General features: G+C 30.9%; 3 protein-coding genes across 3 annotated transcripts; 2 read left to right on the top strand and 1 right to left on the bottom strand.

Moving 5' to 3' along the window:
• The first annotated feature begins 19,692 nt into the window (after nucleotides 1-19,692).
• On the top strand, nucleotides 19,693-21,553 carry LOC120080394 (mavicyanin-like). Its single transcript, XM_039035046.2, has 2 exons — nucleotides 19,693-19,998; nucleotides 20,886-21,553. The coding sequence occupies exons 1-2, from the start codon at nucleotides 19,818-19,820 to the stop codon at nucleotides 21,344-21,346; spliced, it is 642 nt and encodes a 213-aa protein (XP_038890974.1). The 5' UTR covers nucleotides 19,693-19,817; the 3' UTR covers nucleotides 21,347-21,553.
• Nucleotides 21,554-29,250: 7,697 nt separating this feature from the next.
• On the top strand, nucleotides 29,251-32,536 carry LOC120079516 (blue copper protein-like). Its single transcript, XM_039033724.2, has 3 exons — nucleotides 29,251-29,495; nucleotides 30,552-31,040; nucleotides 32,038-32,536. The coding sequence occupies exons 1-3, from the start codon at nucleotides 29,315-29,317 to the stop codon at nucleotides 32,403-32,405; spliced, it is 1,038 nt and encodes a 345-aa protein (XP_038889652.1). The 5' UTR covers nucleotides 29,251-29,314; the 3' UTR covers nucleotides 32,406-32,536.
• A 28,683-nt stretch (nucleotides 32,537-61,219) lies between these two features.
• Nucleotides 61,220-64,013, bottom strand: LOC120079763 (uncharacterized). The gene is made up of 4 exons (XM_039034137.2): nucleotides 63,212-64,013; nucleotides 63,006-63,120; nucleotides 62,777-62,891; nucleotides 61,220-62,602 (listed from the first exon to the last, which is right to left on the bottom strand). Exons 1-4 carry the CDS (start codon nucleotides 63,310-63,312, stop codon nucleotides 61,662-61,664), a joined length of 1,272 nt encoding a protein of 423 aa, XP_038890065.1. The 5' UTR covers nucleotides 63,313-64,013; the 3' UTR covers nucleotides 61,220-61,661.
• Between the last annotated feature and the right edge of the window lie 8,076 nt (nucleotides 64,014-72,089).

Genomic DNA, 72,089 nt, shown 5'->3' with positions numbered 1-72,089 from the left:
AGAAATGGCTAGCCGCCCACTTCCAAATAAAAGATTTTGGTGAAGCAGAATTTGTTCTAGGGATCCAGATCATCAAGGGTCATAAGAACAAAAATTGGCCTTGTCTTAAGCATCGTATATTGACAAGATACTTGTTTGATATTCTATGCACAATTTCAAGAAGGATTTATTACCTTTCAGGCATGGAATTTTTTTGTCTAAGGAACGATGTCCTAAAACTTCTTAAGAGGTTAAGGAAATGAGACGAGTTCCTTATGCTTCGGTTGTTGGCAGCCTTACGTATGAAATGTTATGTATCAAACCTAACATTTGCTATGCAATAGGGATTATTAGTAGATATCAATCCAATCCAGGATTAGATCACTGGACAGCCGTCAAAACAATCCTTAAATATCTACATAGAACGAGAGACTATATGCTTGTGTCTGGAGCTAAGGATTTGATCCTTACATGATACACTGACTCTGATTTTCAGATTGATAAAGATTCTAGTAAATCCACATCCGAATCAGTGTTTACTCTGAATGCAGGGGCTATAGTATGACATAACATTAAGTAAGGATGTATTATGGATTCCATTACAGAGGCGGAATATGTAGCTGCTTGTGAAGCTGTCTGGCTAAAGAAGTTCCTTATTGATTTGGAATTCGTTCCCAATATGCATTTGCCCATCACATTTTATTGTGATAATAGTGGTGTTGTGGCAAATTCTAAGGAACCTAGGAGTCATAGAAGAGACAAACAAATTGAGCGCAAATATCATCTTATCAAAGAGATTGTGCAACAAGGAGATGTGATCATCAAAAGATCGCCTCGAAGCACAATGTTGTCGATCCATTTACAAACGCTCTCAGGACTAAGGTTTTTTAGGGCCACATAGAAAGTCTGGGTCTACTGGATATGATTCATCTAATCTAGGGCAGGTGGGAGATTTTATTGGGTATATTGTATGCCCTAGTTTATTGTATTGTATTTGATACTGTACATTCCACTCGCTTTAGGACAAGTGGGAGATTGTTGGATTTTGTATCTTAAATCTCATATATTTTGTAGTTTGTAAAAACAAATTATATATTGTAGAATATGGAATATGGATTTGAAATTCCAAAACTATTTGATAGAATATGGAATTGTATCTCAAATCTCAACATCTGGTACACCTCAATAGAATGATGTATCAGAAAAGAGAAATCGAACCCTGTTGAACATGGTTCGGTTTATGATGAGTTACGATTTCTTACCTGACTTGTTTTGAGGTTATGCAGTATAGACTGCAACCTATTTTTGAACTGTGTTCCAACCAAAAGTGTTACTAGAACATATTTGGAGTTATGGAGGGTCGTAAAGGTACTTTGCACCATTTAAGTATCTGAGGTTGCCCAACATATGTGCTTGAGGCTAATTCTAAGAAGTGGGAACCTCGTTCAAAATTGTGCATATTTATAGGTTACTCCAAAGGAACGAGAGGTGATTACTTCTACTATTCTAAAGATAATAAAGTGTTTGTATCGAAAAACGCTAAATTTTTAGAAGAGAACCACATAAGGGAACATAAACCACGCAGTAAGATAATGTTAACTAAACTTTCCACCGAAATTACTGAAACTTCAATAAAAGTTATTGAAGAGCCAAGTACATTGACAAGAGTTATAGATGTTGGTTCATCAATTAGGTCACATCCACCTCAACCGTTGAGGGAGCCTCGACGTAGTGAGAAGGTTGCGAACCTGCCTATACGTTATATGGGTTTAATGGAAACCTTGGTTGGCATATCTGATGGTGACGTTGAGGATCCATTGCCTTACAAGAAGGCAGTGGAGGATATTAGCAAAGATGAATTGATCAAAGCTATAGATCGCGAATTGGAGTCTATGTACTTTAGTTCGTTTTGGGATCTTGTAGATCAACCTGACGGGGTAAATGAAGAAATCGAATTTTTGCATAAGCTTATGAACGGCTTGCATTTGGACATTCTTTTCTTATGGGAACAAAAACAGTAAAACAAAACATGCATTTGTAGGATAAACATTCAAACAAAAACATAAGCATGCTAGAAAAGAGGATGAAAAGAAGAAATCAAAATTCACCTTTGTTGATTCCTCTAGTTTTCCTCTTCCATCGCTAATGATCTTGAACTTCTCTAAGAAGAAGGACATCACCAAAAAAGCTACCTTGCTATTCTCTATGGCTCCAAAGAACTTGGAAAAGTGGTCTCCAAGAATTTTTTAGGAGGAAAAAGGTAGAGAATTTCTAGAGAGAAATTAGAGAGAAGATAGAGGCTTGAAGGCTAGGTTTTTGTGTAATAAAAAAAACCTCTTGCACTAAATGGACTATTAGGAAATATTTATATGGAGAAGGTTAACTCCTTCCCTAAGAATTTTCATTTATACCCTTAGTGCTAATTAATTAAATAAGCCTTATTTAATTAATTGACACATTAATTAAATAATCAGTATATTAAATCCTATTTAATATAAATTTAATTAATTATCATAAATATCATATATTTATACTAACCTCCAATCTTCATTATTTCTAAATTAATTAATTAACCATTAATTAAGCAATTAAATAACTATATTAAATCATATTTAATATGGAGTTACTGAACATATGAATATTACATATTTATATGTATACATCTCTTTATGAATCCAATTATACAAATCTAATATTTGAATCTTATTCATATATATCTCTCTTACATGATTTGGATTATAAATCATATCTATAATTAATCATTATATATTAATCTCATTAATATAAAATTCTCTTATTTGATTTGAACAATTTAAATCATTTCTCATTACTATGCTTTAGTGAGCTAACAAGGGGACTTTGTGGACCTACAAATTAGAAGCTCCAATAATATGAGATTAATTGATTAAACTCTTTTAATCCAAATAATCAATATTCATTAAGTATCAATCACTTCACTAAAGACCGATAGTTGCACTCTTTACACTGTAGATATATTTCATTGTCCATAGACATAACCAATCAACTGAACGATGACCCTTTATAAATGTTCATAACTACAGTTGAGTCAAAATATTATTTTATCCCTATAGTTACATCTAACTTCTTAAGTACCACTTATCCTATAATGAACAAGCAGTTTATAGTCTAACTATAAACTAGCACCTCTCAGGCCAGTGAGAAGTTGAGGCCTCATTGTTCAAGACCCAGAACCAGCTATTAAAGGAGCAATTTATCTACTTTCCCAAGGAATGAATTTCATCTTGTTATATTATACAAATATAGCAAAATGTCACTATTTATGAGTAATAGACCACGATAGATTGCAATATATTTATATCATCGAGTGACAGGAGTCAATTACAATCTATCGCTCAATGATAGAAGTCTATTGCAATTTATCACTGATAAACAGTAGCATGTTACTATACTTGAAAATATTTTTAATAGTTTTACCATTTAAAACAATGTCTATATTAGTAAATTTTACCTTTCTTTTCTTCTTTGGTTACGATCCAAACACAAAATTTAAATACATCATTTTCAAAATTTTCTCATTTCAAACAAAGTAACTATTTTTTTTTTTTAATATTTTTTTTGCAACCATTCAATTACACACATATTTTTTTAAGTTTACAACATTTAATTAAGATACCTACTTAAAAACTTTACATATATACGCAATATGTTGTGCATGCATGTAACCTTTATACTTGAGTTACACAAAATACTCATATTTCAAGATGACAAGAAAATTACAATGACTGGTATTTTTTATATTTACCTGTTTTACAGGTTAGAATTTTTTTTTAAAAAAAAAAAATCTCATTTAAAGAAACATATATTTTTATTTTATTATTGTTTTTATCAAATAGAAAAACGAACTAACTTAAATACCTTAATAACTAAAGCTCCGTTTGGTTACTATTTTGTTTTTTGTTTTTAGTTCTTAAAAATTAAGCTTATTTCCTCCCGTTTTCTTACAATGATTTGCATCTTTCTTAAGTACAATGTTGATTTCTTATCCAAATTAAAAAAACAGAGACAAGTTTTAAATTTTTTTTTTTTTTTTTCAAATTTTGGCTTGGTTTTTTAAAACTTTGGTAAAAAGTAGATAACAAATGAAGAAATTTGGAGGTGGAAACAGTGTCTATAGATTTAATTTTCAAAAAAAAAAAATCAAATGGTTACCAAATAGGATCTAAGATTCTAATCATGGTGAGAGCACATGTCTAAACTAATTAAGTTGATTCAACTTTTTTTACAATTTTCTACATGTTATGATTGTATGAGGTAGACAAAATATTATTTTTTTCATTAAATCAACAAATTTACCATATAATTTCAAATTTGTGGAATGTATAAATAGAAAATGCACCAAAAAATAATTAAACCATCGAGGGGTTTAGGGATTCTATGGTATCTATGTCAAATTGTAGGTTAGAGTTTATTATGTATGTAATATATATGTTGATTGATTTAAAGCATTTATTCCTAAACATGACATAGGAAATTTAACCACCATTATATCCAAAATTGAGAATGTCTATTTTAAAAACTGAATCTATTTGTATTATAAAAAGTACATCTCAATTTTTTTTTAAAAAAAAGAAATAATAATGTGTATGTACTATTGAGGTTTTTCTTATGAAATTTATATGGAATCTCCACATTTTAAAAAAACTATACATGTTCTTTTTAACTTTAAAAACTTGATTTATGGTTTATATATTTGGATTGCCTAGGAACAAGTATTTTTCAAAAGTCATTTTCATTTTTTCATATTTTTTTGCTACATATTATCAAAAACATTTTTATATATAAATTTGTTTGGTTTAATAAATACACAAATTGTTTATGTTGATGTTAAAATTATTTTAAAAGACAAGTGACATCAATATAAACTAATAATTTCAAATTTGTGTCTAAAAATACTTCCATCGACTAAGGGTTTTTTTTTAATTGATTTTGTGTATATGACCGACCAAGTTAGTGAATCAAATACTCCTTAGTCTCATTTCTTAATAAACAATTGTGTGAGAGGTTTAACATCTGTATATGATGGTAAGTTAAGTGACAATCTCGAGTGAATGAATGTATGTTAATTAATAAGTGGCTTAATCTCAATCTTGTTAAAATATATGGAATAAAGATATAATGTGGGTTTTTTTTTTTTTTTGAAAAATTTTCACCTATGAAAGTTGACTTTGGTTGCTTTTAGATCTAAGTTTCAACCCTAACATTTTATAGATGGGAAAATTAAAGATATTTGAGAAAGTGTTTTTTTTTTTTCCAATGCTCAAGTTTTATAGATGGGAAAATTAAACCTCTAACTTTAAAATTGATAGTCTAAATATTATGTCAGTTGAGTTTATAAGTTCGTTTTGGCTTTTTTATTACTATACTTAACCAATAGCAAAAGATCCTAACCATTCTAATTTTTTTCTTATGGGAAAAAATTTAATTAAAAAAAAAACCATGTTCACCAACCTCATTATTAGAATATCCAGTTTGAAAAGCTAACCCAAATGCAATCAAACTAAATTTATAAGCATTTTACTACTTTTTCCTTTTATATAAGTTAAACTTTCAGGCTATTCATGTTATCTTTGGGAAAATGTTATTTTGTTAGTTATAATCGATTCTCCATAATATATTTAAAATGTTAATTCACCTTTCATTTTATTGTCCATGAAACTATGAACAACATTAGACATGTTAATTGAAATTTAATCCCATCTAAAGGTTTTGTTTGATCTCTAGTTATAAGTTTTTAAATAGGGGCATTCAAAAAATTCGATAATCCGAAAAAAATCGATCAACCCAACCCAACCTGTAGGGTTTAGATTGGATTATCAACTCATTTGGATTGAGTTATGTTCAAATAAATGAAATTTTTTTGAATTAGGTTAATTCAAGGGTTCATCTAATAACCCAAATGAACCTAAATTTATTATTTACTTTAAAATGTATATATATATATATATATATATATTTTACTTATGATACAACTATATACATATATTTATTTTTGTTTTATTTAATTTCATTATTTTTTTATAATATTTATTTCTAACCGCTCATGAAAGTAATTTTTGAGCACCCTAAAAAAAAAACTTGTATTATATAAATTGAAATTAAGTTGTTAATCTTAATTCAGTTTATAAAAATAACAAAATCAAATTTCTACGTATTAATATTTTACTTATTTTTAAATAAAAATTTAAATAAATGACTCGAGTAAATTCGATCCAATCTAGCCCAAATATTTCATGGTTAGGTTGAATTGGATTCATTTTTTTAATCAAGGTTATTTCGAACAATTGAGTTGGATCTAAAAAAATATTTCAATCCAATCCAACCTAACCTACGAACACCTCTAATTAATTCAAATGGGCAATTTGAGGGGTTTGCATGACAGTTTTGTAAAATATGGTGGTGTCAGAAATAAAATTCTTGTTTGATATTTGATTTTAATTATTCTCCAATCTATTTTATTTTATTGTTAATATATAGGTTATAGGTTCAAATTTCTATGTAAATTTAAAGAATGTTGAATAGAACATTTGAGAATGTTTCCAATCAATATTGGACAGAAATTTGCCTAAATTTGATTTTGTCATACATTTTGGGTTTTTTTTTTTAAGAAAAAATTCTAATTTCTAACAAATTTTTTTTCAAAAAAAATAAATAAATAAACCAACAATTTCATTTTGTCTAGTAGTTGATGAAGTATATTACTTTAAATATAAAAATGTGACTTTGAATCATTCAAAGATTTTTGTTTACAGTTTTAAGCAAATAATCATTTCTCTGGTTTAGTTTCATATGTGGTGATCATTTTAAATTATAAACAATGTATATATGTGTTGTTGCTAGGGTGTTTCTAATGTTTTCCAAGAGTTATTATAAGATATAATTAAGATTAAGAATTATTCTAAGATATAATTAAGATTACATATCTATTTTTTTTTCTACTTCTTTTGAAAAAGTTATAGGTTTTTTTATTAACTACACCTTCAATACCTAAACTTTGAGATTTGTAAAACTATTTAATAAATCTCTAAACTATTTTAAAAAAAAAAAACTCCTTTTAAATATGTATTTAGTATAGGTCTCTAGACTTTTAATTTGTGTCGAATAGAATTCTGACAAATTCAGGGTTGTAAAAAATAATTGACTTATTAAATATATAAATTTGAATTTTATATCTAATAAAACCTTAAAATTTTAATTTTGTGTTATACTACAATAAAATTGACTTTTCTTGATGAATGAACAATGACAAAAATAGGAAAGAGAAAGAAAAAACAGTCATTAGAGTAAAAAAACCACTTGTTTTCCGAAATTTATGATAGTTTTTACGTGTCACTAATTTATGACGAAAAATAATAGCCATTAAATATAAGAAAATAAAATAGGTACAATATTGCAGGAAAAGATGGAAAATTCATATTTTTCAACTATTTTAACATATTTCTTGTGTTGCCATTTTATGACTAGAATTAACAGTCATTAAAGAGTGACAGTTCTTTAGAGTCATAGATGGATACTTTTCTTTTTTTAAAAAAATGGTTTTAATAGGAAAAGACGATAATTTTTTAACTTCTCAACTTTTTATGACTATTTTTGGTGTCATCAATCCATGACTTATATTAATTGTAACGATAATAAAAAAAAACTAGTTACGATGTTAGGTAAATTAATTTTAAATTAGAAAATTATTAATAACGGTTAGTAAATTTTAATTTTAAATTAAAAGTAGTTTCAATGTTCAATAAATTAATGATTAATTTGTGTAGTTTAATTATATGAACTAAAATAGATTTTCGCTTAATTTGAGATTATTATACATTTAAAAAGAATTGTGGACAGCTTTGCTTTAAGAAAAGCTAGTTTCACAGTATGTGCATTGCATGTCGTGTATAAAGTTTAAAAAATAACTTAAACATAGAAATTTAATAATACAATTTTAATTGATGAATAAAAGAGTTTGGTATTCAAAATAAGTCGGGCAAAAACATTTATAAAAATTTGTTGAAGGTATCTCTTTTCTTTCGTATAACAAGTTTTCTAAATTACACTATATATAGGCATCTCTTTCCTTTTTATTCTCTTAAAAATATTTTCTTTTCTCTCTAGCTCAATAGAACTCGGTAAAAGGTATCTTTTATATATATATATATATATATATATATATATATATTAGATTTTTCCTACGAAGAGTTTTTTTTTTTTTTTTTGGTTTGAGGGGTTAAGTTCAGCAATGACAAAAATTGGATAAATAGGAAAGAAATTTAAAAAGTAGGGTTGAAGGGAAAAGTATTGACAAAAATATGGTAGTTTTGTGTGGAGGTAAAATCATGTACTGGATACACAATTATGGTTTTATCCTGTCAACACACTGTGGACACTAGATGACTGTCATGTCAGCCATGTGGACTGATCAAAGGACCAAACTCATGGACCCCGTCCATGATTTTACTACTTTTTTTTATTTTGATTTTTTTTTCTTTTATAAATTTTGACTAACAATTTTCTTCCTTATTTGTTTTATTCTTGATCTCTTATATCATACTCATTTACTAGATTTAACATCTCATGATAAAATGTAATTTCATTAGTTTTTTAATTTCAAGAGAGAAGTTCACCTGAAAAAAAAGTTTGAGTTACAAGTCACTCAATTTTCCACATGGTGGTCATCTTCGTGTGCTTCCAGATTAACTTCTCCTTATTATCGTTGTCGTCTACGACGAATATGTCTTCGATCAATGTTAACAACATTGAGTCGTCTTATCTACTAAATAATATTTTCTACATTTACTAAGGTTTGGTCATACATTGAATCCAACTCTAGTAAACTGTGTTATACTGAATACTACTGTATATCTTGGGCATAGTTATTTTGTATGATGAAAAAAATAATACTAAATAATGTTCATATCATACATTTGGGAAATGTAAGACAATAAAACTCTTACCATGCATCAATAGTAAGTTTCTTCAGGTATGATAAATTGTCCCGAGATTGAATCGTACTAGGAAAAATAATCATCTGATATAGTTGTCCATTTGTTATTTCTCCTTGTGCACAATAATCATGACGTGCACGCCAGTACGATATTATTATGCATGAATTTGATGTCAATCTTGTTCGTGTTTACCTCTCAAATCAATCTGGCATAGTGTCGGGGACGTTATAGCACAACGATGGTACTAGTTGTCGTAAATCGAACTATCTCAACACACGATCTTGATGTCACTCTACTATATGGAAGCATATAAGAGGGCTAATAGTCAACCAAATGTCTTGACCATCACAACAGTAATCAGATAGTAATGACCAAATAGCTTGTGTGTATGGTGTCCAGTTAATCTGGAAAAAAAAATAATTAAACACCTAAAAAGTATGTAATATTCATTTGTATATTCATTTTTTACCTGATTGTGCATCAATCAATATTTTTCTGTATACTAGCAACATATTTGATGACTATTCAAATGCAGCTAATACACCACCCCATTTAAAGTTTTTTTAAAAAAATACAATTAAATTATTTTATTACATAAAATGATAGTGGCATAAATAAATAAATAAATAAATAAATATATATATATATATATATGACACTGAGTGGACGATGATCTGGGGCCTGTAACTGAACTTGTGGTGTTATAATGTTAAATCTTTCATAACCCATACTTGTAAGTATCAGTGGCGCCGCTATTTTCAAAACTTGTGCATTAATAGCTCGACATAGTTCTCTATAAAGCCATGCAATACAGGCACCACCCCAGGAGTACGTATCAGCATGCTCGAAATCAACCAGCAGCGGAGAAACATAAGATGTACCATAGTGTTTAACTTGTCAACAAACAAAAATCCTTCAATAAACTGCATAATATATGCTTGTGTATACCTCCGTAAGCTAATGTTGTTGTCGTCGGGAGACAAATTTGAAAATTTAGACACTAACCAAGGGATACTCAATCTTGAGCCTTTCATATCATCTGGTCGAACGCCCCAAAGATTGTCACAAACAATTTTTCAATCATATTACAATGAAACTTTCACAAGTTCTCCGCCCATTCATAGCCCAAACTAATTTCAACATCCTACAATGTAATTATGCATTTCCCACAAGCATGTGAAATGTGTGGGTTTTAGGTCTCCAACACTCTACTAAAGTAGTAATGGGGTGTCAATCCAGTTAGATAAATCCAATTTGTGCAACCCTAAGAAAACCAGTCTGTTGTACGTAAGGCATAATACGTGTATCAAATGGTATAGTACGTTGTGCAGATGCTACCTTCTTCGATAGTCCAAAACAACAGTAGAAGAACTATCCTATATTGGTTGTGAACGATGGATATTTTGTTGATTTAGTTACAAAGGATTAGAAGGACTAGGATCCATGATGCACAAACACTGAAAGAGTATAAACATATATTAATATAGTCAATTTCATAACAAAGTCTATTACATAAAAAAAATCCATTACATAACAAATTCAAATACATAACAAAATCCATTATATAACAATTTCAATTACATAAAAAGTTCCATTACATAACAAATTTAATTATATAACAAAATCCATTACATAACAAATTCAATTACATAAAAAAGTTCATTACATAACAAGGTCATCAATGGCCCAAAGAGGAAGCATCTTGTACATTGTGGACAAGTACTCTTGTTATGTCCTCTCCTTTGCAAATTGTACATCAAATTTTTTGGCTAGTCTCTCTCCAATCCATTTTATGATGAATTTTCGTACTTTTTAGGCGACCCTAATCTTTTAGTAAGTCCACATTTGAACGAACTTCTGTAAATGATAGTCCTTACCAATAATCTGGATGTTGTATTGGATGGAAGTGACATTCGTAGCATCGCTTGAAATTTGTAGCATTCATCAATAAGAGGTAGGTATGTCAAACACATGTAATTATAAACCGCAATTATATGAGAACATGGAATCTTCAATGACTGTCATTTATTACAAGAACAAGCCCCTTCTTTCAAGCTCGCAACTTGTGTGTGTTGGCCTTTATAGAGATAAATCATACTTATGCCAGTTTGTACTTCAAAAGTTTGGGTTTCTCTATCAATAGATGTCACTATATGTACAGATGCTCGTTTTTCTCACCTCTTAAGCTTTTTCATGGCATATTTTGTATATATGCCCCCACGATTGAGTATTTCGCTTATCTCTTATCTTTGATGTTCAAAATATAGTATTGTGTGATAGAATGTTAGCCTGACCAAAGAAGTAATCCGTAACATTCTAGCAACTTTAAAGATCTCATTCGTACATTCAGCTACATTGTTTGTCATCCATCTATAGTAGTACCCACCATCATGGGATTGTTTCCAATTTTTCAAGTTAATATCAGAAAAATATTCAAGGCACTCAGTAAGGGTGTTCAAAAAACTCGATGACCCAATCAAACCGATCAATCCAACCTAATCCATGGGTTTAGGTTGGATTATCAACTCATTTGGGTTAGGTTGAGTTCAAAAAATGAAAATTTTGTAGGTTGGGTTAGTTCATGGTGTTGGGGATAATGCCTTAAGTCTCGTGTTCTGTAGTTTGTAAACACATTTTGTATGAACGTTTGTGATGTATAATATATGATATTTACTTCACTTCTTGACTTTACATATTTGATCTTTTATTTGCTTTACCACAAACCAAAAAACTAAAATCCCTGGTTTTCATTATGTAACTTAAGCATGTATGTGGTGACATACAAGTGGATCATGTCTTAAGTGACAACCAAAATGGCCTGTAGTATATGGATATAGGAAGGAAACCTTATCCTGATAACACTACGGATATAGCCTGCTTTGTGGAATAGTTACAAAGGTTGTGACTTGCTATAAATGATTTGATCCTGATCATTCATGTGTGGACGTGCAAGCGGGGGCGTCCTATACAAAGAGTTTGTAAGACCTGACCACGAATTGTTAACGTCTCGTCATATAACCCCGTTCGTGACAGAGACTTCACTTCACTAGGATGACTATAGGTAACATGACCTCAATCCTTACTGAGTTGGAAACTCCTGCCATCGAGGGCGGTTCTTTGATTTGCTTGGGTGCGAGTGGCCAAAGCGCCGACTCAAACCTACCACTTTGAGGATTCGTCTGATTTGGGAGCTGGGAACTCAGCTACACAAGATGGAGTTCACTCTTTGCCCGAAGCATGGGTAAATAGATAGATTACTCCCTTAATGGTTGATCCTGGGGCTTGAACGATGTGGCGTCACACACCTTCTTATGGTCCGAGAGGTGTTCACACATAATAGGACTATGTTGTATTGTTCATTAGAGGGATCAGTGGTACTTAAGGAGTAAGATGTAACTATAGGGGAAAAATGGTAAATTGTCCCAGTTGTACTTACGAGCATCTGTGAAGTGTTATCGTACTGATGATTGGTTATATCCGATGGACATAGAAATATATTTGTAGTAGGAAGAGTTCAACTGTCGGTTTTTAGTGGAATGTCTGGTAGTTAACGGATGGTGGATATCGTGGCTAAAGAGTTTAGTCAGTTATTCACGTACCATTGGAGCTTCGAACCATAGGTCGATAAGGTCACCTTGGTAGCTTATTGAGTCAGTTTGAAATGTTCGAATTGACAAGAGGAAGTTCGATTATATATGATATAATTGACTTTATGTATGAAATACATTAATTTGGAGGAAATTGGATATAAATATGATTTATATCTTGTGGAGAAAAAAATACTATGGTTAATATATGATATTAAATCATAGGTTGTGAATATAATGTGATTATATTTATTATTTATTAATTGGACAATTATGGGATAATTGGTCGGCGTCTCTTTTGTTTTCGTAACTGATGAGTAAGACGAAGAATCATTTTGAGACGCTTAAATAGCTCAAGGTGTATTGCGATTTAAAAGAGAGTCATCGCTTAGTAAATCAGAGCCTATATGATAGTGTTGTTTACTGAATGATTGCTTACACTCGTAAGTAGGTCGATCAGAGTCATGAAGTTACTAAACGATCGCTTATCTTTTACTAAATGATCGTTTAGCGCCAGAGCTTTACTAAACGATCGTATAGACGATCACTTAGCTTTCCCTACACAATCATATACTTCACCTAAACGATCAAACATTTTGTCTATATGATAGACGAGTCTTTCTCCCACTTGCTTAATCGTTGTATACGATATATTTTCCTCCTCCCCTTTACCAAATCTGAATAAAGCCCACCCTTTGGATTCTCACTCTGAGAATACTGAGGGCTCGAGTGGTGATGTCGTCCTCGTTTCCTTGTGTTCGTGTGAAGTTATTCGTGTAGACGACCAGGTTGTCGCTGGACAATTACTTGTTGGTCTAGTGAGAGCAAGAGGTCGTTCGTGGAGAAAGCGAGATTTCAAGTGAAGAAAAGTCTTCAACCGGTATGTTCTCTCGGTCTCTTATTTATTTATCCTTTAAGCATACCAGTAATTTAGCGTTGTGAATGCATATTTGTATGTTTGAATGTATATGTGGAAATTCTGTCACAATGAATTGGAAAGATCCGCTTCTACTCATAGGTACTCTTGTATAAGAATTCCTTCATATGAGTTCACCTAAAATAATCCGAACCAACCCAAGCTTATTATTAACTTTAGTGTGTATATATATATATATATATATATATATTAACTTATGGTACAATTATATATACATATATTTATTTAAGGTTTTTTATAATTTATTTTCCAATAACTCCTAAAAATATTTTTTTAACACTTTGGAAAGAAAAATTCATTATATAAATTGAAATTATGTTCAAATCTTAATTCAATAAATGAAAATAATTAAATATATATTTTTTTCCATATTAACATCCTACTTCTTTTTAAAGCATAAATTTAAATAAATAACATGAATGTGATAAATTTTTAATAAGAGTTATTTGGGTTGAAGAAATTAACAAATTGAACAATTGGGTTAGGTCTAAAATGTCCTTCAACCCAACACAACCCAACCCATGAACACCCCTAGCACTCAAGGTTCAATTGCTTCAACTCTTTCATGAACCTAGTAAACTTGCACCTTTGGTGTTGGTTTCTTGTCTTAAACACCAAATCTTTTAGTTTCTTCAATTTTTATTTTGTATTGAAATTACTAGCAATATGATGAAGAAAATATCGATTGTACACTCTAAGTTCACTCTAACCTATTTCCTCATTGTTAATTACAGCAAGAACGCCTTTATGTCTATCAGAAATCAAGCAAATACCATCTTGTTTAGTAACATATTCACGCAATGCCCATAGAAACCATGACCAACTGGATGAGTTTTCTCTTTCAACAATAGCAAAATCAAGGAAAAATATATGTTGTTTGCATCAATAGATAAGGTAGTCAATAATTTCCCCTTATACTTTCTATAGAGATGAGCCCCATCAATCTGAATTAATGGTCTATAATATTTGAACCTTTCTCTTGTAGGACCGAAGGACCAGAAAACTCGATAAAAATAAAAACTCGACAAAACTAGTCATACTTGGCACATAAGACAGAAGAAAATACCAATCTGATCGTGTTCCAGGATTGTAATGCACAACAACACTCAACCAATACGGAAGTTCTGAATATGATTTCTCTCAATCACCAAACACAACAATCAATGTTTTTCTCTTTTCTTGCCACACACGTCTATAATTAAATTATATTCATATTGTTTTTTAATTGATTCTTAGAGTAAAGCCACAGAAACCCCAGGATTAGCTCTAACCATATTTTGGATTTCAGTATTCATAAAATTTGAATCAAGCTATGAATGATCCTGTGTCAATTCTGAGTACAAATATGAGTGGTTCACTTCAAATCTAGTAATTTCAAACATCTCACAAGCCCGTAACCTCCAATCACAACCATCCTTCCACTATTTACATCTCACATACCAAATATCTTGGTTCGATTCTACTAAAAAAATCTCATAGTGTTCTGTCACGTAGTATTTTTTAAGGGCTAGTTGTAGATCTTCCTTAGTGTCAAATAACACTCCTTTTTGTATTAAACTAGAACTATTTATACATCTACTCCTTCCCTCCAACGTCAACCCTCGTTCACAGGTTGAGTTAGTAATGTCCCAATCTATTTGGGTGAATATCTCTGATGATACCAACTCAAGATCATGTTCTGCACTTCTATCGTTTCCAAATAATTCATCAAGTTCTACATATCACTGTCCCCAGAATTTTCAAGTTCAAGAATGACTAAATCTTCATGATGCATCAATATATTTACTCAAATGCTTACAACTGTTATAGGTAACAAAAAATTAGTCCAACTTAATACATAAATACTAACAACTCAATCCAACATCAGTCCAAAAGATAATCCAAACTCTATTTTATAATTCAATCCAAAAAGTTTTTTTTTAAAACCAAAATAATAAACCTACAGCCCAATCCAACATAATTCAAATCATAGACAAAACAATAATAAACTACAAATTAAAGACACTTTTCAAACACCTTATATCAGTCCAAATCTTCCGTCCAACTTACAATATTAAACTATATAAAAAAAATCGAATCATATACAAAACAAACTTCGCACACTAGACCGTCCAAAATTTTAATCAAAATAGTTCAAAACTCTAGTTTTTCATGCATATATCTAACTAAAATACTAGATTTATGGGTATTCAAGGCACAACCTCATACATTGAACAACAAAAAAAACTACGATTGGCAGCGGTGGGGAGAACGGCGCACAATAGAGCACACGACGAACGGTAGACGGTGGCAGACAGTGAACAACGGACGACGGATTGGGAGAAGAGAGGTAGAAAGGCAGAAAGAAAATTGGAGATGGGGAATAAATAAGGGAGAGATCGTGGGGTAGGGATTTGAGACCACTAACTCGTGTACCCGGTACACGAGTTAGGTAGTCGTGGACCCGATCCACGATTGCCTAGTCTTTGACATGTGGCAATCTAGGTGCCAGATTCAAGTGATGAAGAAGGAAGTCGTGGACCCATTCACGATTCGGCTGCTTACTCAGTAATTGTGTACCGAGTCCACGATTTCACTATCCTATTTTTTTCAATACTTTTAGTTAACTTTATTTTTGTCAATAATTATTCAAATAACATTATTTAAAAAAGAAAAAAAAGTTGGGTTTGAGATTTTTCATATGTATTTCTTACTTTTTTTATTTATTTTAGGTTAAAAACTTTTTTTTCTTGTAACTAGTAGATACTTCAACTTTAAAAACTGGGAAAGCTCCGGGACTAATTTATAGTTTTGAAAGTTGAGGAATGGTATATATACATAAACGTCAAACTCAAAACAAAATTTGTAATTTAACATTTTTTAAATATATCAAAGTATGTTGTTTTTCTTCACATGACAAAAAAATTATTTTACTATCTAAAACAGGTAGATTTGATTCTTCCCACCCTATATAGTCAAAAAAAAAAAAAATCACAAAGTCAAATAAATAAAATAAAATAAAATAAAACTCAAATTCAAATTCAACTCAAATTTCAAGTCTAGACAGAAAAATCATCTAACCGGACAAAAACATATGTATAGTCCCCACAACGCTATATAGCTTTTTCTTAATCATAAAAAGGCTCAAGCTTACCTTGAAACTTAAAATAACAATAATAAATAAATAAGTAAATAGAAAGTAGGTGAATATATATATACTTTTTCTAAATATAATATGTAAGAGAGTATTAAACGAAATTAGAGATAATATTTTGATAATTAAACTGCAATCTAAAAATTAATTAAAAGATGATGGGTTTTAATGATGTTTAATAATATCGACGAATGTTGACATAAATCCAGTTGTTCACGTGTCGTGTCCTCCACTCCCCTCGTTGGCCAACATTTTTTTTTATCAATAATTTCAAAACTAATTAAAAGTTATTCATTTATTTCAAAACTAATATTCAAATCTTATATATAATTTTTCATGTAAAAGAAATGTTATTTTATAGATTTGGAATTATCATCCACCTAAATGTTTTTAGAAATTTTTTAATAATTTTAAACATGCACCAAGGAAATATATAAAACTTAACTAACTCATTTTTAAAATAAATATTACAAATGTTGAGTGAAATCTTAAATAAAAAAAAAAAAAAAAAAAAAAAAATCAAGTGAATATTGGGAAAAAAAAGTGTAAATATTCCCATATACTTTAAATAAAGATTAAAATATCGATATATTTGTAACCACGAACTTTTATCAAATTTATTTAGATTAATAATTAATTGCTTTTACTTTCAAATTAAGTTATCAATATTGTTATTAGTATTCAGTTCATATTGGACTAAATAGATGGCATTTTTATGTTTTACAAGAATTAATAAAAGATGTTGGAGATATATATGGATATTTAATATCGATATCGAATCATTCGATTTACGGATACATCGATATATAGACGAATATTTTCATCCTTAATTTTAAAGTGTTTGGTTTGGTCCTATAGTTTAAAAAAGATCACTTTTAGAAAGTTCAAGCACCAAAATAAACTAGAATTGAAAGTAGAATGATGAAAATGAACTAAAATTAAAATTACAAACAGTAAAAAATACACACTAAAATAATACTTTAAAGAGGAATTTTTTTTTTTTTTTTTTTTTTTTTTTTTTTTTTTTTTTTGGTACTGTCTAAATCAAATGGAGACCAAAATCTGTAGTTGGGTAGGTTTTAACTAAGAAAGGTATAGGAGCTTTTGGATATTACTTGGCCCAAGTTAAGATTAGATTGGATACTTAAGTGATTTACAATTTTGCCCTCATTGTATACATATGATATAAATATTTCTCCTTCTTGCTTTTGCTTACAAATTTATTTGTTACTTCTGAGTTGTAAATGTTTAGAGAAATATGAGTCTTAAATGAGATGTGTTTCAATTTTTAATTTAATAAAGTCCCAACTTCACATACATTAATACACACAAAGAATTAAGTGTGTGTGTTTGAACTTTCCTTAATATGATTTGTTGTTATATAAAAATTATATTTTTGGAAGAAAATTAGTTTAATGTTTTCATTAAGAATGTTTTAAGCATTTTTTAAATCTATATTTAAAACTTTTTAAATTACCTTTAATTATTGATGATAGGTTCTAGACAGAAAAAACAATTCAATGGGTCAAAAAAATTCCTTTACCCACTTCTATAAATTTTAACAAAATACCCTTTTTTTTTCCTTTTTTTTTTTTTACAAAATATATATATATATATTCGTTTGGTATATTTGAGATTTGTATTTGTTTTCTCACCATTTTTATTATGATTTTCATATTTTCTATATTAAGATTTGAATTATTAGCCAAATTTTCTTTTAAAAAACAAGTTTTTGAATACTATTTTTTCTTAGTTTTCAAAATGTGGTTTTAATTTTGAAAACATTCATAAGATTTAGAGTGTGTTTAGAATACATTTTCAAGTATTTAATTTTAAAATAAATCATTTTGAAAGAAATCAGAGTGTTTGGTAACTACTCAAATAACTTCTTTCTATTTATCAAGAGGAGGTGTATTCTTCTATATATCAAACATACTCTATAAGTTTTTTCTTTTTCATAAATTTGTTTCTAGTCTCTTCTTACTCATGGCTTAGTGATTAAGAACCCTATCCTTAAAGATTTTGGTCCAATGTAGATTGACTTAAGAAAAAATATTTTTTTAAAAAATAATTTTTATTTAAATATTTTTGATAAAATTAATTAAAATATACTTAAAAACTATTTTAAATAGTTGTAACACTTTAATTTATTTTAAATTGATTTACTTTATAAATTAAACACTTAACAATATAATCTAAACACATCAGTTGAATTTTCAACTCCTATAATATTTCAAGTCATATTTATTCTAAACCCTAAAGAAAAAGTCTTTAATTTAAAACTCTCTCTTCCCCATGTGAAACTTCCCCATAACCATTTTTGACATTTTATCACAAATTGTACACTTGTAGACAGCTAGCTAGTGCTACCCACCTCTCTAATAAAAACAATCCTTTTAATTATCCTTAAAAAAATTAAAAAAATAAAAAATAAAAAGAAAACAAGCTTCCCACCACTTTCTCTCTCCCCCATTTATTCCCTCCCTATCTCTCCTCCTTTTTTTTTTCTCCCATAAAAGTTGTTCTGATTCCAAAGCACCCAAAAAAAAAAAATTTAATAAATCCAAAACAAAAAACATGTATATAAAATTAATAGTTTTTTTAAGATATCCTTTTGAAAGAATCATTATAATTGATGACTCATCCTCTACAAAAATAAAATTTAATTTCCTGTTTATATCAAGATGTACTATTGCATTTTATAATTTATTACATTAAAGATGATATGTTTATTGTGAACTTAATATGAGGATGGTTGTAATTTTCATTTTTTAATAGATTCCAACCGACTATAAAAAAATATTTTATAACATATCACGTTAGGGATAACATGATCATCTCTACTGTTATCTGTTAAGTTAACAATAGACATGATTATCTCTATTACGATAGATTATAAAATACAGTAATATGTTCTGACATAAGTAGAATGTTAGATTTCATATTTTGTGAAAGATGAGTTGATGGTAACTAAAAGAAAAAAAATTAGTTGAAAAAAAAGACCCGTCAACCCTTTAACATTAAAACTCCAAAAAACTCAAGCAGCAAGTTGATAATATTTTTATAATTTCAACTAACGGTTGATCTGCACATCAGTGATCAGATGGACACGTGTTCACCATCAGACGGCTCTTTCCCTCCATAAATAACCAACTACCTTTCGGATCTCAAAAATCAACGGCGGCGATCTGAGAAAACAAAAACTAACAATGGCGGCGAAATCGATGTTCGCGGCGGTGTTTTTGCTACTGGTGGTGGTTGCTCCTCTGCGAAGGACGGCGGCCGCAACTCACAACGTTGGCGATTCGCTTGGCTGGACCATCCCTTCTAGTCCTTCTACTTATTCCGATTGGGCCTCCACCAAAACGTTTCTCGTCGGCGACATTCTCTGTGAGTTCTTTTTCCTTTAAATATGTTCAATTTTAATCTTGTATTTATAATAAAATATGTGAAAAATGTTATAGACAATAAAATAATTCTTAATTTAAAATTTATTGAAAATATAAAGGTTAAAATTAGATTATGGATAATACAAAAGCTAAAATTAAACCAATTTTATTGTTCATTGTTGTAATTATTGAAGTGAAAAAAAATGTTTGATTCTATTATCTTAAACTATAATCATTTTCAAATTTAATTATTATTGATTCTTGCGACATTTTGTTTTAGATGGATGAGATAGCATAAACATAATGCATGTTCATTTATTTATTATATATTAGGGTGTACCAAACAAACACATTTTTCTTTTTTAAGGAAAGATATTTTTTTTATACGACCTACTAAATTGTCTAATTATAATTTGTTATATAATAAATATTTTTTACTTTTTTTAAGTATTTTAAATATTTTTTTATGTATGTAATGAGAGTGACATATATAAAAATACATTTGTTTTTTAAAAAAATATTCTTGAAAAAAAAGAAGTCTTGTATAATAAATTATGATTAAAAAATATTTAAACATTTCATCATCATTACTAATAACTTTCTCTCATATATATAAGAAAAAAGAAATAAATAAATAAATAATTGCAAATTACATATTAAAATTAGGAAAGTTTTCAAAAATAGAAAAATAAAGAAAGTATTTATACAAAATAGTAAAATTTAATATATAAGACTTACATAGGTTTGTATCTTCCAACCGTCTCTTTCATTAATAAACTTTTATGTTTCTCTGGTATTTTTTTTTTACTATTTTTTTAAAATAATTTGAAAAAATTTATAAGAAAATTTCAAAATTTTAATTGCAACTTTTTCTTAAAATTGGTGTAGTTTTTAATTTCACCACCGGACAGCACGACGTGACGGAAGTGACGAAGGCCGCATTAGACTCCTGCAGCAGCACCAACCCCATCTCCGCCGTGAGAAGCGGCCCAGCGAATATTACACTGTCGGCGGCCGGAACCCGCCACTTCATCTGCTCATTTCCCACCCACTGCAGCTTAGGCCAGAAGCTCACCGTCACCGTCCGATCACAATCTTCTTCGCCGCCGACCACCGCCCCTTCACCCTCCCCCAAATCCAGCTCTCCCGTTTCTCCGACGCCGTCGCCACACTCCAGCCGCCCGCCGAAAGCCTCTCCTCCGACAGCCACTTCTCCGCCGGAAACAGCCCCGACGCCGCCGTCAAACATTGCTCCTACTCCGCCGCCGCCCAACTCCGCCAACTCCTTCGCCGGTTTCGGACTCTCCCTCTCCGCCGGTTTGGCGATTGTGGTTGCTCTAATTTACTAGAGATCGCCATTGTTGTTGTAGAAAGTTGGATTCGTTTTGTGTGTACTTTAATTTAATTTTCATATTACTTTTGGGATTCTGTTTTAATTTTTTTTTTCCTTTTTCTTTTTGGTATTCTTCCCAATTGGGAATTTAAATAAAGTTGTTTTTCATCTCGAAAGCATGGTTTAAAGGATACTTTAGTAACAAACTTTCATATTTATTTAATTTTAGTCACGTAAATTTTTAGACTTTGTCTTAGTAGTTTATAATTTAAAGAAATATTTCTTTTGTTCAACAATCAAGGATTGAGCCATGAAACTTTGAGTAAATCTTTATCCACTTAGGCATATTAGGTTTACAATTTAGATTGATACATTAATTTAAAGTTTTGTTAATAAAAGTTGACTTAAACAATTATATCATTTGAGTTGAAATGAAAATGGTAATACCAATTTTAATCCTTATTGAGAAAATAATTCTAAGACTAAATAATATTCTTCTACGAAGAAAAGATGTAAGGACTAAATAGATATTTTAAAATTTTAGAAAAATTAAAATTTTCTTAAAAAATGATCAAAATGGGACATATCTCATTTATATAACCACGTGTTATAGGTGATCTTTTACAAAAGAGCATAACCGATATCAAGCCAGAACATAAACGATAAAGCCAGGAACATAACAAATCATTACAAGAAGAATAGCTTTCAGTGGCGAATAAAACACATTGCTAAAAGCGTAAAAATGTCGCTAAAAATATTAGCAACGCGTAGAGGCGTGTCGCTATGAATGTTGTGGTAGCTACATAGTCGAAAGTTTCAATGACATACTTACTGTGTACCACTAAAACGTGACTTTTACTGACAAACATACTTTCAATGACATACTTACGTTAGTCGCGGAGCTACAAATTTTTTTATTAATTTTTTATGAAATATTGTGAACTTTCAATGACAATCTAATATATTGCTAAAAGTTTTTAATATTTAACGACACTCGTTAATACATCACAAATTGTTTCAGCAACGCCAATGTAGATTTTGTTATTAATTGATATTTTGGAACATGGTTTTAAACATGTTGCTAAAAATAAGCTTAGTAACAAAATTTGCTTGCGCCATTAAATATTTGTCACTAAAAATAGATTTTATTGTAGTGAATTTTGGGTCAAAGTGACATCCTATAACCAAAATGGGCTTAGGGAAGGGGTTGGTTTGGGTTTCAAACCCATGAGTTATGGATAATCCCAATGAAACTTTGAAACAATCCTATTGAGAAAGACTCAGGTCAACTATACTTGTAAATCGGTCATGATAGCTTGGTGAGATAAGTTTATTATAATATTATACTCACTACTTGCTACATATATACCTTTTCTGACTTAAGCATCGGAGCTTGTGTGGCAAGTACTACAATTATTTGCAGATCTTTCCATCTTGTAGGTTAAGTTCTTCATTGATTAACAAACTCATAGTTATTATCACGTGAATGACAAGTACGTTTTTTCTCCATTCAAATTTTGGTATCTAAAACCACCAAAATAAAAATTTTACTTTTAATCTAATATTTAAATTTCAATATCCATGCTTTGGTTATGAAAAACGATGAGTACTATTATGTTTTAGGTGACCTACACATTTGAAAGATTAGACCTAATAAAATTGGACAAAGATCTATCCTATTACTAATGCCAATCAATTATTTTCTTTTAAAAAAAAAATGTCAAGGGAGACTACATGTCCTAAATAAATAAGAAATAATATATATATATATATATATACCCAAAGGGTAGGCCCCCCAATAAGCAATAATGTCCTTTGGCTCTTTATGCTCCCTTTGGAATACTATCAAATATTAGTTTGGAACTTTGTGTGCTTTGTTGAAAGCACTTCTAATAATTTAACTCCATTGCAATGAAAACAAAAATCGTCAAAAGAGTTGAATGGGCATGTAATTGAATAATTGTGATAGACATCAAATATTATTAAAGAGTTTGAAATAGAGCCTCGTTTACTTTCCCGTTTGGTACATAGGGTGTAATTGTAAGTAGATTACATTATAAAGGAAATAGATTGTAATGGTAATTAATTAGATTACCTTTCATGATATTTACCAACGCGTAATGTAAATTAGTTGAATTGTAATAAAAAATCCATGGATGATGTTTACTTCTCAGGTCACGTTTACCAAATTGTAATGAAAATTAGTGTAATCGTAATAAAATTTCATCGATGGATAAATTGTAATGAGTTTTAATTACAAATGTAATTAGATTGGTTTTGATCGCATTTACTTAAATTGTGAATTTTATCAAATTTATTGTTAGTGTTACTTTTACCTCTACCTTTGAAGGTCAGACGGTAATGGTAACGGTAATAGTAAATGTGTCAAAATTGATAATTTTTCAGCTATAATAGTAACAGTAATGATAGCTGTAATGGTAATTATATCGGTAACAATAACAATAGGACGTAATTCTCAGATGCAATCAAATTGAATACTCTTTATTCATCAATCAGATTGCGTTATTTCATTACATATTTGAATGTGAGGCCTATGTGTTAGTACAAATGCATAACACAAGTGAACAACACCAAAAGTAATCAAATGCATGGGGCTGACTTTTTTTATTCCCATTGATCTATTACTTTTTAAGTGGGGGTAAACGTGGTCTCGGTGCAATGAGACTGAAATTTGAATGATTACCAAAATATCCTTTTATGATGCCCTATTCATTTGTTTTTTTTATATAGTTATTCATTTTTTTTAATTTTGTAATGAGTTTTATATTTAACTAAATTTAATTATTAAATAAAAAGAACGTAAAATTTAAAAAAATAGTTATTTTAAATTTTGTTAATCTAATTCAAAACTAAATAATGAATACAATAATCTTTTTTGGTTTTTAAAATTTATAGTCTCTCTCTCAATCTTAAACTAGAGTGAGAAGTACCTAGTGTACTTGGCTATAGAGTAAGAGTTGGAATGAGAGCGAGATCAAACATGAGTGAGAGCAAGAGCGAGAGAGTGAGAAATCAAATAAAATATTTAATCATATAAAATCTAAATGATGAATAATATATTCTTTTTTATTTTAAAAAATAATAATAATCTTTCTCTCCAATCTTAAACTAAAGTAAAGAGTACTTAACGTGTTTAGTTTTGACTAAAAGCAAGAGTTAGAGCGAGAGCGAGAAAGCGGAATGGAGAGCGAATTTAAGATTGGAAATCCAAACTTTACAAAACTTTTTAAGGGGTTTGTTTAGGGTGTTTAGAAGAGATGGAAGAATGGGGAATTTAATATATGGATTAAAAAAGAAGAAAATTAGGAATTCATGGAAAGTGCAAGGATGAAAAGAAAAAAAATTATAGATAAGAGAGAAGATAGAGTGAATTTGTTTTAAAAACTTAAGAAAAAATGAGAAGGAAAAGTGAAAGAGAGGGAGGGAGAAACAGAGGAGACATAAAAAATGATAAATAATAAAATATTAAAGGAGAGAGAGATGGTAAATTGTGTAAAGTGAACAAGAAAAAAAAATATGTGTGTGTCTCATGTAATCTGCAATAGCAATAAGAATACCACCTATGGCAGCATCTAGGAGCGTAAAAAAAAAAAAAAGAGAAATCAAACCAAACCAATCTCACTAATCCATTGATTTGATTTGGGTTTTTAATATAAAATTAGACATCTTGATTTGTATTTGGAGAAAACCAAAAAGTATTAGTTCGATTTAATTTTTATTGGAAAGACCAATCAAAATCGAGGGTATATATATACCCTTAAAAATAAACTCTAACATTAGGTATCTTTTACCATATCAATCTATAGAAAAAGAACAAACTCAATTGTAATTTAAAATTAGAAAAAAATGATTGATTAAAAAAAGTAGAAATAAAAATTAAAAAAAAAAATTGGAAGAAAAAAGATGATGCAAAAAATCGAGAACCAAATCGATAATAAACCGAATTAAATAAAAATCGATCCATTAGTTTTGTTCTTATTGGACATTGGTTTGGATCATTTTCTTATAAAATCGATCAATTTAGTTAATTCTTGGTTGGCCCCAAAATCATAAAACTAAACCAGCTATCACCCCTAATGGGAACAATCCGATTACATGATGGGGTGTAATAAAAAATAGTGAGATCCACAATTAATTCCCATTGCAGATTTGGGTAAACAACCTCAAAGATAGGACCCACCTTCATAAACTGCCTTGCATTGATTACATTTACCTATAAGTAAACGAGTCTAATGTTGGGTTTGATACCCTAAATCTCGTAGGGTTCTATAGTTTGTAATTGTATTGTACAAACTTATTATTTATTTAATAAAATATATAATGTTTTATTTCAAAATTAGTTGCATTAACCACAAACCAATAAACTAACATCCAAGGTTATCTTGTAACTCAAACATGTATATAGAGATATACGGGTAGATCATGTTTAAGTTATAACTTAAATGGTCTGTAGTAGATGGATAAGGTTGGGTACCTTAACCTGGTAACACTACGAGCATAGCTCACTTTGTTAGTGCTATAATTGTTGTAAAGTGCTATAAATGATCTGATCTTGATCATTCATGCATAGTCATGTGAGTGGGGATATTCTATACAAATGAGTTTGTATAAGATCGGACCACGAAATTTCTAGTCTCATTATATATCGTCATTCATAATAGAGACTTACATTTCACTAGGATGACCATAGGTAACATGACCTGGATCCTGAGTGAGTTGTGAGAGCCTACGAGAGTGATCCTTTGATTTGTATGGGTGAGAGTGACTAGATCACCGACTCAATAAGCCTACCATTTTAGGGATTCGTTTGATTGGGGAGCTGGAAACACAACTACACAAGGAGGAATTTACTCATTCCCTAAGGTCGGGATAAGTAGATAAATTGCTCCCTTGAGGGCTAATTCTAGGGCTTGAACAATGTGGCGCCACACCCTCTCCTGACCCGAGAGGGGTTTAGTCATAATTGGACTATGATCTATTGTTCATTAGAGGGATTAGTGGTACTTAATGAGTTAAATGTAACTACAAGGGCAAAATGGTAATTTTGTATAGTTGTACTTACGAGCAATTTGTGAAGGGTCATTGTACTGTTGATTAGGTATATCCAATGGACACAGAAATATGTCTGTAATATGAAGAGTGCAGCTGTCGGTATTTAGTGGAGTGTCCGATAGTTAACGAATTGTGAATAATTTAATTAATTATTCACGTACCGTTGGAGCTTCAAGCTACAAGTCCATGAGGTCCCCTTGGTAACTCAATAGGACTAAATGAGAATCAACATTTGCATTAATTTGAATTGTTCAAATTAATTAAAGGAATTAATTATATATGATATAATTAAGCTATTTTAATTTTATGTGATATAATTATTATAATGTATTTGATACATTATCATTTGTGAGAAGAAATAAATATTTGAATATGATTAAAATATTATTTATATGAATTGGATTCATAATTGTTAAATTTAATATATGTGATTTATATTAAATGTCATATGTGAGAAAAAAGAAACTATAAGGTATATTGTATATGATACAATATTAAAATAATAGGTTATATGTTATATTTGATATAACATATAGTTTAATATATTATATGATAAGTTAATTATCATATTTATATATATTAAATGTTAATTTAAATAAATTAATTTTATTAATCTTATTTTTAAAATTAATTAATTTGAATAAGGGAGGGAGTCAACTCCCTCTCCTCTTTTCTCTCCATCCACGTAAGTGGGTGGTTTATGGTATTTGGCCATTTTCGTTTTGTTCGTGATTTGCAAATCGAGGGATTTCTTGGATTTCTTGAAGAAAGTCTTCAAAGGTGAGGTTTCATGAAACTCTAAATTTCCTTTTTGTTGTTGAGCATGTTGTAGTTAATTTTATAAATGCATAATCTGTTTATTTATTCTATAAAATTTCTTTCTTTAAAAGAAAAAAGGATTTGGGACGTTCCTGCTTCCGCTCAAGGGTCCTTCAATGGGATCCTTCACCTAAGATAATAAAGCTCTCCAACATACAAATCAAGTGAGAAATTTTTTAAGAAAGACAAGAACATAAATGTTATGTTATTAAGGATCTATTTGGATTAACTTCCGCTCAAGGGCCCTTCAATGGGCTCCTTCACCGACAAAGGTTGCTGGAGGTGGCAGTTGCTAAAATTAGCCGCAGACAATGGGAGCCATCGATGGTAGTCACACAGAGGTGATTGCCCGAGTTGGCCACTAAAGATGGTGGCTGGAGTTGGTCACTAGAAGTGGCGACTAGTGGTGGTCATCAAAGATGGCCGCTAGTCATGGTGGTCGGAGGTGATCGTCGACAGATTTGGGCATTGAATGGTGGTCACAGGAAGTGGTGGTCAGAGTTCGTCGCCGATGGTAGTGGTCAGGAGTTGGCCGTCGAAGTTTGTTGGTCTCGGTGGTCATAGGAATTGGTTCGCGAAAGGCAGTAGTAGCGATGATAACATAATGAAAGTGAAGTAGATGATTTTTTTGACACTAGGATAATTTTAAGAATTATAGAAATTACGAAGAGATTAACCCTATTATTTTTCTAAATGTTGATTTTAAATGTTTATTCTAAAATCAACTTATTTTACAAATTCATTTTTATGAAATCCATTTTAATTGTTGCTAAACATTTAAATTTTTTTCTAAAATAACTTATTTTTTAAAATTAAACCTATGAAAAATATTCTAAATGCACCCAAAACTATTACAATTTACAGAAAAAAAAAATAAAACGTAGAAAGATTAACATCAAAGTCTATAATAATAACTAAAAAAAAGTAAATAAATGTGAATTGGGATTCCAAAATTACATCAACTTATAATCAATCAAGTATACCCGTTATTAGCTTGTAATTTGGAATTTTTTAAAGCGAAACTTTATTTAAAGTTTATGAATAAGATCAGATGATAGACTCGAAATACCAATATCCATTTTTGTTACCATCTTTCAAACCCTCAACGAATTCTACCATTAATGTCTAAGTTTAATCCACTTCATTCAAATTTGTTAAAATAGAAACTTACACAAATATAAGTATGACCCATATTTTTATATATTCGATATTCTATATCTCAAGAAATACATAAGTTAAATATATTCATATAAGTAATCGAAAGATTTCAAAGAAATTTACTTCCAAGTTAAAAGAAGTTTGGAAATGCTCCACTCTATTAGAGAGACCTATCTCGACTCGAGAAGTGCTAATTTGATTTCATTTCGAACATACCAATGCCTTTCCTTTTGTAAACGATTAAGTTACTTCCTAATTTTAACGTACCGATTTTCGTACTTTTTTTTTTTTTACTATATCATATCATAGGCCTTTGTGGGACTTTCGTCCTTTCGCTTCATTAAAAAACATCGCTGTCCTTGAAATCAATACAAAAAAATAAGTACCAAGTCTAATTAAGTTTTAGAGAAGTAAATTAACCGAAACAAACATGGTCTTTCGTTAAATTGTTTTACATACACGATATCGTAATATCCACTCCTTGAAATTCGCTATAAATTAGAGGATGGTTCTTTTTTTAATTAACAAATTCCGTAGGGGTTTGAAACTGTCTTTAAAATACAAATGGATAAATAAAAGGTGAAATTTATTAATAATTTTTTTAAAAAAAAATTGAATGTGACTAGTCAACGATTCCCACCTCTCTCCATGTGAAAGCCAACCAGTCAACGCGACAAAGTCAAAGACTCCCACCAATGGTTTGGTAAGTGATCTAACGCGGCGGAGCCCAAATTTCTCTACACCCACACCGGCGGCGGCTTAATCACCATCGTGCATTTCTTTCACACGTGGCGTCCATCCAATGGCCTACTTTCTATCCTTGTTTGAGTCTCTATGCTCTATAAATACTCAAAATCTCTCCTCTTTCTTCCACCAAAAAGCACAAAATTACTCAAAGAGTTTAAACAAAAGGGAGATCTGAGAACACAAAATCATGGCCGTGGGATTCAATCGGACGGTGATTTTCCTCCTCCTCGTTGCCGCCGCTTTGTGGCGGTGCTCCTCCGCTGCCACTTATACCGTCGGTGACTCGTTGGGTTGGACTGTCCCACCCAATCCTACTATCTACTCCGATTGGGCTTCTACAAAAACTTTTGTCGTCGGAGATATTCTTGGTAAGAAGAAATGGTTTAATTATTATTATTTTTTTGAAGTTTGTTCCATAATTTGGTTTTATTATATTCAATATTATTATTATTATATGATTAAATCTTCTAAAAGGTTAAAATTATTTTGTTATTCAACTTGGGTAACAATTTAGTCTATTTATTTTAAATTTTTTAATAATTTAGTCTCTTACTTTAATAAGTAACAATTTAATTATTATACTTTACCAACTGTAACAATTTAATCTTTATTATAAAAAATATTATTATGTTATACTTTACCAACTGTAACAATTTAATCTTTATTATAAAAAATATTATTATGTTTTAATGAAATTTCTTACTTATGTGGATTGATAAATTAATTGGAAATCAATTTTTTTTAATAAACTACAAGGATAAAGTAGTTACATAATAAAAGATAACAATAAATATTGAAGAAAATTTATAAGATGGGGACTAAATTGATAAAATTTTCTTTCCAAAAAAATTGTTACACAACTTTAAAGTATATGAAATAAATTGTTACTCATTCAAATTTAAGGATTAAATTATTATAAATTTAAAAATAGAGGAATTAAAGGAACATTTTTAAATTATTTACATTTAGTAGCAAACAAATTTAAAATATACAAAGTATTTATAGAACTTTTTGCTATAAAGTGTAAATACTTTTTAAAATTTTTCAATTTATAAGAATTTCTTGAAATTAAATCGTTAGTACAACTACTTTTAAGAAAGTTAGAACTTTTGAAAATCAGTGAAATAAAAACAAAACACAAAGTAGGGAAGAAATTGATACTTTGACCTATTATATTTTAGAAAATGATACTACATCTAGATAATATGCTATCCATCTTTTTACATAATTCAATAAAAAATAATTATTTATTTATTTATTTTTTAAAGAAAATGTGGAGATGATTTTAATTGGGTGGAGCAGGGACTACAACATAGATAGGTGCAACTGCACCTAAGTTTGTTCATAATAAAATTACTAAAATAGTTTGGAAAAAATTGGGGAAACGACATGTAGTTGAAAGTAGTTTGATTTTTTCTTTGCAGTTTTCAACTTTGCAAGCGGACGACATGACGTAACAGAAGTGACAAAAAGTGCTTCCGATTCTTGCAATGGCAGCAATCCCATCTCCGTTGAGAACAACAGTCCGGCGAGGATCACACTCACTTCCGCCGGCGACCACCACTTCATCTGCTCCTTCCCCGGCCATTGCAGCAATGGCCAAAAGTTGTCCATCACCGTGAGACCAGCAACATCTTCTCCGGCACCGCAGCCTAGTTCTCCGTCACCCTCCGCCGTCCCTGTTCCCGCTTCCGTCCCCACTCCCTCTCTCGCTCCCGAACCATCCTCTTCCGGTCGGTCACCTTCTCCGTCACCTAGTTCCTCTCCGTCGTCACCTGTCCCGTCGCCTGCTCCGTCTCGAGAACCCATGACGTACGTCGTCGGAGACTCGTTCGGATGGAATATCCCTACCAGTCCCACCTTCTACGACTCGTGGGCTCAGGGCAAAACCTTCGTCGTCGGAGATGTTCTCGGTAAGAATAAAATTTTACCTTCTGACCTTATATATATATAATCCTTCTATCCTATAGATTGGATAATAAATTAAATAAAAACGTAACTCAAATCTTAAATTAGGTTAAATTATAAGTTTGGTGGCTAGATTTTATTACCTATTTAGTTTAAGAATCTCGGACTTTTTAATAAATAACATAATATTTAAATAGTTGTATAGATTTCGTTCGATAATCATTTGATTATTTTTATTTTTGAAAATTAAGTTTATTTCATCCAAATTTTTTATAATAATTTATCTCGTTTTTAAATATAATAGTTAAATTCTTAATTAAATTCTAAAAATTAATAACAACTTTTTTAAAACTGTTTTTTTAATTCTTAAAATTTGACTTGATTTTTAAATTTAGAGGTAAAAGTGGTATCTATTAACTTAATTTTTAAAATCATCAAAGGCGGTAACTATTAGATTTTTTTTTTTTTTTTTAAGTTTTTGAAAACTAAATTTATAAATGCTCCTTTCAATTTTTATTTTTGAGACCCTATTTGGTAACCTTTTTTATTTTTTTCTACAAATATCCTACCACTTTTAATTTTTTTTCTTTGTTGTCTACTTTTTACATATATTTTTAAAAACAAAATCAAAATTTCAAACTTTTAAAAGTAGTTTTTGAACTCTTATTTTTACAATTTAGAATTTGATTAAGAATTCGACTCTTTTGGAATATGACAATCATAATAAAAGATTGAGAAAAAATTAAGCTTAATTTTTTTTTTAAATGGCTATGTATTAATTAATTCAACTAGGTTTAAGTCGAATTTTTTTAATGTAATATTTTATTTATTTAAAAACTAGAGAATCTCGTTATATTTAAAAAAAGAACAATTCTTTTAAAATTATAAATCAAGTCCTGAACTTTTGAATTTTACTTTTAAAATTATAAATTTACCCCAAAACGTTTGAATATTACATACTGAAGTTTAAGCCTCATCTTCTTCTCCGGCGAACATTTGCAGAATTCAACTTCGTGATTCAAAGACACAACGTGGCGAAGGTAACGAAGGACAATTTCACCAGCTGCAACGGCGAATCGCCGATCTCTGTTTCCCCCAACCCGCCGGTCAGAATCATTCTCTCCGAACCCGGCGAACATTTCTTCATCTGCGCATTCTCCGGCCACTGCAGCCTCGGTCAGAAGCTCGCCGTCAACGTCACCGCCGGCGCCACCACACCTCCGTCCTCAATCGCCTCGCCTCCATCTGACATCATCCCTTCAACTCCGTCTCCTACCACCGCTCCTCCACCTCCCAACGCTGCCACATCGCTGCGAGCCTCTGCCTTCTCCGCCACTCTTCTCGCCGTTGCCGTCGCTCTGGTGTATTAGCCGCCTTAAATAATCGATTCGGGTCCGACATTTTCGCAGAGATTTTTTCTTTTAGGATTTCTTCGTCTCCGTAATTGATGGTATAGTTATATTTTTAAGAAAATAATATATAATTATAGAGCTTTTATTTATTTTGTATTGGTTGATGTACACAGATTTAAATTTTTTATATTACAGTGTGAATTCATATTCTTGGGTTTTCGGAAATCATAAAAAAAAAAAAAAAAAATCAAACTTTGAGAATTTTTATGCTGTTATGAAATTGAGGAGCACAACAAAAATATGAGTATGGAGAAAATATTATATATATAAAATATAATATAAAATAAAACAACTAAAATTATAAAATAGGATGACATGTAATTTAGCGGAATTTTGAAGTTGAATTCTCACCAATGTATATGTAATTTTAAGATCCACCAAATGTCATTATTTATAGGCAAAATGCAAACATGAATAATTACAAGGCACATGGACAATATGAAGAGTGACACATGGCTTTAGAACACTAAACAATGGACATCTATTTATTATTATTATATTCATAATACTCTCTTTAGATGCTTATATATATATATATATATATATAATATATATATATATATATATATATATATATATATATATGTCTTGTTAAAACCTTACTAAAAAAATCCAATGAGAAAAAATCTAAGAAAAATAGTACATATTTCATATAATACATACTCCTAAAAGAATAAAATATATTTACTTCCCCTCACAAAAACATCACTTGCACCAATTTTTCAAAAGTTGCAGTTGGTAATGCCTTTGTAAATAAGTTTGTCATGTTATCATGCGAACAAATTTGTTGTATAGTGATGTCTCCATTTTCTTCAAGATCATGAGTGTAGAAAAGATTCGGTGAAATATGTTTTGTTTTATCTCTTTTAAAATATCCTCATTTGATTTGGGTCATGCAAGCTGTGTTGTTTCCGTATAATATTGTTGGAAGATTTTTATTAGAAGACAAACCACACATTTTACGAATATGCTAAGTCGTTGACCTTAGTTATACATATTCTCGACTAGTCTCATGAATTGTAAGAATTTTAGCATGATTTGAGGAAGTGGCCATTATAGTCTATTTCACCTATCGCCATGATATAGCAGTTCCTCCACATGTGAACAGATAACCTGTTTGAGATATAGTTTTGTGTGGATCAGATAAATATCCAGAATCTGCATAACCAACTAGATCAATATTTGATTTATTTGAATAAAACAAACCCATATCGATTGTTCCTTGGAGATAACGAAGTATACGCTTAATTATGTCTTTTTGTTGTAGAAGAACTATACCTAGCTAATAAATTTACTGAAAATGCAATATATGGTCTTCTGTTATTAGCAAGATACATAAGTGCATCACTTGCCCTAAGATATAGTACTTCAGGACCATGAAGTTCTTCATTATCTTCTCGAGGTTGAAATATATCTTTTCTTATGTCCCATGAATGGACTTCCATTGGAATATTTAATGGATGTGCTTTGTCCATATAAAATCTTTTCAAATTTTTTCCTATATAAGTTGATTGTTGAATAAATACTCCACCTACTAAATACTCAATTTGCAAACCAAGACAAAATTTTGTTCTTCCGAGATCTTTCATCTCAAAGATATTCTATTTCCTTTAAAAGCTCTTAAGGAGTTCCAATTATATTCAAGTCACCAACATATACAGTTATAATAACAAATCCTGATTGTGATTTCTTTATAAAAACACACGGACATATTGAATTATTTTGATATCCTTCTTTCAATAAATATCCACTAAGGCAATTGTACCACATCCATCCGGATTGTTTCAATCCATATAGTGATCTTTATAACTTTATTGAATACCATTCCCGGGAATTTGATGTATATGTTTCAAGTACTTTAAATCGTCCTAGGATTCTCATATAAATATCATTATCAAGAGATCCATATAAATATATTGCAACTACATTCATAAGATGCATATCCAGACTTTTATACGTACATAGTTAAACCAATTAAATATCTTAGTGTAATTGCATCCACCACTGGAGAGCATGTCTCCTCATAATCAATACTAGGTCTTTGTGAAAAACTTTTGCAACTAATCTTAATTTATATATTGTGACCTCATTATTTTCATTTCTTTTCCTCACAAATACCCGTTTGTATCCTATAGGTTTAACATCTTATAATGTTAAGACTACTTGTCAAAAAACTTGACGTTTTGAATGTGAGTTTAATTCTGCCTCGATTTCTTCTTTTCCACTGAAACTAATCTTTTCTATGTCGACATTCTTCAACAAATTTGTGTTCAGGATCCTCATTTTCAGATATAATATCAAGAGTAATATTATACGCAAAAATATTGTCAATAATTAAATTAGTACAATTCTATCTTTTTCCTGACATGTCATAGTTTATTGAAATCCCACTATTATCTTTAGGTATTTCACCTTCCTCACTAGTCATGTCGAGGATTTCTTCATGGGTATTTACATCCTCAACCAAGTCTTTTTTACTATTAGTTATTTTTTGTTTTCGATGATTTTTATCTTTGGACCCACTGGTCTACCACACTTCTGGTGTATTCAAGACTCATTAGTAACAACTTGTTGTGTTGAGATATCAATTTTGATGGAACATTTGCAGCTAGTATATTTGATCTAGTTACTATCTTTGCATCTATAAATGCATCTTGTAATTGATTGACTATATTTTGTAAATGAATTTCTTTCTGAACTTCAAGTTCCCATTGATCTGTATGGGGATCTAAATGAGACAATAATGATACATTTCATGTAATTTCTTTTTTCAACTTCTCAATTCCTCCCCCTAATATTGGAAAATTTGTCTCATTAAAATGACAATGAGCAAATTGTGCAGTAAATATATCACCCGTTAGGGGTTCAAGATATTTAATAATTGATGGGGAATCATATCCAATATATATTCTTAACCTCTTTTGAGGATCCATCTTAGTGCATTGTGTTGGAGCAACTGGAACACATACTGCGCACTAAAAAATTCTCATATGAGAAATATTTGGCTCATGACCCATAAGCTAATTGTAATGACGTGCACTTATGATAAGCTAATAGCCTAATGCGTACAAGTGACGTTGCATGCAAAATAGCATGTCCTCATACAGATGAAGGAAGCTTAGCTCTCATAAGTAATGGTCTTACAATTAATTGCAAATATTTTATAAATGATTATACTAAACCATTTTGTGTATGAACATGAGATGTTCAACACTTATCCCAATTGACATACAATAATAATCAAAAGCTTGGGATGTAAATTCACCTGTATTATCAAGACAAATGGTCTTAATTGTATAATCAGGAATTTGTGCTCTTAACTTGATTATTTGAGCAAGTAATCTTGCAAATGCAAGATTTCGATTTGATAATAAGCACACGTGTGACCATCTACTGGATGCATCTATTAATACTATAAAATATCTAAATTGTCCACTTGGTGCGTTAATAGGTCCACATATATCACCATGAATTCTTCTAAAAATGCAGGTGATTTAGTCCCTACTTTAGCTGATGATGGTCTAATTATCAATTTTCCTTGAAAGCAAGCATCACATGATAATTCATTAGATTGAAGAATCTTCTTACTCTTCAATGGATGTTCATTTGAATTCTCAATAATTCTCTTCATCATTATAAATTCGGATGACCTAATCGGTTATGCCAAATTGTAAATATGTCTGAATTCATGAACTTCAAGTTTACTGTTGCATATGTTTCAATTACTCGTATATGAGTATAATATAATCCAGAAGATAAAACAGACAACTCTTCCAATATACGTTTTTCATTTGAGATAGTGGATATGTTATATAGATATTCTACATTATTCTTACCACCAGTCTCAATATGATAAGCATTGCAACGTATATCTTTAAAACTTAGAAGATTTTCTCTTTGATTGACTAGAGAACAATGCATTGTCAATTATAAATTTTGTTCCTGTAGAGAAAATAATATTTACTTTTCCAAAACCTTCGATCAAGTTTACAGAACCTGATATTGTATTTATTTTTGCTTTCAGCATTGTCAATTTAGAAAAGTAATTTTTATTTGTAAGTATTGTGTGTGTAGTTACACTGTCTGCCAGACATAGATCTTCTTTGCTCATTTTTTACTCACCCAACATATGAAAATGATCCATGTTTCTTCATTAAAAGAAAATAATTACAATAAGAAAAACAACACTTAAAATATACAAAAGTTACCAAGAAAAACATGAAGATAGGTAAAAGAAAACAATAACCTTAAGTCTAGATTTCTCAAAATCAAAAGAAACACTTGATGTTCCATCAACTACGTCAATCTTCTCTTCAGGAGATTCAAAGAAGTCTGCCACATCCAAATTTGTCATATGGGATGTGTCAAATATATCATTATCCTGGTATGTAAAATTTGCTTCCACATTTTTTGTTTTCTCTTTCAAGGAGTCTTGATAGAAATTAACTAAGTGTTTTGACGTAAGGCAGGTACGTGATCAATGCCCAGTCATTCCGCATCGAAAGTATATATTTTCAACACTTTTTGAACTCTTATCTTGTGGAGCTTTTTCCTTGTGACCATCATTTTGTGTGGTTCTATTGAAATTTGAATGATTAAAATGACCACCACGAACATAATAATTATCTCTTCCTCCACCACGGTCACAACCTTGACCGCGACCACGACATCGACCACGATTATATTAAAATTCACAACATTCACTTCAGGGAATAGTGTTGTTTCGGTTGGTCAAGATTCATGATTTTTCATCAATAACTCTTTATTTTTTTCGGCCACGAGAAGACATGAAATTAATTTAGAATACTGTTTAAAACCTTTCTCTCATTATTGCTGCTATAGGAGCATATTCAAGATATGAAATGTAGAAAATGTCTTCTTTAACATATCAACATAAATAATTTTTTCTCCACATAACAATAATTTTGAAATGATTTTAATAATGCGGAGTTGTAATCACTTACTGATTTGAAATCATGTAGCCTCAAGTGCATCCACTCATAACGAGCTTTAGGACGAATAACTGTTTTTTTTATGATCATACCTCTCTTTCAAATTTTTCCACAAGATACAGGGATCTTTTTGAAGGAAATCTAATTAAAGAGGACCTTTGAGCAGAAGCGGATCGTTTTAAACTCCATTGTGAAAGAATTCAAACATTTACAATCATACAGAAACAATTATGCATTATAGATAAATTATAGCATGCTTCTTAAAAAAACAAAAGATAGACTGACAATACCTTTGAAGAACTCTTTCTTCACGTATTTTCCTCGATCAAACTCGAACACAACAAATAGGAACTCAAACTCCCTCGAACATCAACAACGAATATAACTCGATCCTCAAACAGAACTAGACACCACCACAAGATTACCTTGGTATTCTCGGTGTGAGAATCCAAGAGTTGTGGGCTCTGACTGATTTTGGATAGAGGGAAAGATTGGAGTAAACAATCGAGTATTGGACAGAAGAATCGTATAGCAAATGGAAGTTTATCGCATAGACTTGACGCTCGATCGTTTAGTAAAGAGTACTATCATAGTAAACTTAATAGTCAATCGTGTAGTCACTCGATAGTGATCTGATCAGTCGTCGTGTTGTAGAATGAATAAAAAAATCATTTTTTTTCTTTATCCCACTTAGCCATAAAACCGTCTAACCACCCACTAAGGGTGGTTATTGAAGAAAAAGAAATTTAATTATCTCATATTAGCTCTAAAAAAGAGTTATTATTCTTAGCTTAATTTAGGCTCATTAATGGATTTTATATGTTTATTGTCTTATTTTGTAGGTATCATGCACCGAGGAGGTAGAACTAAGAAATCGGAGACAAGCGGGACTGATTTGAAGCAATTTGGTGGTGATTTGAGCAGCCAGAATTCAAAACAGTGAAAATTACGAAATTGCCACTGTACTGTCATAGCATTGCAACGCTCTACCCTGACGCTCTAAGGCAGAATGTGCAGCGTTGCAACGTTGCTTTACAGCGTCACGTGTTGTGAACTTTGACAGATGGATACGGTTAGCGCGTTCGCAAGTGAGCGTTGCAACGATGTTTTCAGCGTTGCAACACTGCGATCTTTCCTATAAATACTCCCCTTCCTCTTTAGGTCAAAATATGCCGAATTTGGGAGGCCAAATTGATTGAGGTCGAAGTAAAACTCGTTCTTTCGTCCATTCCCTTCAATTTTCAGTATCTTTAGGTTAGTTTCGCTTTTTATTTTGGGTTGTAATAAATGGAACAAATGTGTATCTCAGATTTGTCTATGAATTGAGAGGTAATCTCTATCTAGTTTCTTTGAACAAGAGCCCTATGTTTAATTTCTTGAAGGTTTCTTAATTAATTTAACTGCAATCTTGCGAATTCTTTGGTTGGATTTTTTTTAATCTTAATGGAGTTTTGATTAATTCTTTTGACAATTCTTGTTTGCAAAATCATTCTAGCCTATGCATCATTGATTGATTTAGTTGCAAGTAATAGGATCGTATGTTTAGGGTCTAGATTTTTTCTGGCCAAACTCATGTATGCACTAGTATAATCTTTTTCAGCTTGTCGTATGTCCCAACAATTGAACCCTTTCTTAATGCTTTTCAGTTTTAACTTATATGTCGCTACGAAGGAAAAATTTTAAACTGAATTAGGGCTTATTTAGATTTTTATCAAAATTGGCTAATTGGACTATTAGATTTTCTAATAGGTTGAGAGGTTGACAGATTCAGTGTAATTAATAGGTGCTTAATGAAAGAAATTGCGTAAGAACTCTCTCTTATTCTAGAAATTAGATAGACTCCTTCCCTAGATTGTATTTACCCCTTTTATTTTAATTTCACACATATTATCTCTTCCACACCAAAATCTCCCATTTATCGCTCTAGTAAGAAAATTAACTCAACGAAACCAATCGTGCTTCTCTGTGGGTCGACTCAGACTTACCACTATTGCTACTTTTTAGTAGTAATAGGAGTAGTTCGATATTTATAAATTTTCTTTTGCTTTGCGGTCCTTTTCGGGAATTAAAACAACATCGAATCGGGCCCAAACATCTCATAATTAATAAATTATAAATAAATACAATAACTAACTTATCATATTATATTTATAACTTATAGTTTTAATATTGCATCATGTACAATATATAAACCATAGTTCTTTTTCTCTTTTTATGGCATTTAATATAAATCATATTTATATTAATTTCCCCAATCAAATAATAATGTATCAAACACATCATATCAATTATATCATATATAATTGAATTAATTTAATTATATCATATATAATCAAATTCCCTCTTGTTAATTTGAACTTTTCAAACTAACCCAAAAACTGATTCTCAACCTGAATCCATTGAGTTACTAAGGGAACTTTATGGACCTGTAGCTTGAAGCTCCAATGATACGTGAATAACTAACTAAACTCTTTAATCATATTATCCACTATCTGTTAACTATCGAGCATTGCAGTAAAGACTAACAATTGCACTCTTCGCACTACAGATATATTTTTGTGTCCATTGGATATAACCAATCAACAGCGAGATGACCCTTCACAAATCGCTCCTAAGTAGAACTGGGCCAAATTACCGTTTTCCTTTGTAGTTACATCTAACTCCTTAAGTACCACTGATTCCTCTAATGAACAATAGATATAGTCCTAATATGACTAAACCCTTCTCAGGCTAAGAGAAGGTGTGACATCACATTGTTCAAGCCCCAGAATCAGTCTTTAAGGGAGCAATGTATCTACTTACCCCAACTTCGGAGAATGAGTGAATTCCATCTTGTGTAGCTGAGTTCTTAGCTCCCCAATCAGATGAATCCCTAAAATGGTAAGCTTGTTGAGTCGGCGATCTGGCCACTCTCACCCATGAAAATCAAATGACTACCCTCATAGGCAGGAATTCACAACTCACTCAGGTTTAAGGTCATGTTACCTATGGTCATCCTGGTGAAATGAAAGTCTCAATTATGAATGACGTTATATAATGAGGCTAATCATTTCATGGTTTGGTCTTATACAAACTCCTTTATATAGAATACCCCGTTCACATGTCTAATAGATGAATGATCAGTATCAGATCATTTGTAGCACTTTACAACATTTGTAACATCTACAAAGTAGGCCACACTCGTAATGTCACTAGGATAAGGTATCCCTCCTTATCCATATACTACAGACCATTTAGGTTATCACTTAAACCACGATCTACTTGTATGCCTCCACAGACATGTTTAAGTTACAACGATAATCATGGATCTTTGTTTATTGGATGGAAGAGATTATGCATAAACAATAAATTACAAGTATGCTTCTTTATCTAAACCCAAAGGATCGAGAATACAATACCTTTAAAAAACTTCTTCTTCTAATATTCCCTCGATCAATCAACAACACCTCCAAAGAAGAACTCGAATGCAACGAACAGAATAACCAACGGCACAAACTAAAGAATCCTCGATCACTATTGAGTGCAACTCGATCCTCGAGTCTCGAACGGAATAAGAACGCCACCGCAAGAGTTACCTTGGTACTCTTAGTGTGAAAATCCAGAAGTTATGGGCTTTGTATGACTTTGGATAGAGGAATGAATGAGGTAAATGATCAAGTAAATGATCGAGTATGCGACAAAGGAAGGAAGTCTATCGTATAGACTTGATACTCAATCGTGTAGAAGAAGAAGTCTATCGTATAGACTTCCTACTCGATCGTATAGCAACGAGTAGCTATCATATAATAAACTCGATACTTGATCGTTTAGGCTGTGAGAAACTATCGTTTAGTAAAACTCTTTTACTCGATAGCTTTTCCTTTTGTGAAAACAATATATTAAATGAATCATCTGATTTGGAAAACCATTTTTCTTTTTATCTCACAGTTACCATAAACCGTGCATAACCTCCTACTCAAGTCAGTTATTGAAGAAAAAGAATAATTAATTATCATATAATTAATATATTATAAATAAATATAATAACTAACTTATCATATTATATTTATAACCAATAGTTTCAATATTGCATCATATGCAACATATAAACCATATTTCTTTTTCTTTTTTATGGCATTTAATATAAATCACATTCATATTAATTCCTCCAATTAATAATGTATCAAATGCATCATATCAATTATATCACATATAATTGAATCAATTTAATCATATCATATATAATCAAATTTCCTCTTGTTAATTTGAACACTTCAAACTAACCCAAAATCTAATTCTCAATTTGAACTCATTGAGCTACCAAGGGGACTTTATGGACCTGTAGCTTGAAGCTCCAACGGTACGTGAATAATTGACTAAACTCTTTAATCATGAAATCTACCATCTTTTAACTGCCGGGCATTCCACTAAAGACCGATAATTGCACTATTCGTACTACAGATATATTTCTGTGTCTATATAACCAATCAATAGTGCGGTGACTCTTCACAAAATCATTCGTAAGTACAACTGGGCCAATTCTGTAGTTACATTTAATCCATAAGTATCACTGATTCCTCTAATGAATAATAAGTCATAGTCCTACTATGAGTCCTCTCTTCTCGAGAGAGAGTGTGACCACTACGTTCAAGACCCAGAATTAGCCCCCAAAAGAGCAATTTATCTACTTACCCCAACTTTGGGGAAGAAGTGAATTCTGTCTTGTGTAGTTGAGTTCACAGCTCCTCAATCAGATGAATCCCCAAGATGGTAGACTTTTTTAGTCGGCAATCTGGTTATTCTCACCCATGCAAATCAAAGGGCCGCCCTCATTGGCAGAAGTTCCCAACTCACTCAGAATTAAGGTCATGTCACCTATGGTCATCCTAATGAAATGTAAGTCTCAATTATGAACGGCGTTATATAAAGAGACTAATCATTTCATGGTTCAGTTTTATACAAACTCTTTGCATAAGATACCATCGCTTACATGTCTCCACATGAATGGTTAGAATCAGACCATTTGTAGCACTTTACAACACTTGTAACATCTACAAAGCGGGTCATATTCATAGTGTCACAAGGATAAGGTATCCTTCCTTTATCTATATACTACAAACCATTTAGGTTATCATTTGAGGCATGATTCACTTGTATGTCTCCCATACATGCTAAGTTATATAAGATTGAAGGAACTCTTATTCAATAGTACCTACGAGCGGAAGCGGATCTTTCCAATTCATTGTGATAGAATTATCGCATATACATACAAACATACTTTCATAATGCTAAAGAGATCGAGAAATCATACCAGATGAAGATTTATTCTTCATAGCGAATCTAAAGCTCAACCGTTTACCTCAAACAATCACCACTCGGACAAAAGGAAACGGAGAAGACAACACCATTTAGAGCCCTCAGTATTCTTGGAGTGAGAATCCAAAGTGTGGGCTTTGTTGGGATTTGGTAGAGGGAAGGAGGAAGAGAGATCGTACACAATAATCAAGCAAGTGGAAGATGCGATCGTCTATCGCATAGACAAAATGCTTGATCGTTTATGTGAAGTATATGATTGTGTAGGACAAGTAAGTGATCGTCTAAACGATCGAGTAGGAAAAGGGTGAGCAATCGTACAAACAATCGCGTAGGAAAAAACTAAGCAATCGTCTATACGACGGCTTAGTAAATACCAAGAGTTAAATAAGCGATCGTCCAAACGATCGTTTAGATAATACCGCGCGATGGTGTAATAGGTATGCGATTGTTTAGCAATATCGTATATGTAAGCGATTGTGCAGTCACTATCGTATAGGCTCTAATTTTCTAAATGATGATACTATCTTTTCACAATGTCCGTGCACGTTGAGATCAACACACCGTCTGCTATTTATAATGCACTCATCCGTTATTTAGAACAGAAGAGGCGCCTTCCCATTTCCTTTACAACCGTCCAATGAATGTGATCTTATCATATTCATAATATATAAATTAATATCATATATTAATTATAATATTTTTCTATACTAGATATAAATCATATTTATATCCAATTTCTTCCAAATTAATGTATCACATATATAAAGTTAATTATATCATATTTAATTAACTCGTTTAATTATATCATATATAATCGAACTCCCTCTTGTCAATTCGAACATTTCAAATTGACCAAAAAACTGGTTTTCAACTTGTATTCAAGCTACTAAGGGGACCTTATGGACCTATGGCTCGAAGCTCTAATGGTACGTGAATAGCTGACTAAATTCTTTAGTCACGATATCTACCATCCGTCAACTGTCATACACTCCATTAAAGACCGACAGTTGAACTCTTCTTGTCATAGATATATTTCTATATCCATTGGATATAACCAATCATCAGTACGATGACCCTTCACAGATGCTCGTAATTACAGTAGACCAATTTACTGTTTTGCCCCTGTAATTACATCTTCCTCCTTAAGTATCATTGATCCCTCTAATGAACAATACAATATAGTCCTACTATGTGTGAAACCTCTCGGGCCATGAGAAGGTGCATGACGCCACATCGATCATCTCCGGGATCAACCCTTAAGAGAGCAATCTATCTACTTAGCCCTACTTTAGGGAAGGAGTGAACTTCATCTTGTGAAGCTGAGTTCTCAGCTCCCAAATCAGACGAATCCCCAAAATGGTAGTTTTGAGTCGCCGTTCTGGCCACTCGTACCCATGCAAATCAAAGGACCACCCTCAATGGCAGGAGTTCCCAACTCACTCAAGATTGAGGTCATGTTACCTATGGTCATCCTAGTTAAGTGAAGTCTCAATCATGAACGGTGTTATATGACGAGACGTTAACACTTCATGGTCAGGTCTTATACAAACTCTTTGAATAGGACACCCCCGCTCGCATGTCCTCTACACGAATTATTAAGATCAGACCATCTGTGACAAGTCACAACACTTCTGACCATTCCACAAAGTGGTCGCATCCGTAGCATTACCAGGATAAAGTTTTCCTCCTATATCCATATACTACAGACCATTTTAGTTATCACTTAAGACATGATCCACTTGTATGTCACCATATACCTGCTTAACTTACATACAGGTAACAAGGGATATTAAGTTTATTGATTTGTGGTAAAATAAAAAACATCTAAATGTGCAAAGTCAAGTAGTGAAGTAAATATCATTTATATTATACATCACAGGTGTTCGTACAAAGTTGTTTACAAACTATAGGACACGAGACTTTAGGGCACAAACCCCAACAAAAATAATGTTGGATTTTAGTTTATTGGATTGAGTTAATGCTTATAAAATAACCCTTATTTTATTAATAACAATATGTTTACAAAGTATTTACAAACTACGAGACTATCAGGAGAATTAGGACACCAATTCCACCAAAAATATAATATATTAATATATTTATATAATAATCTTAAATATATATAATATAATATAAAATTAAATAACTAAAAACATAAAATAACTAAAATTATAAAATTGGATAATTGGTAAATTAGTGGAATTTTGAAGTTGAATTCTCACCAACATATATGTAATTTTAAGATCCACCAAATGCCACTATTTATAGGCAAAATGGCATTTGGTGAACTTACATGGACACCAAACATCAATAACTATAAGGCACATGGACAACATGAAGGGTGACACATGGTTTTAGAACACTAAGCAATGAGCATATATTTATTATTATAATATTCATAATAATACAACTATTCTAAGCTAATATTACAAAACATTATGATAATAGATGTTCATTAGATATTTAGTGGCTATCTTCCACGTGTCATGCCCCATTTTCAAGAGTATTGTCCATGTGTTTCAACATTGCACATTATTAGTGTGCATGTTACCCACCTCCTACTTGCTAAATTCCCTATAGTGGCATTTAGTGGGTTTTGGAAGACATACATTTGACAAATTCCATGAAAATTAGAGAAAGTGGAGAATTTAGAAAAAAAAATTTCTTATTTTATATTTTGTTAATTTATATATTATGTTTAATTTATTTTAATATTTATTTATTTTATTATTATATTATATTATATTTATTTTAATATTATATTTTATTGGTATCCATGTTCCCGTTATGCTCATTAAGTTCATACCACACACGAGCTTCTTTCATTTCTCCTGCTGAAGGTAGGTCCTAAAAGTATGTCGGTTTTTCTCTCTTTGTTATAATAATAAATTAAATGTTTTTTTTAAATATTCGAAAATTATTTCAAATGGTAAAACTGTTGAAAATATTTACAAGATATAGCAAAATTTTAGAACAATCAATGATAAATGCTGATAGACTTCTATCATTGTCTATCAATATCATTGATAAATACTGATAGAAGTTTATCAGCGTCCTATCAGCGTCTATCATTGATAGTTTTAAAATTTTGCTATATTTTGTAAATATTTTGGTTTATTTTCTATATTTAAAAATAACCCTATTCGATATATATATTAAATTTCTAATATAAATATAATATTTTGTAATAGTGTTACTATGAAAAATATCATAAAATTAGAATTTATAGCATTTAATATTAATTGTAATAATTATCGTTAGTGCTTGATGCCAAAATACACATGGATGCCATAAAAATGTGATCACAGAAAACATTTTTTTTCCCATAAAGCTCATCGTAAATGGATGTACTTGAGGCTCCAAAATTTTAAATCGATATGTTAGAGAAGAAATTTTTCTACATTTCGGATATGCTCCTACAGTAGCAATATCGAGATAAATTTTTTTAAAAAAATATTTTGCACTCATCTGATGTCTTCTCGTGGCTGAATGAAATAACGAGTTATTGATTAAAAAAAAATATGAATCTCAATCAACTAGAACAACAACATTCCCTGAAATGAATATTATAAATTTTAATAATCGTAGATGAAAAATCATGAATCTCGACCAACTAGAACAACAACATTCTCTTAAGTGAATGTTGTGAATTTAAATAATAATCGTGGTTGAGGTCATAATCGTGGTCATGGTTGAGGTCGTAACCGTGGCAAAGGAAGGAATAATTATTATTTTCATGGTGGTCGTTCTAATTATTCAAATTTTAAAAGAACCACACAAAATGATGATCACAAAGGAAAAGCTCTACAAAATAATGAAGGAAATTCTTATCAAAGAGGACCTATGAGCAAAAGAAAGATCTTTCCAAATTCATTGTGACAGAAATACTGTATTCACAAACATACAACAAGTTATGCATCTACAAACAAATTACAACATGCTTTTAACAATTAAATAACAAAGGACAAAAGACTTACCTTTGAAGAACTTTTCTTCTCTTGATCTCTCGCTCTCATCAATAGCAGCAGCTCTCGCTGTCGCTATGCATGCCAAGGCCATCATCCACCATATCTTGTTGTCGGTCACCACCGAACGGTCTTCTACACGAACAAGCAGCAAGGAGGACACCACCACTCAGTAACCTCGGTATTCTCAAAGTGAGAATCTAGGAGGTGTGCGCTCTGTTGGATTTGGTAGAGGGGAGGAGGAATCTACGATCGTTTACAACGACCAAGCAAGTGGGAGAAATTTGGTGTCTATCGTATAGATGGATGCTTGATCGTTTAGAAAAAGGTGCATGATCGTTTAGGTAATCGGGGCTGATCATTTAGACGATCGTTTAGGAAATCTCGCTCTTATGCGCGATCATTTTTTTTTAAAAAAAGCTATACGATCATTTAGGTCTACTACACGTGTACACGATCATTTAGGAAAACTTGAGCTATCGTGTATGCTCTCGTTAGCTAGACGATAGGCAGTGTACTATTCGTGAAGCGATTGTCCGATCTCATTGCAAAACAAAAACTATTTTCATTTTATCCTTCAGTTATGAAAACTGAATGCAACCTCCCACTATCACATACAGTTATGGAGAAAAACTACCAACAATTATCTTATAATTGTTTAATTATAAATAAATATAATCATATTATATTTATAACCTATAGTTTTAATATCACATCATATGCAACATATAAACTATAGTTCTCTTCGCCTTCACTAGATATAAATCATATTTATATCCTTTTCCTCCAATTAATGTATCTCATATATCATGTCAACTATATCATATATAATGGACCCGTTTAATCATATCATATATACTCAAACTCCCTCTTGTCAATTTGAACACTTCAAACTGACCCAAAAACTGATTCTCAACTTGAATCCATTGAGCTACCAAGGGGACCTTCTAGACCTGTAGCTCGAAGCTCCAACGGTATGTGAATAGCCGACTAAACTCTTTAACCACGAGATCCACCATCCATTAACTGCCAGACACTCCATTGAAGACCGACAGCTATACTCTTCTCACTACAAATATATTTCTGTGCCCATCGGATATAATCAATCAACAGTACGATAACTCTTCACAAATGCTCGTAAGTACAACTGGGCCAATTTATCGTTTTGCCCCTATAGTTACATCTAACTCCTTAAGTATCACTGATCCCTCGAATGAACAATACAACATAGTCCTACTATATGTGGACACCTCTTGGGCCAAGAGAAGGTGTATGGCGCCACATCGTTCAAGCCTCGGAATCAGCCCTTAAGAGAGCAATTTATTTACTTACTCCTGCTTCAGGGAAGAAGTGAATTTCATCTTGTGTAGCTGAGTTCCCAACTCCCAAATCATACAAATTCCCAAAGTGGTAGGTTTGAGTCGGCAATCTGGCCACTCGCACCTATGAAAATCAAGGACCGCCCTCAAAGGCAAAAGTTCCCAACTCACTCAGGATTAAAGTCATGTTACCTATGGTCATCCTAGTGAAGTGAAGTCTCTATCATGAACGGTGTTATATAATGAGACTATAACACTTCATGGTCCGGTCTTATACAAACTCCTTTGTATAGGACGCCCCCACTTGCATGTCTCCACATGAATGATCAGGATCAGACCATCTATAGCAAGTCACAATACTTGTAACTCTTCTACAAAGCGGGCCGCATCTGTAGTGTCACAAGGATAAGGTTTCCCTCCTATATCCATATACTACATACCATTTTGGTTATCACTTAAGGCATGATCCACCTGTATGTCTCTACATACATGCTTTAGTTACAATGACAACTAGGAATCTTAGTTTATTGGTTTGTAGTAAAGCAAATAAAATATCCTATGTTCATGGACAACAGTGAAGAAAATATCATAAATTATTACATCACAAGAGTTTATTCAATATAGTATTTACAAACTACAGGACCCAACGAGAGTTTAGGACATCATCCCCAACAGATAAAAGTTCAAAAATTGTTGAAAATAAATGCTTCTGATGTAGACTGACTGGGCATTGGTCACGTGCCTGTTGTACGTCAAAATACTTAGTTGGTCTTTATCAAACATCCCTAAAGGAAAAAGAAAAAAAAATGCGAAAGCAAATTTTACATACCAGGATAATGACATATTTGACCCATCTTATATGACAAATTTGGATGTGATGGGCTTCTTTCAATCATCTGAAGAGAAAATTGGTAGAATTGATGGAACATCAAGTGTTTCTTTTGACTTTGAAAATATCTTGATTCGTCTCCATATTTTTTTTTCTTTTTAGTAGATGTTAACCTTTGTATATTCCAAATGTTGTTTTTCTTATTGTAATTGTTTTCTTTAATGAAGAGACCTTTTTCATATTTTAGGTGACTTAAAAATGAGTAAAGAATATCTATGTCTGGCAGATAGTGCAACTACATATACAATACTTACAAATAGAAAATATTTTTTTAAACTGACAATGCTGGAAGCAAAAGTCAATACAATATCAGGTTCTGTAAACCTGATTGAAGGATTTGGACAAAAAATTATTTTGTCTAGAGGAAGAAAATTTACAATTGATAATGCATTGTTCTTTAATCAATCAAAGAGAAATCTACTTAGTATTAAAAATATATGTTGCAATGATGTTAGTTTTAACAAACATGTAGTGGAAGAAAACAAAATCATTAAGCACTCTAATTCATCAATTTTAGCTCTAAATTAAGCATGTTCATCAAATAATAAGAGAGTTTCATAAATACCTATGTTGATCTTCTTCTTCCTCGAAAATCAGCTGCAACCTTCTCCTCTTCTAGTCATGAACAACCACTAAGGCTTCCTTATTATCCTCTAGGAGCCATATATTGAGTTGTATGACTCAAAATAAGCTGGATTAAAGGGAATTTAGGAGAAAGGTATTGGTTTTTCAACTGGATGAAGAACTCTTCTTCAACCTCAAGATTTCAGCAAAATCAGCAAGTTTGCATGGGATTTTCCAGCTAAATAATTGTGTGTTTTTATGCAGAAGCTTCATACACTTAGATTGTCTAAAAAACACATAGCTTCTAATTCAATTTGAGGTGGAATTTAGTAAATGAAATGTGACTAAAGTGCTTGTTCTCAAGGTGGGAAAATTCCACTTTTGAGAAATTTGAAAAAATTGATTTTTCAATTTTCAGATTTAAATTCATTAATTAAAATATAAAAAAAAATTATTTTTACCAAAAAATAATTCAATTAATTAATTTTTCTAATAAAATTAATAATTAATTAAATAATTTAATTAATTCTATTAATTTAATATCAAATATTAGTTCAAGACTCAGAATCAGCACTTAAGGGAACAACCTCTCTACTATCCCTGAAAGTGGGTATGAGTGAATTTCATCTTGCACCCTATGTCCCCAACTATCTATCCGGTCTCACCCCTGAAATAGGACGCTTATTGAGTTGGCGCTGTTGAGTCAACCCTCACCTATACAAATCTAAGGATAATCTCGAATGAACAGGAGTTTATAGTTAGCTCAGGATTAAGGTTAAGTTACCTAGATCATCGCTTTGACATAGGTAGTCTTAAACAGTAAACATCGTTATAAAGTAAGAGTGACTTATTTCTTGGTCCGATCTTATGCAAACTCATTGCACAGGACGCCCCCACTCCTCATGTCACCACATGAACGAATTAGGATCACTTCATTTGTAGCACTTTACAACATATTATAATAACTACATAGTGGACCACATCCGATAATGTTACCATTATAAGACACCCAACCTTATTCATATATTATAGATCATTTTGACTATTTACTCGAACTTGATTCACTCTTATGTCTCCAACAAAAGTTCAAGTACTCATGTAATAGTCATAAATTTTTTAGTTTATTAGACTTATTTCTAAAACGAAATAAGCAATTCATATATTCAATAACTACTTTATTGAATCAAACTATAACAACTTTATTGATTTACAGAGTAAGTTTATTGTTTACAAACCAAAAGTTTTAGAACATAAACCCATCAAATAGTTATCATAATGAAACTGAAAGAAAGAATAATATGGAGTATCTTTATATCATATCTACTGTCTCATATGAAAAACGTATATTGGAAGAGTTGTCTGGTTCATCTTCTAGATTATATCATACTCATATACGCGTAATTGAAACATATGCAACAATGAACCTGAAGTTCATGAATCCAAACATATTTACAATTTGGCATGACCGATCAGGTCATCAAGGATCTATAATGATGAGAAGAAGTATTGAAAATTCAAATGGACATCCATTGAAGAGCTAGGAGATTCTTCAATCTAATAAATTATCATGTGATGCTTGCTTTCAAGGAAAATTAATAATTCGACCATCACCATGAAGGAACCGGTTAAGGTTCTTGAGTGGAAATGGGATCGGACCCAAATCCCAAAATCTTATAGGTTCACAAATTTACAGAAAAATACAAAATACTATGCATTTGGAAATAAATTTTTACAACATGCTATAAAACAATTAAGAAAAGAGAAAAGAGAATAGGGAGATAGAAAACCAACTCTTGAAGAACTGTTCTTCACGTTTTTCCTCTCTGGAGGAAAAAAAACCAAAAACTCAAAACCCTAATTTAACCCAAATGACCCCCACCAATTGGTTTCCTATGTATTCTATGGGATGAAAATTCAGGAGTTTTGTGGGCTTTGTCTTTTTGGAAGAAGAGGGGAATTAAGAGAGAGGAGAAGATAGATTGGGAGGCTGAAACAAATTACAGAACTCTTCTATAAAAAACATCTATGTGAAAACAAATGAAGAAGAAAAAAAATCTCTCAACCACCCACACAATACGTGGGTTAAGAGAGAATAGTGGAAGGAGGTTATTTCCTTCCCTTAATTTCAAATATTAAAACTAAAAAAAAATTAATTTCAATTTATATATATATAATAACCAACTTATTATATGTATTTATATATGCATATAACTATATATCATATCATATTTAACATATAATCTATGGTTTAATATTGTATTACATACAATATAACCTATAATATTAATGCTACTAAATATCAAATAAAACATCTCATATTTTATTAAATAAATAAAGCGTTGTACAATAAATTACAAATTACATAACCCTACGAGATTTAGGGTATCAACCCCAACACACCAGCCAAAGTAGGAATTGAATTCACTGCATTTTCAAAACAAATTAATGGTTATATATGTGGGCCTATTAACCCATCAAGTAGACCATTTAGATATTTTATGGTATTAATAGATGCATCCAACAGATGGTCACATGTGTGTTTATTATCAAGTCGAAATCTTGTATTTGCAAGATTATTTGCTCAAATAATTAAGTTAAGAGCAAAATTTCTTAATTATACAATTAAGACCATTCATCTTGACGATGTTGGTGAATTTGTATCCCAAGCTTTAGATAATTATTATATGTCAATTGGGATAAGTGTTGAACATCCTATAGCTCATGTTCATACACAAATGGTTTTGCATAATCATTCACAAAATATTTGCAATTAATTGCAAGACCATTGCTTATGAGAGCTAAGTTTTCTTCATCTATATGAGGACGTGCTATTTTGCATGCAGCATCACTTGTACACATTAGGCCAATAGTTTATCATAAGTACTCGTCATTATAATTAGCTTATAACCATGAGCCAAATATTGCCCATATGAGTATTTTTTGATGTGTTGTATATGTTCCAATTGCATCACCACAACATACTAAGATGGGTCCTCAAAGGAGGAGGAGGTTAGGAATATTTATTAGATATGATTCCCCATCAATTATTAAATATCTTGAACCTCTAATGAGTAATACATTTACTGCACGATTTGCTGATTGTCATTTAATTAGACAAATTTTTCAATACTAAGGGGAGGAATTAAGAAGTTAGAAAAATAAATTACATGGAATGCATCGTTATTGTCCTATTTAGATCCTCGTATATGTGAACTTGAAGTTCAGAAGATAATTTATTTGCAAAATATAGCAAATTAGTTACCAAATGCATTTATAAATGCAAATAAAGTAACTAAATCACATATACCAGCTGCAAATATTCCATCAAAAATTGATATCCTAATACAGAAAATTGTCACTAATGAGTCTGCAACACACCAGAAGTATGGTAGACCAGTGGGTTTCAAAGATAAAAATCCTCGAATAATAAAAATAATAAATAGTAAAAAAAACAACTTGGTTGGTTAAGAAGGTACATCCATTAAACATTCCAATGGAAGTTTGTTCATTAGATGTGAAGAAAGATATATTTCGATCTCGAGATGATAATGAAAAACTTTTGGTTCTGAAGTATCATATCTTAGTGCAATTGGTGCACTTATATATCTTGCTAATAATATAAGACCAGATATTGCATTTTCAGTGAATTTATTAGCAAGATATAGTTCTTCTCCAACAAAAAGGCATTGGAACAGAATTAAGTATATTGTTATCTCCAATGAACAATTGGTATGAGTTTGTTTTATTCAAATAAATCAAAATTTGATCTAGTTGGTTATGTAGATTCTGGATATTTATCTGATCCACACAAAGTTAGATCTCAAATAGGTTATTTATTCACATGTGAAGGAACTGTTATATCGTGACAGTTAGTGAAATAGACTATAATGACTACTTCCTTAAATCATGCTAAAATTTTGGCAATTCACGAGGCTAGCTGAAAATGTGTATGGCTAAGATCAATGACTCAACACATTAATGAAACATATGGCTTGTCTTCTAATAAAAATATTGCAATAATATTATACGAAGACAACACAACATGCATATCTCAAATCAAAAGATGATATATTAAATGAGATAGAAAAAAACATATTTCACCAAATCTTTTCTACACTCATGATCTTCAAGAAAATGTCTACATCACTGTACAACAAATTTGTTTGAAAGATAACCTAACAGACTTATTTACAAAAGCATCACTTGCCACAATCTTTGAAAATTAGTGCATAATATTGAAATGCGGCGATTCAGAGATCTCAAGTGATGTTTCTACGAGGAGGAGTAAATGTACTTTTTAGGAGTATAAATTATATGAAATATGTACCATTTTCCCTTCACTAGGATTTTTTTTCCATTGGGTTTTTTTCCAAATAATATTTTAATGAGACATATTTTATATATAAGGGGCATCTAAGGGGGAGTATTATAAATATTATGATGATAGATGCCCATTATGTGCTCATGCTTAGTGTCCATTGGCCATGTGTCATGCCCCCATTTCTTGAAATGTTATCTATGTGTCTCAACATTACACATTATTAGTATACATGTAATCTACTTCCTACTTGTCAAATTGTCAATAAATAGTGACATTTAGTGGGTTTTGAAAGACACATAGAAGGTAAATTATATGACAATTAGAGAAAGTGGAGAATTTAGATACATTTCTTATTTTATATTTTGCTAATTTATTTTATTTTGTTTATTTATATATTATGTTTAATTTATTTTAATATTATATTTTATTAGTATCTGTGTTCTCGATGTACTCCTCAAGTTTACAACACTAACAAATAATTTTTTTTTCTCTTTCTGGAGAAGGTTGAATTTAAAACATTCATAATAAAAACTTGTCAAAAAGTTAAGGCATGTGTCCTTAACAGAAGTACACTCCACTCGTTGAACTCAAAAAAGTAATTGTTTTAGTTCATACTAATAGCATATCATCTTTAAATATTTTAATAAATTATCATAATATAAAACAAACATCAAAATCATTGTTTTTTTCTTTTTTTTTTCAAATGGCTAAAACAACTCTTAAAATATGGGGTAGTTGTAACTGCACTCTCAAACTTTTAATCATAAAAATTGGGCGACAAAACATTTACAAGTGTTAAAATTGACCCCTCAAACTTATAATAATCGTAGAAATTAGACCTAAAAATGATAAAAATTGAACTCTTAAACTTATATAAATGCTACAATTTATACAATCATGTTCATTTGAAGTTATAATTTGACCCAATTTTAACATTTATATAACTTTGAGGGTTCAATTTTTAAAATTAAAAATTTAAGGGTATAATTACAGTTATCACCATATTTGAGAGTGATTTATTTTTTTATTTTTTTTTACAATTTGCCTTTTTTTTTTTCAAAAGAGAATTATTATTTTTATTATTTTGCTTAAAAAATGATCTCATTCAAAAGTTCATAATTTTGAACATAAAAATAGGTAGTTTAGGCTTCGTTTGTAACCCTTTCGTTTTTTTTTTTTTTTTGGTTTTTGCAAATTAAATCTATTTTCTTCCATATTTCTTATAATAATTTGCATCTTTCTTTAAGTACAATGGTTGAATTCTTAACCAAATTGTAAAATGATAAACAAGTTTTTAAAAATTATTTTTTTTAGTTTTCAAATTTTGGCTTGATTTTTTAAACCATTAGTAAAAATAGATAATAAATGAAAAAATTTGGAGGTGAAAATCGTGTTTATAGACTTAATTTTAAAAAATAAAAACCAAAAATCAAATTGTTATCAAATGGAGCTTTAATTTTTTTAGAACCAAAATACTTGAATTTAAAAATATATAGATAGATCTTGAATTTTTTTTTTTTAAAAAAAAAAAAAAAAAAAAAAAAAAAAAAAAAAAAAAAAAAAACTATTGAAGAATAGTTCAACCTTCTCAAAGTCTACTTTCCATAAGATGTTACCTTTTTTCCACAAAAAACATATTACTCTAGAAAAATAAAAATTTAGTTAAGATTTCAAAGGAAAAAAAAAAGAAAGAAAAAAAGAAAAAGAAAAGAACAAACAAGTTCAAATTTGAATGTTTGAAACTTTGAAGCTGCACTTTTCTCAGCTTAATTGTTAGATTCATTTATTGTTCCAATCTTTGTAAACTCACACATTAATGACATATTGACATCAATAAATATGGCTATAATGAGTTTTTTTCCTCTTTTTTTGGGAGAAGTGAGATTAAATTACATTTTATGACTTTGTCCTCTATCATTCATGTCATTTAACAATATGCTTTTGAATTTTTAAATGTCCATTGATCTCAGTCTTACCAAATTTCTATTGTCATTATGTGATTAATTAAAATTGACATCATCATTACTTTATGATGCACAAAATGTCAATCTTAATCCTCTTTTGAAATTGAAGATTTAAATCTCCAAAGATGATAAATAAGGACTAAGAAATATTATTGAAAGTTTTAAATATTATTTTAGTTAGGTCAAAAATCACTTTTGGCCTCTCATCTTTCATTAAAATAATAATTTAGTACTTGAATTTTTGTTGGTAGCAATTTAGTTATTGCACTTTTAAATTTGTAACAATTTAGTCATTGAACTTTAATAAGTAACAATTTGGTGCTTATACTTTACAATTTGTAACGATTAGTCCTTATCGTGAAAAATATTATTAAGATTTAATGAAATTTCTCACAAGTGTAGATCATTAAATTGATCAAACAACATTTTTTTTTATAAACTATAAAGATTAGGTTGTTACATAAAAAAAATCAACACTTAATTTTAAAGTGGTTTTTCATCATAGAAACTAAATTGTTACAATTTTCAATATATAGGTACTAAATTGTTACTTATTAAAGTTCAGGAACTAAATATTGTTATGAATTGTAAAGATTAATCTTTATAATATACAGATTTGAAAGTATAGAGACTAAATCATTATCAGTTAAAGTTCATCGACTAAATTGTTACTTTACTTAAAGTTTAGGGATCAAAAGTGATTTTTAACTTTTTAATTAAGTTCGCAATATTGACCTCTGAGAAAGAAGGTTTATTTGATGGATAAAAAAAATGTGAATCTTGACAATTTCAAATATAATTCAGTGCATAAGATATCGTGATTTGTAAAAGAAAAAAATAATCTTGTCTAACCTAGGGTTGGTGTTTGAACTTTTGTATTTATTTCATATTGATCCCTAAACTTTCATAAGTTTCATATTTGTATTTGAAATTTTTTAAACAATCATTTTGATCTTTGTTATACTACTTATCTAATGCTAATCTCTAATCTATGTGACTTGAGAGCACACATATAAAATATTAATACACATACTCAAAGTTTGAGTAATGTTATTAGTTTGTTAGAAATAAAACAAAAAACAACTAAGGACCAAAATTATTATTTTATCTTAAATGTTAAGGTCCAAACGAAACATATCTCAACGTTTAACAAACTAAAATAACTTTTAAAAATCTAAAACCAAAATTTTTAAAAAAAAAAAAAAAAAAAAAAAAATTCAATTCCACAACCAAAAATTATTTCCAATAAAATGTCACCCTATCTTAAATTTTTTTCCAAAATTATCTTAAAGGCACAAATTTTTTTATTCGATAGAACTACATTCAAAAATAGTTCAATCAATTATAAATATATTTATATCTCTAACCATATATTTTCGAATTTTCGGTTAAATATTTTTAAGTCATTTTTTTTAATAATCCGCATTCTTTGGAAAAAAAAAAAGTTTTGTACTAATCTTTTTCTTCTTGGAACTATTAAAATTGTAAAAATTAAATTTGATCATCTAAAATCACTCGCAATGGATTGCCCATGTAAATTTTCTATATAATTTTTTTTTTTTTAAAAAAAAAAAACTCATATTGAGCTTATATTTTCATTTCTTGTTCTTGATTCCTAAATCCCAAAAGAAATTAAAGGCCAAAGGGGGGGAAAGAAAAAAAAAACCTTACTAACAATAAACAGATATGTCCAACATTAAACCCCAAAAAATGGGTGGTTTTGAGCAACTTCCTATTATATGAAGATGCATACATAGTTATCCAAGTTCTTTAATTATTTCCTTTACTAAAAATACTTATGATTTTGTTTTCAGCTTAACTTCATATAAATGCATGCCATGCATAAATAGCAAAAAGTCTCAAGAGAGAATTAGGAAGGAAAGCCAGAAGAAAAATGGGCAGCACAATGAGTTTTGTTTGGTGTATGATTGCTTTAGCATTGGCTGTCATGGCTACAACTGCAACTGCTTCAACCATCCATAAGGTGGGAGATGATCAAGGCTGGAGATTTCCGAAGGACGACCCATCGTTTTACACCAGGTGGGCTGCCAATAAGACCTTCATTGTTGGTGACAAACTTGGTAATAAGCTTTTTAAATCCTTCTCCAATGTCAATGTCTTTTTCGTCTTCGTCTTCCACCTCTCTCGTTGTAGCTTCCTAAGAAGTATTTGTTTACAACTCTTTAGAACTCAAAGGATACAACTATACAACCAATAGAATATATCTTAATCATGTAAAAATTGCCTTTAAACCCCTTCGTGGTAATTGCATTTCTAACTAGAGTTCAACAACTATAAAAGAAAGATCATTCCAAGGATCTAAGAAGCTTGAATTTATGGAATTTGGGATTGGAAAGTCTGAATGGAAACTCCTATGTACTTGGATAGTGCAAAAGGTAAGTTTTATGAGTTAAATTTATACTGGCAAACAAATCCACAAGCACGAAAGTTCAAACCATAACTCTTTGGGAAGTGTTTGGGACGAGTGAAGTTGTCAAGTTTAAAAAGTTGTAAACTCCTGGACCCATATTGTAAAGAGTTTATAAGACATAAAATTTATGTTTTTTAATTGTGGGACTCACGAACTCCTTGGGCCAAATAAGAAGTGAAGAACTAAGAAAGTTACGTGTATTTATACAACTTGTGTTGAATGATCAGACTTCAAATAGTTTCGAAGGAAACTAGAAGTAAGACAGCAGAATGTCATGTTTCAACTGACAGGTGAAACTATTGAGATCAAACAGTATAGAACTAAAGATGAACCTTTTCCAATCACCCTAATGAGCCCTCTCGTGTACAATTTGGCTCAAACTCAACTGGGTTTCCTTTTCTCAACATTATGTTTATGTTCTATCCTAACTGCATAAATGGTCAAGCCTTCACAAGCACATACCTGAGCTACATACGTCAAATATGGTTTTTTGTTCTTTTGTTTACAGAATTCATATGGACTGGCACGCATAATGTGGTCGAGGTAAGAAAGGATGAGTATGGAAACTGTACCGAGGGAGAAACACCACTTCATGAATTGAGCCCTGTGACAATCTCTCTTGGTACTGCTGGCTCCAAATACTTTATCTGTGCTGTCGTACCCCACTGCTCGTTCGGGCAGAAGTTGAGTGTGATTGTCGAATCTGATATATCGACAATGCCACCAGCATCGGCACCAAGCTCTGCTCCCACGTCTCTCCTGGCAAATGCTTTGTATGCAGCTATGCTCACCATAACTAGCATGTTCTTCACTTGTCTGTAAGTAGACTTCAAGATCTCTTGGCTCATCTTCCTTCTACATCAGTTGTAAGTAGTGTACCTTGATTGAGAATATTAAATATATGCATTTTATGTGATGAAACAAATGTGTATAAGAAGTGGGATTCCTGGCTCGTATTATTTTCCAGCCTCTCTGAATTCCGTTCAGTTTCATTTACCATCCTTGGCATAAAAAAATGAACTTTTGTTTGTAAATAAATTCACAGAAGATTTCATATCAGCAAGTTCCCACACATGACATGTTTCTCTGTTCCACTAACCTCCATAATGTTTACATCTTTCTTTGGCTCTGGGTTGGGGAAGCTAAAGAGAATAATTAAGGTAACAATCAATCAGTCAGTGGCAGGAAAGATACATTAACTTAAAAGGAAATTAACATAAGTTTAAATCAGCAAGCTCCCATAAACAAAAAGTTGCAATTATATATGCTTCCCCATGTTTATTTGTGTTGAGTTGAGGAGGGGGGGTATCTTTAACCACATAACTCTTAGAAGCAAAAAGTACCAATTATCTACCATAACATGTTTCCCTCTTCAAATAACCTCCATAACATTTGTTTTATTATTTCCTTGAAGCTATGACGCAAACTTTATGCAGTTTTTTCCATTTTACTAAACCTGTCAAGCATCTAATGCTTAAAGTTCTATAATAAATTTTGCATTGAATCAAGTGATTTGGGAGATCAAGACTAACACAAACATTTATTTAACTAAAACTAAATAAAAAGTTAAATATATGCAGCAATACTCTCATGTTAACCTCGCCCTGATAAATTTACATTACCCCACTTAGAACAAGGATCGAGTCATATGCACTGAAAGATTCAATGAAATCAAGGATAAAGTAATAGAGGATTAATACATGCTAAAGATTCTGAGATATGTTATGCAAATTCACATCCATTTCCCATCAAAGGCAATGTACATTTATAAGAAAAATAACATATGGATAATCTTTGACAGACATCTGTAAGAAAGACAACTTTCCCAGTTCACTGACCTTTCTTTCAGCCTTCTTTTTCTTCCTCCTTTTAAGCCCTTCGAAGGTTAGGTAATTTTGTTTAGTTGAATTTGAACCAAAATATGAGAATTTACCTAATGTAGACATGTTCTACTTAAATACATACAAACATACGTATGTATGTACACCACATATATATGTAAGTTTATATGCATGTATATGTTTCTCAATCACTTATACCAATACCATTTCACTTATGATGCACTATTTAATACAAAATCTCATCATTCAAAAGATTTTTTTATTTCTTTCTATAAAAACTCAGGTAAAGTTCCAGCAGAATCTCACCCCATAAAAGATGCAACTTCAACTCCAGAATAAAGAGAAATCAATGACAAACAGTCGGCAGCTCAGAGTGAGATAAGAGACATCCTCAATGAAAGAAAGCAATTATTTTTATATTCTCTTGTTAGGTACAACCCTAATCCCATGACACAAATAGTTACTCAAAGTATTTGAACTATATGAAGAAACCAAATATAAGTACATGAATCATCAAATTTCAGAAAATGCATCCCAGTTTGAAAGTTGTGATATTAACTCTCAACATAAATTACAAGTTAAGCAATGTAACTGGGAAAAGAATAAATATAGACCTAAGCAAGGCGAGCCTAAGCTCTCTGCTCACAAATATACACATACATGTACATGTATCAGTGTGTGTCTGTGTGTGATATATTGAAATCAGTATTTATAGGATAAATGGAAACTGCAAAAAACAAGGAGACAAATAGTCTAACCTAAGAAAACAAAAAATGATAAGATACAACAAGATATCTGGTTCTGAAGAATTAAAATCAATGATATATTTCCTTTACTTTTTTTTTTTTTTTTTTTCTGACAACTTGTGTGACTGATATGCTTTATGCACACTGCAACTAATTCCATGAGAATGCCACTAGACCTGTGACATTTGGTATCTAAGATATTTCATATCATAGATAAATGGTACTAAAGTTTGAACCCGTAATCACACGAATATCCAAAGTTATCCATATTTTAAATTTATGCATTTTACTAGACTGATTTATGAATAACTATAGAAATTCCTATTTTTCTTCAAATGGAAGCATATGACAATAGAAAAGCCATTCAAGCGATAACTTCCCTACCCTGCTTCCCAAGTTGCAATGCATGGAAATGTCCAGTTTACTTGGGGAAGCTAAGTCAGAATATCACAAAATACCAAAAAAAAAAGTTGAACACCAAAGAATTCAATTAAACTGGCATAATTAATTTACATTGGGTCTCAGTCTCAGAGAAGACAAAGAAAATGATCTTACTCTCAACGAGCATAAACAGCATGGTTTAACACTTCATGAAAAGTAATTCTCATGTAGGACAAAGAAGGTTGTAACAAGATTGAATCCACTTCTGTCTTTGTATTAGTTATGTGCCTCAATTAAAGTAACCGTTCGTAGTTATACTATTCAGATTTCTATTCTAACCATGTTGGTTAAGGGTTCACTCAACTCAATGTATCACCTTACATGTTTGGAGGGCCTGATCTATTATACAGTTCTGCGTAGTTGAGACTCAAATATTATAAAATTTCAGCTAAAGCTACAAAAGGAATAGTTCTCATTGGTGACAATACGACATTATGGGAAACTTTAAGATTTCCGATTTTATATGCCACAACATGGAAAAACTGTCTACAAACCTGACCCTTTAGTTTGACTGTCAAACCAATAAGATGGAACCTCAGGTGGCAAACAAAATGGTTCATCCTCCTCATTGCTACAAAATGGCTCTTTGCGTTTTCTTGTGGAAGATTCTGGATTCTGACCACCACCCTCTGAACTCCACAAATTTGTACAAGAACCGAAGGGATCAGATGCAGTTCTGGTTGGGAAAAAACTGAATTCTTTATTCGCGTAAATGGTTTGATCATGGAATTTGCGCCTCTCATGGGAACTGCTTGGAGCAATGTCTCCAGTTTCAAGAGCCCAAGTTTTCCTAGTGCTCACACATGGCTGGGAAGGTACACCCAACCTTAAAGATAAATCACATTCTGTGTCTGGTAGTTTCTCTTCTCTGGCTGTGATAACTTCTGATGGGAATCTGCTCATAGCATTTCCAGTTTTGCACGAGCGAAGGCTGTGCTCAGCAGGCTCCGCACTTGATATGATTGGTCTACCCAAAAATATAGTCCGTTGATTGGCGTCTGCTGAAAGCTGGGAACCTAAGTCGGATTCTTCATTTTGACAACGAATTCCATAATACAATGGATAAACAGATCCCAAATTAAGTGGGGCGTTGGTCTCAGTCATCGAATAGTTGTTATGAACAACTGGGACATTCTCAATCAAGAAAGCAGGGTTACTTGGAATGGTAGGGTTGTTATGTTGTTTTATTTGGCTACTGCGCTCTGAAGCAAAAAAACTGGAGTTTATAGTCTTGGCTCTTGCAAAGTTCAACTGGTTGCCATGGTGTAATGACGATATCGGCAGGCATCTTTCATCGGTGGCTTTATTCAACGTAGTGGCAAGAGTAGATGTTGGTTCTTGTCCCCTTGGAGTAAGATAAGTCCTCGGGTTGCTATGGCGTTGGCTTCTAGAAGCTCGTACCGGAACACAACCGAGGTTAAGTGCAGCTGAATGCCACAGAGAACAAGCAAAGAAAAACAAAACAGGAATAACTAACAACTTGAGTTCATACAAACAGATGACAAAAAAGGAACCAAACCTAATACATTTCCAATAAAGAAAAACGAAGAGCACAGTTTCACCATTAGATCCAAGAACTTGAAATGCAACTACGTTTTTACCTTCAACACATGGAGGCAAAAGCTCACCGCTCTCACTACTTTCATCTCTTCGAATTATTGTGTTGACAGCATCATTTAAACGGTCCCAAAGCGTCTCAAGATTCATATACTCAACCTAAGCAACCAAACTAAGCAAATTACGAGGATGAAATCCGAAGCTTGAAACACGACAAGATCCGAATTGTGAGCAAAACCCAGAAGAGTAAAGGGCAAAAAAAGAAAAACGTACCTCGGAATTAGCTTTAGAATACATGATTTCTTCAGCTTTCAAAACAACAATCGGCAACTTCTCCTGCCATTCCTTGTTCTTCTTAGTAGCAGGGGTATGATTCTCATTGACAACCCTGATCAAACATATGGTGTGCAAATTCACCAAAATGCACAAAGCAAAACACAAAGTCGAAGAGAATCAACGAAATTAACAAGACCCAGAACCTGAAAATTTGCTGAATAATGGAACCTCTCATGGGTTGGTGCCTATCGCTATGCCAAGCTCTCCGCACGCACTCGTACGGTCTGGGGCCTGGCCGCGGCATCTTCGTTCCCCCGTAGCTAAGCCAGTCAGAAACACAAAAATCCTTGACGAATAGACAAAAAGGAAAAAATCAAGAAAAGATTCGAAACTCTTAGCTCCCAAAAAATCAGTGGTAGTACTGAAGATGGGTTTGGATGATTTGCATTTGCTCTCTCTCTTTTAATCCTCCATTTTCATTCCCCAATTAGCAATGGGACAGTTCTTGCTGGGTTTTGGAGAAAAGGGAGAGAAAAAGGGTAGCTTTCTTTCTCCATTCCTTGTCTTCTTCAATAATTTAAGATAGTTTACCCCCAATGTTTGATGTTCAATCTAGTTGTTTTTGTGTATAAGGAGTGTCACCTATTGGGGAAAATAGAGTGGAGGGGGTGGGGGTGGGCTTCAAAAAGTGCTTCTGTAAAATCTCCCTGCCACAACATTCAGCAATTGGCACATCAATTACCTTGTGCTATGGGCCACACCACCCCCAGAAACAGCGACCTCCCATCATCTCATACACAAACTTTGAATCTATCTTCTAAATAACCAAACCAAATTTCAAAATCTCAATCCATTTTTCTAACTTCCCATTCAAAAAAATCACTTTTTTCCCTTCTGGGTCTCTCTATTTTCACCCAATTCACAACCTTGGCTTCAAAACAAGTAATGGGTTTTGGTTTTTGAAGAATGAAGAGGAATTTTGTGTTGTGTTGTGTGTTTTGTGAGTGGTGGCAGTGGCTAATGACACAGCCCTGACATTGCATGCCATACCCACTCTCTCATGTCTCATTTCATGTCCCCACTTCGAAAAAGCTACCACAATGAATGACCCTCGAAACCCTTTTTTTTTTCCTTCCATTTTTGTGCATTTCACTCTCATAATGGTTAAAAAAAAATAAAATATATTAAAAAAAATAAGAGAGAAGAATTTATCATATAACAAATTATGATTGAACAATTTAATAGAATGTATAAATATATATGTTACTTTAGGATGCATTTAAGTATTTTTCGTTTTTCATTTCTTTTACTCTTCCTTTTCCTCTGCATTTCGGCCATTCTTCTTCCTATTCCTATCTTTTTCTCCCATTTTCATGACAAGTCCATATCTACAGGGAGCTCAAACTGCCCAAGTGGCAAACTCATCCTCTTTCTCTATGAATGTTGTCTGTCCCCTTTGCCCTTTTTCAACTTGGGGAACCTTGAAAGTAGGCATGTTTGCTAATTGGTTTTGGATAATCAAGAATGAAACGTCTTTGTTTTGGATATGCACAATATTTCATTTTTAAAGTATCTCTTTTAACTCTTACAAATTGTTAACATGAGCATAGTTGAACAAAAGCTAAGTGAGGTATATGTTGTAACGTTCAAGTTTATGTAATATATATTGGATATATATAGAGTGAAACAATTAAATATTGAAACATAAAAATGGATTTAATTGTATAGATTAAATTCATTGTTTAGAAACTTTCAAATAGGATTGAAACTTCAAATTAAGATAATGTTCCATGTACAAATTTAACATGTAAGAAAGTTAAATTTATAGTTTTTCAATTTGAATGAGTTATGTTTGATTTTTGTCCAATAACAACTCAATTTAGTTAAATTTGACAAATGTTTCAATTTTTGTATTTATTTGATTTCATTTTGTATTTTAGAGAGTTACTAAGTTGCTAGCCTATAAATAGCAATTTGTTTCTTCATTTGTTGTATCTCATTCCAAATTGAAGAGTTCTCCCTTTCTTTCTTTCTTTCTTTCTTTCTTTTGTTCTTGAGTTGAGTTGAGAGCAAGTATCCAAGAGTTCTACTAGATCCAAGTAGTTCGAGGTTGTAGTTCTACTAGAGTTATCGTTGTATTCTGTTGAGAAGATCATTGTAGTTTGTTTGCAACTCGTTCAGAGCAAATAATTGTCTTCAAGGCAACGTTTATCAGAAGCGTGACTCGATTAGGTATTGAGTTGAGGTGTAATCTATTTGCTAGTATATTCAGTTCTTATATATCATTTCCTCCAACAATGTATATGAATGAACCAAGATCTGCTTAGTTAACAAAGACATTTAAGAATTGATAGCAACTGCAAATAAGACATGCGGAAAAGACTCGTATTGGTTGTGGAGATAGTCTTTTCTCTTAGAAATAGTTCAAGATAAGCAACGATGACGTTATCAGGTCGTAGAATGTCAAAGCCATCAGGTGTCGAATTTGGATTTCGAATCTTGGACCTAGGGCACTACGTATGTCCTTATTAAGAGGTATTTGCAAATATAACAAAATTTAAGACCTAATGTATTAGCAAATATAGCACAATGAAAAGAATTTGCAGATATAGCAAAATTCAGATAGTTTGGAGTTTATCACCGATAGATTTTGCTATATTTGTAATTCTTTAAAAATATTTTACACTAAATTATTAGCCTTAAAAGTGTTACACGTTGCAATAACCCTAATTTAAGTAGTATAAGGATCAAACTCAGTGAAAATTAAGAAATTTGAATCTTTAACTTTAAATTTAAAAGAACAATAACCTACACTATCTAAAAGGGGCTATAGGGAGAAACATTTGATTTTCTATTTTGTCCCTTTTAGTAATTGATTTAGGGTTAAATAAGGTAATTTTACATGAAAATCATTAAACAAAAAAATTCTCTATTTAATCTTCACATAGTTGTTTTTTTCAAAAACAAAAAACCAACCATCACAAACTAATTCAAAAGGTTTGATTCAAAATAAATTATTTGTCTTTGATTTTAAGATTTTTTATGGGAAATTATTTCAAATGGTAAAACTGTTGAAAATATTTACAAAATATAGCAAAATTTTAGAATTATCATTGATAGACACCATGTCTATCAGTGTCTATCATTGATAATTCTAAAATTTTGCTATATCTTATAAATATTTTAGTTTATTTTTATATATTTAAAAGCAGCCCATTTTTTATTATATGTTTAATTTTCACGTTAAATAATCTTTTTTTATGTCTATATAAGCCTACCCTTTTTCAATCTTTCAAGTCTTAAATCTTCCTCTCGATCATTCTCTTTTTCTTTTCAAATTTTCTTCTCGATCATTCTCGAGGTTAAGCAATATATGTATTAAAGGTCTACAAGTAAAGTGATCTAATGCAATTTTTTTTTTTTTTTTTAAAATGCTTTGGTAGGTTTTTTCTATCTTTTCATAATTATTGTAACATGGATTAGGCTATTCACTACAATACAACTATCATTTCATGACATTTAAAAATTATCACAATTAAAATTCGTGACAATTATTTTCTGCATGGTATCTCTTGCAAAGGTATGAGCATTAATGACAATTTTTTTAAAATGTCATGATTGAAGACAATAAATAATTGTCATTAATGAATACTGAGAATGATAAACTGTCATTGATCATTATTACTTGACACAAAATTTGCTAATTATTATAGTATTTTGAGTATTGACGACAGTTATAAAATATCAAAAAAAGAATATATAATGACATTTTTTTTGTCAAGAATATCTAAACTATGACAGTTCATTGTTAAGAATATTTAAATTATGACAAATATTTATATCGACACACATTTTTATTCTCACAAAATTTCGTATTTATGACACATTTATATTGTTAATAAAATACATGTCTTGATACTTTATTATTTCTTTAACCTTGTCATTATAAACATAATTTTTATCATCAACTAATCATATTTTAACACAAAATTGACATAAACATAGATAAGAACTTTTATATATAAGAATAAAGTTGATAATTCTTTTTTTTTTTTTTTTTTGTACAAAGAAACTAAATACTAGGTTACTATCAAATGTCCCCAAAGGGACAAATACAAGCAAACTAATAACCAAACTTCGTAAAATTTTTACAAAGAAACTAAATACAAGGTATTGCCACGAGTAACTATATTACAAGTTTTATCACTAAACAAACATCAACCACTTGCTTGGTAACTTCACCTCTTTAGTAGATTCGCGCAAGTCTTAGTAAAAACACAACATTCATTTTAGGGTTCAACTCAAAGCATCAATGTCAACAATAATCATTCATGTAATTCTTATCACCTAAAAACAATTCATACTTTAGTTGTATACAATATCGCAACATATCAAACAATTACCCACATAACAAAATCTACTCAGCTTTTTCATAATTATGGTAACATGGATTAGGCTATTCACTACAATAAACTGTGACTCCATAACATTTAGAAATTATCACAATTAAAATTTGTGACAATTATTTTTTATCATGGTATCCTCTGCAAAAGTATGAGCATCAATAACAGTTTTTTTAAAAATGTCATAATTGGATTTTTAATGACAGTAAATATGCCAAGTTTACTATGACATGTTATCATTGTCATCAATTGACTGAAAAGTTGCTAATTATTGTAGCGTTTTGAGTATTAATGATAGCTATAAAATATTAAAAAAGAATATATAATGACATTTTTTCTTATCAAGAATATCTAAATCATGACAGTTTATTGTTAAAAACATTTGAACCATGACAAATATTTTATATCAACAAATGTTCTATTACGTCACATTTTTTATTGTCACAAAATTTTATATTACGACACATTTATATTGTCAATAAAATACATGTTTTGGAAGTTTATTATTTCTTTAACCTTGTCATTACACACATGGTTTTTGTTATCGACTAATCATATTTTAACATAAAATCAGTACAAATATAAATAAAATCTTTCATGTATAAGAATAAAGATGATAACTTTTTTAACAAAGAAACTAAATACAAGGATACGATCAAATGTCCTCAAAGGGATAAATACAAGCAAACTAATAACCAAACTTAGTAAAAAGTTTTACAAAGAAACTAAATATAACAAGGTATTGCCACGAGTAACTATATTACAACAAGTTTTGTCACTAACCAAACGTCAACCACTTCAGTAGATTCATGCAAATTCTAGTAAAAACACTACATTCATTTTATAGTTCGACTCAAAGCATGTAAGTCTTGACACTTAAAAACAATTCCAAAACAATTCATACTTCCAACATATCAAATAACTGCTCACATAACAAAATCTACTTAGCTTTCCCCCTCCTCCCAACACACACACTAGCACAAACAATCTGCATGGTCTTCCCAAGGTGATCCCACTTTGTTCATTCAACAAGGTAAAAAAAAAACCATAAATTAAAGCGAACTCAATTGAAACCATACAAACACCTTGCCAACCCGAGCAACTAAATCATATTAAAGTGAAGAGAAAAGACTAGTAGCAATCGAATACATTGAACAAAATACATAAACATAAACATACAACACAAGCAACTAAACAAATTTATCAAATTCAATAAATAAATCAACTTAACATACTTTAATATATTAATACTTAAAAACCGAAGAAGTCATATGGTAGGCCTTTTCTTTTGAATAATGTTTAGACTTGTACGCAAGAGGGGTGGAGCTAAAATTTTTATAAGTATTTTAACCACCACATCCCAAAATAAGAAGGTGTGAGTGCAAAGAACAAACACTTTGAAAAATGTCTCCAAAAAGCTAAGTAAGATATTTAACTTAAAAGTGATCGTATGATAGGGAAAGTATTTTCCAGTGTTGATCCTACCATGAGAACCAAGGGTCAGGTAGCACTATTGCCTTCCTTCTAATTTATTTACCTTCAATAAGACTTATCTCCTCATCAAGTGTGATTTTAGCAATACCAGTCTATTGTGCCCTCACAAGTTTCATTACATTCGTCGGATTCGGATTCGGATTGGCTACCTTCTAAATTTTAAGAATCTTTAACAAATTTCTAACTAATTGTAAATTGGAGAGGGTGAAATTTCTACAACTTTGTGACGTTCTAGTCTTATTAATGGTATAAATTTAAGGATTTACAGTAGTCCAACAAGGATTTGTTGAGATTCATGTTAAATTTACTTCTACCTGAATGCTAAATGTTATACTGAAAAAAAAAAAAAGGGAACAATCATCATATTCAGCCTCTAAACAAGATTACTGAGTGGTGATGTCCGTAAGGCTACTTGTTCGTGGAGAAGATTGTTCGTGTGCTAAGCGACAACGAGAGTTTTGGGTAGACGATTGCAGCGACAACAAAAGGTGTTGGTCCAAGAATCTACGAGAACGAGAGAAAATTACAAGAAGAGTTCTTCAAAAGGTATGTCTCTCGTTCCTTTGCATCTATGTTTGAAAGCATGTCGTAATTTGTTCTGAAATGCATAACTAGTTTGTATGTTTGTGAATGCTTGTAATTCTGTCACAATGAATTTGGAACGATCTTACTTCCGCTCATGGGTTCTCTTTGATAAGAGTTCCTTCAATGTCGATGATTGAAGGACTTCCAGGTGAGCCAAGTAGGTGGAAGTTACACCATAAATATTAGAAGGTTTATGGATATGTGATGAAAAAAGAAAATCTTAGGAGGTGGTTTTCCAAGTGGTCTACTCTTTATGGTGAACTGAGTTATAGTTCTTTGAGTTGAAAATTATCATTGTTGATGAAGACAATGAATGTTGCAGAAGTTGTGGATTCTTTAATTATCTTGACAAGGCAAAATTTGTTAGGTTTTTGGCAAAATATTAGAAGTACAGTTGTCTCAAATAAATAAAAAAGATTTAGAGAGTCATTGGTCTTCCCTGCATTGAAAAGGTTTAGGAAAGTTATGGGTTTATCCATAAAAAATGTTTAAGAAAGTCATGGGCTCCAAGCCTATAAAAGGAGTTCATGTCTCTGATTCTCAGTCTAGTTAGAAACATTTAAGTTTAGTATGCTAACTCTAATTAAATTCTTTTTGTGTTTTCTAGTTTAAGAGTAGAAAAAAAGGTGTAAGTAGTCAAAAACTTTAAGTGAGCGCCATTATAATTGAGATCAAGAGAGAGAATTGTTCTGTGTAATTGTAACATTTTTTCACAAAATAGATTTCTTTTTAGTAAATTCTTTGTTTTCAATTTTATTACTTCCTTTTAATTTCTCTGTTATTTTCTACTTGCAGTAGAAGTGGAAGGTTTTTCCGAACAGAATACATGACGATGCTAAACGTTTAACAGCAGCTTGAAGCAGAATGACCATCTGACGGCGTTGAAGACAAATGGTGGAAGGAAGCGCTATAAACGAACAGAGAATCGTGATGAAGGAGAACGCACTTGCAACTTAAGAAGAAAGAATGGTTGTTGAAGAATAATGAAGGAGAATGGTAGCGCTGAAGGAGACAGTGGCGATGAAGAAGAAATCTCGATCGACAGAGCTAAAACTTTGACGACAAAAGAGATTCGAAGTAAGGATGGAATGAAACCCTAAATGGAAGGGTGCTGAAGTCGAATCTAAGGAGATCTCCGTTTTTAATCGTAGCCTCGGGCGATAAGGTTCATTTTTTTCATTTATTTTATTTTTTAAAAAGTAAATAATTAAACTTAATTAGTGACATTTAATAAATCAATGACATTTAAAGATTGTCACAGAAAAACAAAAATTCGAGAACTCCATTTTTTCTGCTAAAAACTCGTTTATTTTCATTTAATGACACTTTTTTTTTCATTCTCCCCCAATTTGATTGTACCCTTATGTCATGAAAACCCACTTTTGTTGCAATGACTTATTCTCACATATTGAAGAGGGTGGAAAAAAAATTATTACTGATTCTCACATAATGAAGTACGTGGAGAAACGACCACTACTAATTCTCACATAATGAAGAGCATAGAGAAAATAGCTTTGTTGATTCTCTTAATTCTCACATATTATAAATACAAATGCACACCAATAAATTTAATTGGGTAATAAAAAAATCAAAATAATCTTTTTTATCCTCGTTTTGATTACTATACTATAGACTTATTATTAAGTTCTAAATTTTTATAATTATTTATTGTTTTTAATCTTTAAAAAATATCTTACTTTAAAATAAAAATATATATCTTATCTAAAATATAACTCAAATCACATTAAAATAAATCCTATCTCAAATTCACATTAAAATAATTTTCTTTTTTTTTTTAAAGAAAAAAAATTCTCATGGTATCTAAAAACCTATCATTCACAGTAAATGATAGTAGATTTTTAGATAAGAAAAAAAACCCATTTATCTCAAATTCACATTAGGATTTTTTTTTTTTTCAGAAAACACATATTTTTATCTAAAATTTACACTAAAAGAAAAAGAGTTTCTTTTTTTTTAAAAAAAAAAAAAAAAAAAAAAAATCTCATGTTAACTAAAAAATAATTTAATTCACGTTAATTTTTTTTTTAAAAAAAATCTCATTTTATCTAATATTTTTAAATAATCTCATTATATTCAAATTAAATGCATAACATTTTATATATATATATATTTAAAATATCATTATATTTAATAATTTTGAGATTTGATTTAAAATTAAATCAAATTAAAATTTGAATCTAAATTTACATTATAAATTAACTAAATTTTGCTCATGATTTTCTAAATATCTCATTTTCTTATTTTGATATTTCATTATCATATTTTTCTTTTTCCAGCTCCATGTCATTTTTGTTCTGTTTGAGATACCTACACCAATCTGATTTCATAGAACGTTTTTTTTAGTATTTCATTAACGACTCTCTTATCTTTTCTTCTACCTCTATAGTTAGACCTTTTCTCCATTTTTTTATATTTATGGTGCATCAGTCCCTATGTATGTTTTTTTTTTTTTTTTTTTTACATTTTCTTGCCACTTGTTAAACTAATTTTTCTATTATCGTTGACTAAAATTCTTACCTTATCAGTTTTTTTTTTTCTTTTAACAAGGGTAACCATCAACTACCTAGGGGAAGGAGAT

The sequence above is a fragment of the Benincasa hispida genome, chromosome 6 (assembly GCF_027475165.1).
Source record: "Benincasa hispida cultivar pf3 chromosome 6, pf3_genome.v1.1, whole genome shotgun sequence".
NCBI lineage: Eukaryota > Viridiplantae > Streptophyta > Magnoliopsida > Cucurbitales > Cucurbitaceae > Benincasa > Benincasa hispida.
Note: the sequence above shows the minus strand (reverse complement) of the source record. Positions and strands in the feature narration are given on the sequence as shown.

Bases quoted from the DNA above. Each gene is read 5' to 3' on its own strand.
- LOC120079763 (XM_039034137.2), bottom strand. From the start codon at position 63,312: ATGCCGCGGCCAGGCCCCAGACCGTACGAGTGCGTGCGGAGAGCTTGG. The intron at 63,121-63,211 runs GTTCTGGGTCTT...ATGTTTGATCAG, and splicing joins ATTATTCAGCAAATTTTCAG to GGTTGTCAATGAGAATCATA. The intron at 62,892-63,005 runs GTACGTTTTTCT...TTGGTTGCTTAG, and splicing joins ATTCTAAAGCTAATTCCGAG to GTTGAGTATATGAATCTTGA.
- LOC120080394 (XM_039035046.2), top strand. From the start codon at position 19,818: ATGGCGGCGAAATCGATGTTCGCGGCGGTGTTTTTGCTACTGGTGGTG. The intron at 19,999-20,885 runs GTGAGTTCTTTT...AAATTGGTGTAG, and splicing joins TCTCGTCGGCGACATTCTCT to TTTTTAATTTCACCACCGGA.
- LOC120079516 (XM_039033724.2), top strand. From the start codon at position 29,315: ATGGCCGTGGGATTCAATCGGACGGTGATTTTCCTCCTCCTCGTTGCC. The intron at 29,496-30,551 runs GTAAGAAGAAAT...TTTTCTTTGCAG, and splicing joins TGTCGTCGGAGATATTCTTG to TTTTCAACTTTGCAAGCGGA. The intron at 31,041-32,037 runs GTAAGAATAAAA...GAACATTTGCAG, and splicing joins CGTCGTCGGAGATGTTCTCG to AATTCAACTTCGTGATTCAA.